A 72,089-nucleotide genomic window follows, 5' to 3' on the forward strand; every position below is an offset into this window, starting at 1 on the left:
TATATTTTGGACAACTTTTACTTCATTACATTCCTAAAGAAAATTATGTACTTTTTACTCCATACAGTTTCCCTGACACCCAAAAGTATTTAACAGGACAGGAAAATTGTCCAATTCAGGCACTTATTAGGAGAACATCCCTGGTCATCCCTAATTTACAAACAAATGCTTTGTTTGTAAATTATGTCTCTGTGTTGGAGTGTGCCCCTGTCCACCCATCAATAAAACAACGAGAATTGTGCTGTCTGGTTTGCTTAATATAAGGATTTTTCAATTATTTATACATTTACTTTTGATACTTAAGTATATTTAAAACCAAATAGTTTTAGACTTTTACTCAGGTAGTGTTTTACTGGTTGACTTTCACTTTTACTCGAGTCATTTTCTATTAAGGAATCTACTTTAACTCAATAATGACAACTGGTCTTACGGTCTCCTGTCAGGAGAAACACTCTTTTTACGACACTTCGATACCGAAATTACTTTTTCGTAGCAGGTTAGGAGAATTTATGAGGAAAGTTATGATAATGAATGTAGAAGTTTAGGAGACTGGCGTTAAATTTAGGAAAAGGTTTAGGGTTAGCGAAAATGCTATCCTTCCAATGCTACAAAAATCACTTCCTATCGAAGTGTCGTGTAAAGAGTGTCCCGAGCACAGTCTCGTGTAGAAAATTGAGTCACGCAAGATCATATGAGAAATGCAATGTAGCAAGCAGCTTCTGACACCTGACACCAATGTAATGAAACAGCAAGGAGCAGGTCTCGAACCCTCAACCTTCTAGTCCGAAATCCAGCGCGCTATCGACTGTGCCCCAAAAAAGCCTGCTCAAGCGGCAGAGTTGATATCCACGTTTATAACCCCAGGGTCGTTACAATACTTTTGAGAAGATGGGCAACTCCATTAGAAATGTATTAGAGGGTTCATTGTGTACGTTTCACATGCGTCGTCAATGGGCCGCGCGGTGCATGCTGGGACAAGAACACCCCTTCAAGGAGTTAATGGAGTCAATTGGCGCAAACTCAAAAACCCAACATTAGCACGCATTTCGTGAACAAGAAATACAACATTACAAATCTTTTCCGAGATGTGAGATAATTAATGTGTTCTATGTAATGCCGCATAGCTTTGGAAACGTGAGGTTATGTACTTTATAGGAAAATAGGAAAGTTTTTCGACTCATAACCTGACTTTGAGAAGGGATTTGCGTGACGATTAGTTTAGCAACTCTGTGACGCAGCATGACAACCTGAACTTGGTTGACAGTCTGCTTGGTGGGGCGTTACACGTATTTTTGTAGCAGGCAGCCTGTATGGTAGTTCACCAGACTTTACTTTTCGTAGCTGTTTAGGAGAATTTACGCAGCAGGTTAGGATAATTAGGTTAAGGCTAGGAAAAATGTTAGGGTTAGCTAAAATGCAAAACAAGTAAACCTTAGACGTCAATTTGAAATAAACTGTAATCCATCTAGCCATGAACCATATATACCCCACAGGCGCGCATACTCGCCATGAATATTAAACACAGACTTCTATCATGACATTACACTGGGCCACACAGTTGAATTAAAAACAACAAACAAAAACGTTTGAATGTTTATTGCAATTGCATGTATCTCTTTAATATTTCTATAACAAATGGGCAGGCGTTGCACACATTTTTTACAATGTTATTTCTGATAGAAGGCTATGAATAAGCCGTTATTGTTTTCATTTAAGCTAACTAATAGATTAATAATGTTTGCATAAAGCTAACAAGCTGTGTGACATTGCCTCTGCTCTGGGGCTATTGGCAGGAATAGCCTAGCCTAGGAATATACACTGTTGACTCCTAACCCATTCTCCCGTTAAAAATAGTGCTGGCTACAGTTCAGGTTTCAGGGGTTGTCTTAAGATTCCGTCTTGGTTCCTTCAGTTGAGCATAGAGCAAAGCAATAATGCATTAAGATAGCCTAACGCTAAAATAAATAACAAATACTAAAATGATTTGAAATTCTTAAAATTGTAGCGTAAAATGCATTCTTGCTTAAATAGAGGCTAGAGTTGAAAGAAGTATGACATTATTTAAATGAAGTAAACTGGACACATTGTGCTCAGGCCAAATTTTGTAAATATTGCAAACTGGAATAAATGTTTAATAACCTATACAGTGAGCAAAGAAGCACCGACACTGCATGATATGTAGCCTAGCCTACTGCAAGTAAGAAATGATGTTGAGGGTTGATGTAAAAGCTATATATAGTCATATGCCTATCCATAAATGGGATGCTGAGAGTTGCTGCACTCTGTGGGTCATTTTTTGTTTTCATCAGCGAGTGACTTCCAAGCCTGTTACGGCTGACCCACCTCTGCTTTCAACTCGTGTAATCTCTTGGGGTAAGTCAGGCCTATTATCGCCTTCCCTTACAGATTCCTTCATTTTTCTGACAGGTGCTGATTTGATAAATGTGCGCTTGGGACTTGGTTATATCAGAATGTGGAGATGTATTAGTCCAATTACCTAATTAGTGCCTACTGCCTAGACCCTGACGTGACATAAAAGGATATTATCTAGCAATATTCATTTTAATATTTTTGGGGACTTATATTATTGATCTCATAATGTTGCTCTGATGGCATGCTAATAAATCAGTTTATATGGACTTTTAAAATTCATTCTATAAAAAAGAGCTGACTATATGTCTGCTATATGCAGAGAAATGTGGCTCAGGAGTTCAAGTGTCAAGGGGTTGATATATCTGGTGCTTGAATGTCTGATGTTAAGCACTTTTGCTTTATACTTGAGAAGTATTCTATAAATTAGCTCAACCTGGCAGATACATGAATATAGGGAATAGGATAGAAAAGTCAAAAAGCTAATTCCTGTTATTTGATTGTAAACCTATTCCAATTGTTGAGATGCATTATGCAACTGTGTAGGACTGTGGGAATTTAAGGCTGCCATAGGCCTATAGAATATTACAACTATGTCCATATTCAAAGAACTTATTCAAAACTAACGTTCAACATTCTGCTTCTGCTACCTGCTACCATTCTGCTTTCTGTCAAGCCATCTACGCATACAGTTTGACGCATACGTTAGATACATCCAATGTATGCACCACACAGAACGCACTGCAACTGCCTCTGCAGCGTAATGCTGCAAGGCAAACGCAGCATCCCATTGGAAATGAATGTACTTCTGGGGTACCAAAATGCAATGACACTGTCGGTGTGATCGAGGCATAAGTTTATGTCCTGCCACTTAAACAACTTGCAAGTGCTCAGATTGTTCTTGTGTCTGTTAATATTCAATCTGCTACAGCAATAGGCTTCATGGGTTTGTATGTTTTTATTTATCACCATATCATTTGTGAAATATACATTGAACCCCTTCATATGTTATAAGTGTCTTAAGGACGTTCAGATTGCGGTATTGTATGAATAACTGGAATAACTGAACATTCATGGAACCTTTATTTGCCGTTAACTAGCTCTAAGCCCCCCCCCCCCCCCACACACCCACCCTCTAATTTTAAACCCCCAATGAATTTACTTTTCAGTTGGCCATCTCTTCTACCCATAACTCAGACTGTTCCATTACATCAGAACAGGGGACATCTCTTCTACCCATAATGCAGACTGTTCCATTACATCACAACAGGGGCCATCTCTTCTATCCATAACTCAGACTGTTCCATTACATCAGAACAGGGGTCATCTCTTCTACCCATAACTCAGACTGTTCCATTACATCAGAACAGGTGTTATCTCTCCTACCCATAACTCAGACTGTTCCATTACATCAGAACAGGCACAATTTTTCCCCTTGCACTGCAGGTTTGATGGAATTTGACCCCCAGTGTCTAACCTCACAGGCACTAATACCAAAGATTTTTACAACTAAACCAAGATAGACCACAGCCTGTTGTTTCCAATGGGAACAAATTAGTGAATATCTGTCTCATTGTGCTAATACCTAAGGACATACTGTACTGCATATTGTACTGCATATTGTGCCTTGAAATGCATCAGTGGATCAAAAAGCCAGAGGAGCTATGGATCCGTTGCATTGCATTGTAAAACTACATTCACATGGTTTGTTTCTGTCATACAACTACTATATGTCTATGGGTAGCCATTATATTACTATTAGCTAATATAATACAGTATGTGTGTTCGTCCTTTCAATCACAGGTCATTAAAAGTGATCAACTATGGCTGCAACAGTTGCCAGACACAAGCACGTGCACATCAGCCACGACTACCACAGTGCACAGTCTAAGGTTGTAGCAAAGCAGTATACAAGGTAAGGAAGATGGGCCCATAGGAATCCTATGCTTCATTTGAAACGTTTACACAGGCAACTCAATTTTGACCAATCAGATCTGCTCTGAAAAAGATCTGATGTGAAAAGATCTGATGTGATTGGTCAAAAGACAATTAGTGAAAAAAAGATCAGAATTAAACTGCCTGTGTAAATGTAGCCCATGTGGTTTGGAAACTGGTGGCCAGATTTACACATTTTTTGCACAGGAGTATAATTTGCACCTGCTATTTACCAGAGTGAATAATGCATTTAAATTGTAGAGCTTATTTAGCATATTTAGATTCAATGTAAATTAAGACAGTTAACTGTTTTTCCTGTACTATTTGTTTCGGTCTTTATTCCCCTCTGAGGATAAAGCACTGGTGTAAATACATAAAGTATATCTGGCCCTGGGTGTACAGTTTCAAATGGCAGTTAGTGTATTCAGCTGGGCTTTTAACAGTGGGTAAGTTTACACCTGGAGAGAGCACTTGTAACTCACTAACAGGTTGGTTCCCTGCTAATTGCCTAATCTCATGTAACTATGCAACCATCCTACTGCTATTACATCACTGGATCACATTCTCTTCTGTAAACTGGAGACACATGCTACACTGTCTTGCAATTTGTATTTGTATTTATTATGGATACCCATTAGCTGCTGCTAATGCAGCTGCCAATGTACAATGAACGGTTTTCTCTGTAATACACCTTTAACTTATTTGCCTTCAACGAGGGGTGTGTTTATTTGTGCATTGTGTATTGATCAACAGTGGCTCAGTTAGTAGACCATGGTCCTTGCAACGCCAGGGTTGTGGGTTTGATTCCCTTCGGGTACCAGTAAGGCTGGTACCCCAAGGCTCACAAAATAATTTTAGACCCAAGCCACCCCCTGTACCCAGACGTTGAACTACTCCCCTCTGGGCGCAGATACAGGGCACCCCTCAGTAGGAAAAACACAACTAGACAATCATTTGTGCCAGGTGTGATATCCCTCCTAAATAGCTCGGGCTAATGTTCCTAACGACTCAGTAAAGCCAGCAGGCTAGTCTTTAAATTTTTTTATGTTTTATTGGTATGTTACTGTTATGAAAGCTGTATTGTCAATTTTGTTTTGTATTTAAACGCCACTTTAAACGTGTACATGACACTGCAACAAAATTTCCCCACGGGGACAATAAAGTCAGTAAGTAAGTAAGAAAATATATGCACTCACTGCTGTAAATTGCTCGCAATAAGAGGGTCTGCTTAATGACAAAATGTAAAAAAATCTATGTCAGTACTAGAGACAGGACACTCACATTAGTTTGTACATATGTAGAGTCTTAATTTGATCACCCTGTTGCAGGAGAACTTTCCTCCAATGCAAAACATTTAAAACTTGCAGTGTAGTTGAGGTTTGAAAAGGCTTCTGAAGTTTGTAATTTCCTCTTTGAAATACAGTATAAATACAAACGTATAGTGGATTTGGCTATTTTGGGTGCACCTGTTGCTGACAGGTGTATATAATCGAGCACACAGCCATGCAATCTCCATAAACAAACATTGGTTGTAGAATGGCCCATACTGAAGAGCTCAGTGACTTTCAACGTGGCACCACAGCTCAGCTGCGAAGTGGTAGGCCACACAAGCTCACAAAACGGGACTGTGCTGACCTAGTGCTGAAGAGCGTAGCGCGTAACAATCATCTGTCCTCGGTTGCAACACTCACTACCGAGTTCCAAACTGCCTCTGGAAGCAACGTCAGCACAAGACCTGTTCATCTGTAGCTTCATGAAATGGGTTTCCATGGCCGAGCAGCTGCACGCAAGCCTAAGATCACCATGAGCAATGCCAAGCGTTGGCTGGAGTGGTGTATAGCTTGCCACCATTGGACTCTGTAGCAGTGGAAACGCGTTCTCTGGAGTGATGAATCACGCATCACCCTCTGGCAATCCAACAGACGAATCTTGGTTTGGCAGAAGCCAGGAGAATGCTACCTGCCCCAATGCATAGTGGCAACATTCTAGACGATTCTGTGCTTCCAACTTTGAGGCAACTGTTTGGGGAAGGCCCATGATTTTGGAATGACATGTTTGACAAGTAGGTGTCCACATACTTTTGGTCATGTAATGTCTCAGACTTGATTTACGAAAAATGTATCAACCTATACAAAAATGTCCATTAATTATAATCCACATAATAATTAAAATGTTCCTGTTGCTGCAGGATTATTTTCCTGCCGAATCAAATTGGCTCAAATTCACATCCTACATCTGTACCATACAGTCTATGGATCGTACCCTGTTTCATCTATTTAATCTCTGATCGTCTATATTACCTGTGGACACTTGTATGATTATTTTGTCAGGTATGCACAGACTGATGATTCATCCCCAAGAAATAGTACACTAGATAATCTGACAGAAATGTAATCAGAATACTGTCAACATGAAGCTATTTTGCAAAACCCGCAATAACATCTGCTAAATATGTGATTAGATTTTATTAGAGTGAGGGCTTTTGATGCAAATGAAGTGCTTTTTAGCTTTACAACAATATTTACTCAGCAATGAGCTGATTATTAAAATGTAGCGAAGATGCTTACTGTATGTATGGCACATCCTTTAGTTGTTATGGTTGTTATGGTTAGACTTAACATAGATGTTTTTGTGGTGCTTAGAGGCTTTTCACTGCGGTGAGCCTTACTTAATGTAGATTTGGTCCTAAATGCTTGTTTGCTTGAACATAATTAGCTGCTTACACTTGTTTATGTTGACTTCGTGAACGCCCAACAAATAGTGAACTTGGAATTGCTTTTACCTTTTGTAAATTATGCTTTGACTATGTCTGTTTTGTTTATATAGCTCTGAGGTTGTGGAGGACGATTATCATCACAAACAAGAAACAAGAATCCAGGGAGTGGTAAGGTCCTTATCTGTCTTGTTGGGAGATGTCACCATAATTATAAATGTATTTTGAAAAAGACGAGCGGAAATATTTAGTATCAGATCTGCAAAAGACTTGTTATTTTTTCACCGTATTGAGCCAAACCGTACTGTACAGGCTCCGATATTTTCTATTCACATAATCCTCTCTAGCACGGTTCGAGCAACTACAGGTGTAGGATCTTAATTTGATCACCCTGTTGCAGCAGAATTTTCAGGAAATGTAAAACTTGTAGTGTATTTTAGGTTTAAAAAGACTTCTGAAGTTTGTAATTTCAATTTGCTGACTTGATTTCCCCTTATGATTTTTTTAATCCATTAATTATAATCCACGTAATAATTAAAATGTCCTTTTGCTGCAGGATTATTTTCCTGTTGTAGCAAACTGGCTCAGATTAAGATCCTACATCTGTATGTTGGATGCATAACCAGGCCAGCGCAGTACAGGTCGCCTCAGCTCGGCTTGGCTCAGTATATTGAAAAGGATATTGACGAAAACTTAATGAGGTTTCATATACTGTAAAAATGTCACATGTCCATATTGTCTTCAGGTGCGGAAGAAGATGGTTGAGAAGTACGTTCGTGAGGAGTCTATGATCAGGGGTCCTCAATTCCTGACCACACTCCGATCCCATACCGTTTGGGAGCACACTCCTGTGAAACTATACTGTACGGTCGAGGGTTACCCTACCCCACTTGTGAAATGGTAAGGATTTAGTCTAAGTGGTTTATCTATGGGTATCAAATGTTATTGTATTGGTCTACACTCTTAGAAAAAAAAAAGGTTCCAAAAGGGTTCTACAGCTGTCCCCATAGGAGAACCTCTTTTGGTTCTAGGTAGAACCCTTTTCGGTTCCAGGTAGATCTATTTTGTGTTCCATGTAAAACCCTCTGTGGAAAGGGTTCTAAATGGAACCAAAAGGATTCTACCTGGAACCAAAAAGGGTTCTTCAAAGGGTTCTCCTTCTGGGAACAGCCAAAGAACCCTTTTAGGTTCTAGACAGCACTTTTTTTTCTAAGAGTGTAGCACAAAGGGAGAACTGTTCCTCTGGTGCTATTCTCTCATTCCCTCTATGGGAGTGAAATAATGGTCAACGTTTTACAGATGATTGATGGTGTTTGATTTCAGTTGAGGCTAAGATGTCAGCATAGTTAAACTTGTCACTGTCTCTGTAGAAATGTTTATTTTTTCTCCATTCCTGAGATTTGACTCATTGATAAACATGGTGAAAATGTAGGTGCCTTTAGGTACCTGCTATAGGTACCTGCTACCACTTTAGGTACCTGCTATAGGTACCTGCTATGACAAAGGTACAGACTGATTACACAGTTTATAGAAATGTTTGTGGTCTTACGAACATCCTTAAAAACGTAGGTGCTGGGCTAAAGAAGTAAACTTGTAAATAACAGAGAGGCCTGCACACTGAATATGCTCCCAATTTACCAGCTTTATTTATTTAACCTTTATTTGATCAGGGAGTCATGATGAGACCAAGGTCTCTTTTACAGATGAGCCATGAATTACACAAATTACAGAAAATACACACATCAAAATATAAATACAAAATGCAAGCAGAAAGTAGAACATGGTCATAAAAAACAAACACATTTATCAGTAATAAGGTCCTGAATCAGCATTCTGAATCACCCTAGAGGCACCAGAACATCACATTCATCAGTAATAAGGTCCTGAATCAACCTTCTGAATCACCCTAGAGGCACCAGAACATCACATTCATCAGCAATAAGGTCCTGAATCAACCTTCTGAATCACCCTAGAGGCACCAGAACATCACATTCATCAGCAATAAGGTCCTGAATCAACCTTCTGAATCACCCTAGAGGCACCAGAACATCACATTCATCAGTAATAAGGTCCTGAATCAACCTTCTGAATCACCCTAGAGGCACCAGAACATCACATTCATCAGTAATAAGGTCCTGAATCAGCATTCTGAATCACCTTAGAGGCACCAGAACATCACATTCATCAGCAATAAGGTCCTGAATCAGCATTCTGAATCACCCTAGAGGCACCAGAACATCACATTCATCAGCAATAAGGTCCTCAGTCAACCTTCTGAATCACCCCAGAGGCACCAGAACATCACATTCATCAGCAATAAGGTCCTGAATCAACCTTCTGAATCACCCTAGAGGCACCAGAACATCACATTCATCAGTAATAAGGTCCTGAATCAACCTTCTGAATCACCCTAGAGGCACCAGAACATCACATTCATCAGTAATAAGGTCCTGAATCAGCATTCTGAATCACCCTAGAGGCACCAGAACATCACATTCATCAGTAATAAGGTCCTCAATCAGCATTCTGAATCACCCTAGAGGCACCAGAACATCACATTCATCAGCAATAAGGTCCTGAATCAGCATTCTGAATCACCCTAGAGGCACCAGAACATCACATTCATCAGCAATAAGGTCCTGAATCAGCATTCTGAATCACCCTAGAGGCACCAGAACATCACATTCATCAGCAATAAGGTCCTGAATCAGCATTCTGAATCACCCTAGAGGCACCAGAACATCACATTCATCAGTAATAAGGTCCTCAATCAGCATTCTGAATCACCCTAGAGGCACCAGAACATCACATTCATCAGCAATAAGGTCCTGAATCAGCATTCTGAATCACCCTAGAGGCACCAGAACATCACATTCATCAGCAATAAGGTCCTGAATCAGCATTCTGAATCACCCTAGAGGCACCAGAACATCACATTCATCAGTAATAAGGTCCTGAATCAGCATTCTGAATCACCCTAGAGGCACCAGAACATCACATTCATCAGTAATAAGGTCCTCAATCAGCATTCTGAATCACCCTAGAGGCACCAGAACATCACATTCATCAGTAATAAGGTCCTCAATCAGCATTCTGAATCACCCTAGAGGCACCAGAGCATCACATTTAAGAAGATTGTTCCACAAATAAGATGCAAGAAAAACTAAAAACTGATGTACCTAACTCAGTAGAAACCAAAGGAATTTCCAGAGTAGCATATTCAGTGAGCTAGCCTCTCTGGTAATACACAGTCTGATCACAATGTTCTGCACACGTGGTCACTTTTGTGTTACCACATCCAACTGAAAGATTCACCATCAACCACTTCTACTTGATTTCTCTCCAGGTATAAAGATGGTGTCAGCATTGACATGTCATCAATTAAATACAATGTGCAGGACAATGTCGGAATTCATAACCTGGAGATTGCCAAGTAAGTTATTCTCATGGTAGGATTTCTTTGGTTTACTAGCTATAGCTAGTCTATGTGTTTCAGACATTAGGAGGCACAATGGATGCACACCGTCAGTGGTAAAACAATGAGGGAAGGAATATGTTCTCATTGATTTGAGTTGTTTATTATTTAGATCCATTTGTCCACAAAACATTATCCCATCACGGTAGCTTATCGCAGCCATTTAAAAAATCTGATACAATATCATGACTTTGCTGCTGGAACATTGGGGATTTTCACTGTGGCCTCCCTGCATTTCACTGACAATCCCAGTGTTTAATGTTAACTTAATTAACACACGAGTGCCCACAAAAGGGACTTTTGTGAATGGTGGAGCTGTAGCGGTGGAGCTTTTCCAATTTAGTCAAAAGCCCTCCTGGGCGCCGCCCTCATCTTGAGGACTCGTCAGCTGTTCATAGCGAAGTGCTGAGCTCTGTGTCATTGGATCTTGGAGCTCCTTAAAGAGCCCTGCATCCCCTCGCTGTCAGAGTGTCAGGGGCACCAAGGCTAGATCCCCTCTCAAGTCTCAAAGCACTTTTTGCCTCTCCAAATCAAAATGAAAGGTCTCAATAAAGAAATGCCACTCTGTATTCTCCCAGTTTTCAAACCCTTTCACACTCAAAGAGAACAACCGTGGTTTGGAGACAGAGAGGGAAAGTGAGTGTGGACAGCTTTAAAATAGTGTGTGCAGGGTCAAGGTCTGATATCTGTCACTATTCTCAGCCTTCTCTCGCCCCTTGAATCTTCAGATGTTTGCCATTCATATTTAAAAGCCTCTCATGTTGAATATCTCCTGAAGAATTCATGGACTTGTTTTTTTCTTCATCCCCTGCATAGAATTATTCTCCTGTCCTGAGTTCAAAACGTTTGATAATGTGTGCCATGATCTTGAGTGTGTGGTTCTCGAGGTCAAGATACGACGCTAGAAAAGTATTTAAATGTTCTGTATTTATTTGCTGTGCAATATTGTGCATTAATAGAGCCATAACAACATTTCAAATGAGGATTGTGTCTTGATATTTCACAGTATTAATTTAGTCAACAGCAATTTGCATAATCTACATCATTTATCATCCTTTGAAAGTTTACCATCCTGTAAATTCAACTCATGAAATTATGTTTGGTGGTTAGTCAATAAATCCACATACAAAAATAAATAGATAAAAGTCTAAGCCTTAAGTATTGCTGAGATGTTTATGTTTGTTCATGTACAGTTTCCAATATGTATTCTTCCGGTATTCACTATAGGTGTGAAACTGATGACACTGCGCAGTACACTGCTGTGGCTGGTAACATTCATGGACAGGTCTCTACTCAAGCCTCTGTCATTGTCAAGAGTAAGTCTGGCAAGGCAAAAACATACATGTTTTGTCAGTGCATTGTTTTTAATATAAGGCTTATTTAAACGGCCAATCAGCAGTGGACACAATAATAAAGCATACTCCCCACTACTGTTGCGTTAAGAAGTTGAGGGATGGGGCTGGAGAAATGTAATATCTCAAATTCATAGACAGAGCTATGGATGCAAGGACTGAACATCCATGATATCACAATTATAGTTTTAACCACGTTTTGAAACATTGGCGTAAAACAAGGTTATATTTTGGGTTCTGATGGGGTACGACAGTTAAACTAAGCTCATGAGGCAGTTAGAAGTCATATAACTTATAAGTCCAAAAATGTTTGTAGCAACTGCTGATTGCCCCTTTAAATGGAAAGAGTATGTGTAATTACTTGATTTATACCATAATCATACAACATGATGGTGTATTGTTGTATAGTGATTGTGTGTATATAATATGTCTGTTCTGCAGGGATCAGAGAAGAAGGCCATTCATCTTCCTATGCATGGCTTCCTTACACAAGTAAGTCCACCCAACACAACTGTCCTGTGTATTCTCTCTGATACTTAATTTATCCTCTGAGTAGATTCTGAGCACCGTTGAGTCAAATCCAATCACTGGGGATTGCTTGAATAGGGCCTCATTCTTCTTGAATTGTAAAGATGTAGCCTACATATGAATCAATGTACTCAACACAACAATGTTTTGTACTATAGTGAGAGACAAACATAAACTACTGTAGGAGGTATATCAATTCAAACATGCTTTGTTAACGCATGAGAAGAATGTTGTTTTTGATTTATTTCCAAATGTTTGATGTGCTTGATACCGTTCCATTAATTCCATTCCAGTCTTTACAATGAGCCCGTCACCCTATAGCCCCTTCCACCAGCCTCCTCTGGTATATATTAATCACAACATCAGTTGCACTTTTGTCTTTTTAAAAAAGAGAATAGGAGACAGAGAGTGCTATTTAAGTGGTATGAATATGCTGAGGTACATAGATCGTTTTTGTCAGACTGTCACAATATCTTCAAAATAATTCAGAGCGCTCTCTCTCTATCAAAGTGTATGTAATTGCATGGCTGCAGAATATAATTGTGATCATGGTGCTCTGTAATGATGTTACTGAAATAGAGTCATAATACTGTAAGTATGTCCTCCTTTACTGTCTTCTGCAGTTCCCATGTTGCCGGAGATCAAATACACCAAGATCAACATCACCTTCCTGGAGACTTTTGGCTCGGTCTTTGGAACAGAGGGAGACACGGTCACCTTGGCCGCCACAATGACCGCTACTCCTAACCTAGCCAATCTGCAGCCTGAAGCTCAATGGTTCAGAGACGGTATCACATTTTCTCTTACGATCATAACGCTCTCAATAACAGACGATTTACTAGGCCAGTTTTGTAACTTCAGCTACGGACAGGTCCTCACTTTTAATGTTGCTGTTTTTTTTGTGTCAGATCATCGGCTGTCAGACTCCAAGTGGGTGAAGATAGAGTCTGCTAGAGGCGAGACCAAGCTGACCCTGCCTCACCTGAACAAGGATGATGAGGGTGTCTACTCACTCCGTATGGTTACAAAGGGGGGAGATGCTGTCCACAGTGCATTTGTTTCCTGTGCAGGTAAAACAACAACTAACTTTGAGAAATGTAGCCAGGGGCGCAACTTTCACTGGGGACGGGGGGACGGGGGGGGGGGACATGTCACTCCCACATTCTGAAATTGCATTTTTGGCCCCCCCAGTTTTATCATTGGAATGTGATACAAAACTAGGCAATGGTTTGCTTTAGGACCATGCGGACGCCTCCAAGCGGTCGGGTAGGCTGTTTGGAGTGTTTAACCAACTGGATAGAAAAAAATATATATCTAAAACCAAAGTTGCGCCCCTGTTTGTAGCTATACCCCCTCTGTGTGTACCAGCAATGCAGCTACTTTAAAAACTGTAGTGTCAGTAATATTCTGATATCTTTCAAAAAAGCTGATTTGGTCCTTTGATGGTTCTGTTCACAGGGAGTTTCAGGTATTGTGTGATTCAAAGCCATATATTTACAGTTAGGCCAACTTTTAGAATAGAGAGTGAAGCCAACTTTTGGAATATAATTTTTGAATTTTGAATTTTTGAACTTTGAATGTTGTTCTAGTTCTAGACATTCAGTTAGTATTGTTTAAATATTCCCCATGTAATGTCAATGGGTAGCTAACATGGCTGCCATATATGTTTTATAGTGTCATGTAAATGCATCACAATTCATAAACCGCATTGGCCCAACTCTCTAAATACAGGGTTGTCAGTAGTTACAACAGCCACAAAGTCAAAATTGGCTATATTGTAAAAATTCATGAATTAAGAAATTTGTTTTTTTGGTCTTAATTGAAGGTTAGGGTTAGGCTTATGGTTAATGTTAGGGTTAGGTCAGATTTAAAGAAAAGAAACTGTAGAAATAAGCAGTGTTTAGCCATTTGTGGATATAGTAACTAGTGACGACCTTAATACTTGGCTATGGCATGATGTACTTTGACAGAGTATGAAGATGTGACTTGCTTTGTGTCCCTGTGCCAGATGGTCCTCTCCCAGTGCCTGGAGCTCCAGGTGCCCCTATGGACATCAAGATCCATGACGCCAACAGAGATTATGTCATCGTTTCCTGGAAGCCTCCCAACACCACCACTGAAGGCCCCATCATCGGATACTTTGTAGATAGGTAACGGAAGGTGTTGAAATGGGAATCAAATGTGAATATTTCCAGCTACTTTTTACAGATGCCATGATCTGATCAGGAAAAACATCAGGAACTCGTTATAAACTTTAATTTTTCTTCTTCTTATAATCACATAAAATCTAGGCTCCAAATTGGAGACAAATCTGAAAATTACAACCTATACTCTTCCACCACTGTTCATAGCTGGTGACAGGATAATGTAGCTATATCAGCCAAAATGTCCTCTTCAGAGATGGATTTGGGGAGATGAACCAATTTTCCTCATTTTGTTTCAGATGTGAAACTGGAACTGAAAATTGGGTGCAGTGCAATGACTCCCCCATTAAGATCTGTAAATACCCTGTGCCTGGCCTGTTCGAGGGCCACTCCTACTATTTCCGTGTGCGGGCAATAAACTCACACGGCATCAGCAAGCCCTCCAGAATGTCTGACCCCATCACCGCCCTGGACCCCACTGAATTTGAAACACTCCATGGTAATGTGGTGATGACATCTTAAACTTTACCTTGTGAGTTCATGTATTCTCTAGAATCAAATTAAATTTATATACTTTTATGTTTTTATCTTTGTTTTGACAGCCATCAAGTTGGGTGGAAAACTTGACGTTGTAATTTACCACGATGACGTTGAAGGTACTAAATGGTTTTCTATGACGTATGGGGATCCTTGAATCTCGATCAACTAGTTTGATGCAAAAATCTTTGATGTTCTTCTAAGAAGTCATGATATTACTTTTCTATGCTTATTTCTGTATACCTCATCAGACACTGAAAGGAGGTCCAACTCCCCCTTTACAATATTGCCATATTATTAGCCCTCACATTGTACCATGCCTAACATCTGTACACCAACTGTCACATTACTCTTTTACATTTTAGTCATTTAGCAGACACTCTTATCCAGAGCGACTTACAGGAGCAATTAGGGTTAAGTGCCTTGCTCAAGGGTACATTGACTGTTTTTTTTTACCCAGTAAGCTCAGGGATTCAAACCAGTAACCTTTTGGTTACTGACCCAGTGCTCTTAACCGCTAGGCTACTCATCAGCTGCTCTCTGTCTCAATATTTAGCAATAATGGAATTATTTAATTACATTTTTCTCGAGGGGGGGGGGGGGTACTGTGGGGGGGATCTTGGGCCGGTGGCTGATAGGTCGCTGGTTCTGGTCCCCATTTTTAACCTTATGGGAGATCTGACGACGTGCCCTTGAGTTGACTCTGGCTGCTTCTGTGGGTCGCTCTGGATGGGAGTCTGTTAGATGACTGAATGGGATGTAGATGTTGAGCGGCTTCACTGCAAGTAGACTGTATGTTTTAATATTTAATTTAATTTAATTTAAAAAAAAAATGTATATACATGAAATAACACATATGGAATCATGTAGTAACCGAAACAATGGTTACTACATGATACCATATGTGTTATTTAATAGTTTTGATGTCTTCACTATTATTCTACAATGTAGAAAATAGTCAAAATAAAGAAAAACCCTTGAATGAGTAGGTGTTTCCAAACTTCTGGCTGGTACTGTATGTGTATAGACAACTCGGGGGAATGCTCCCACTTGGGCAAAAAACTGTTTGTGAATTCTTTGTGATGTCTTGTGTCCGTAGATGGGAAGAAAGTACCAGGAACCCCCTCCAAGTTGCACGCTTCAGAGACCGACCGAACATATGTTGTCCTCAGCTGGAAACCTGCTCCTTATCGGGGCCAGGCCCCAGTGTGGTACTATATTGAGAAGGTTGGTCTCTCTCTGCTCTCTCACCTTTCTTTTTTACCCAGACTTTTCAGCAACAGAATAGAGACACATTTCAACATGGAATCACTAGATTTGTGTCCTCTAAAACACATTAAATCTTTCCGGGATCCCACTTCAATAGAATAATCAAGGGCAATTACAAGTAGGGTCATGATTCAAATCGAATGAATGGTTGAAGTCAACGGAATGAATTGGGGTTACGTCTTCTTCTCCATTGCATTTGACAGTATCTGTGGATGTTGTTACAGAGTGTAAATGTTGTCTTTGGGGCTCTTCCCTCACAGTGTTTGGCCGAGAGCGGTGCGTGGCAGAGGGTGAACACTCAGGTACCCGTGAGATCTCCTCGCTATGCCGTGTTCGATTTGGCTGAAGGAAAACAGTACTTGTTCCGCGTGCTGGCTGCAAACATGTACGGCACCAGTGAAGCATCTGAGCCCACAGAGCCCATTCAGACTCAAGAGCTGCGCGGTAAGAAGGTCCTCTTCAGTGGCTTTATAGCTGTCTCTTAAAGTCCTCTGCAAGGTTGTTCTCAAGTATTTTCTCTAAATATCAAACTCCCTGCAAAGCATAGCAATAGTCAAGGGTAGAATTTGAAAAAAGTTACTCTGGAAAATGTTTCAAAAAGTCATTTGCGCCCATATTACAGGTTTAGCAACAAAAAAAATTGTCCTTCATTTAAAGTAAGTTATAGATAGTTGACCTTTTGCCTTAGACATTAACCATGCCTTATTAATCTACTGTAGGGGTCCCCTCCGCTCCTGGTCAGGTGGTTGCCACAAGGGAGACTGATACATCTCTTCTTATCCAATGGGCTGAACCCAAGGAGCCTAATAATCTTATTGGCTACTACATCGATGTGTGTGTAAAAGGCTCCAAGGACTGGGCTTCAGCTAACCACAAACCTCACAAGAACAACAAGTATGTATTCTGTCATGTACAGTGGCTTGCTAAAGTATTCACCCTGCTTGGCATTTTTCCAATTTTGTTGTATTACAACCTGGAATTAAAATTGACTTTTTGGGGGTTTGTATCATTTGATGCCTACCACTTTGAAGATCCAAATATTTTGAAGATTCAAAATATTTTTTATTGTGAAACAAACAAGAATAAGACAAAAAAACTGAAAACTTGAGCGTGCATAAGTATTTACCCCCCAAAGTCAATACTTTGTAGAGCCACCTTTTGCAGCAATTACAGCTGCAAGTCTCTTGGGATATGTCTCTATAAGCTTGGCACATCTAGCCACTGGGATTTTTGCCCATTCTTCAAGGCAAAACTGCTCCAGCTCTTTCAAGTTGGATGTGTTCCGCTGATGTACAGCAATTTTAAGTCATACCACAGATTCTCAATTTGATTGAGGTATGGGCTTTGACTAGGCCATTCCAAGACATTTAAATGTTTCCCCTTAAACCACTCGAGTGTTGCTTTAGCAGTATGCTTAGGGCCATTGTCATGCTGAAAGGTGAACCTCCGTCCCAGTCTCAAATCTCTGGAAGACAAACAGGTTTCCCTCAAGAATTTCCTTGCATTTAGCGCCATCCATCATTCCTTCAATTCCCAGTCCCTGACGATGAAAAACATCCCCACAGCATGATGCTGCCACCACCATGCTTCACTGTGGGGATGGTGTCTCGGGGTGATGAGAGGTGTTGGGTTTGCGCCAGACATAGCGTTTTCCTTGATGGCCAATAAGCTGAATTTTAGTCTCATCTGACCAGAGTACCTTCTTCCATATGTTTGGGGAGTCTCCCACATGCCTTTTGGCGAACACCAAACACCAAGTGTTTGCTTATTTTTTTCTTAACACAATGGCTCTTTTCTGTCCAGTCTTCCGTAAAGCCCAGTTCTGTGGAGTGTATGGCTTAAAGTGGTCCTATGGACAGATACTCCAATCTCCGCTGTGGAGCTTTGCAGCTCCTTCAGGGTTATCTTTGGTCTCTTTGTTGCCTCTCTGATTAATGCCCTCCTTGCCTGGTCCATGAGTTTTGGTGGGCGACCCTCTCTTGGCAGGTTTGTTGTGGTACCATATTCTTTCCATTTTTTTATAGTGGATTTAATGGTGCTCTGTGGGATGTTCAAAGTTTCGGATATTTTTTAATAACCCAACCCTGAATTGTACTACTCCACAACTTTGTCCCTGACCTGTTTGGAGAGCTCCTCAGTCTTCATAGTGCCGCTTGCTTGGTGGTGTTGCAGACTCTGGGGCCTTTCAGAACAGGTGTATATATACTTAGATCATGTGACACTTAGATTGCACACAGGTGGACTTTATTTAACTAATTATGTGACTTTTGAAGGTAATTGGTTGCACCAGATCTTATTTAGGAGCTTCACAGAAAAGGGGGTGAATACATATGCATGCACCACTTTTCAGTTTTGAATTTTTTTGAATTTTTTGAAACAAGTAATTATTTTCATTTCACTTCACCAATTTGGACTATTTTGTGTATGTCCATTACATGGAATACAAATAAAAATCAATTCAAATTACAGGTTGTAATGCAACAGAATAGGAAAAACGCCAAGGCGGATGAATACTTTTGCAAGGCACTCTACTTATTATTTGAAGTGTGATTTCATTCATCATAATGTGTTGAGATTTTTCTTCATTTGCTATTTTTGATTAGGTTTGTGGTTCAAGGTTTGACCACTGGTGAGACATATGCTTTCCGTGTGCAAGCCATCAATGAGCTGGGTCTTAGTGATGAATCACAGGAGTCCTCCCCCCTCTCTGTCAAAGCTGCACTCAGTGAGTATGGACACACACGTGCACACACACACACACACACACACACACACACACACACACACACACACACACACACACACACACACACACACACACACACACACACACACACACACACACACACACACACACACACACACACACACACACACACACACACACAGCAGACAGAATATACTTGTCATTTGTCGAGATTCCAACCAGGTGGAAAAAGTGCTGCATTCAATATGGCAGTAGCAACAGTAACAAAGAAGAAAATTGCAAATACTAAATTTTAGCGACCCACTGTGCTTAGCTGGAGGCTCTTTTCTCTGTGAATGATCACAGTGAATAAATTGTAGCAATGTTGTCAAGACTTTCTTCAAGGCCGTTGGTAGCTGTCCAGAAGTAAGACACACAAAGGCATCTAACTTTGATGCCTTAAGTCGGCTGAATATCTAATGATTATATCATCACAAGCATCGTATCATTAAATAAATGTCTCCAATAAATGAAGAGGACCGTCATTCTTCCTATTCACACGTTTCAGCAGGACAGCCTGGGAGCCTATTGGATTTGAGCCTGTCATCGTGTACTTTTCTCCTTGTCCAAATGATGTGAATAATTTAGGCAATCTGAGTCAAAAACAAACCATTGGTTCGTAGAGTTCCTTTGGGACATTCAACCAACAACTGCAGATTGTTTCATCAAATCATACATTTTTAAACTCATTGACGATACTCCAAGCTATGTGGATTGCAGTGTTTCTTAACAACAATGATCATATTTACATTTAGCAGATGCTCTTATCCAGAGTGACTTATAGGAGCAATTAAGGTTAAGTGCCTTGCTTAAGAGCACACCGACAGATTTTTCACCTAGTTGGCTCGGGGATTCGAACCAGCGACCTTTCGGTTACTGGCCCAACGTGCTGAAACGCTAGGCTACATGCTAGTTGGCGCCATTATGCACTAAAATGTATTTATTATTCATGCTACCGAAAGCCTTAACAACCATAACCCTAAACTCGTAGAAAAGGGTTCTGAAAGGGTTCTGCAGCTTTCCCCAAAGGATAACCCTTTTTGGTTCCAGGTAGAACTCTTTTGGGTTCCAGGTAGAACCCTCTGTGGAAAGGGTTCCACATGGAACCCACAAGGGTTCCACGTGGAACCAAAAAGGTTCTACCTGGAACCAAAAGGGGTTCTTGAAAGAGTTTTTCTATGGGGAGAGCCGAAGAACCCTTTTTGGTTCCAGATAGCACCTTTTTTTCTAAGAGTGTAGAGAACCCTGCTATACAGTGGGGAGAACAAGTATTTGATACACTGCCGATTTTGCAGGTTTTCCTACTTACAAAGCATGTAGAGGTCTGTAATTTCTATCATAGTTACACTTCAACTGTTACACTTCAACTGAATCTAAAACAACCTCTCCACAATGGCCAAGACCTCTACATGCTTTGTAAGTAGGAAAACCTGCAAAATCGGCAGTGTATTGGCAGTGTATCAAATACTTGTTCTCCCCACTGTATATCCAATCCAGGTCATGTGACATGATTAACCAAAAAACAGGGCCCTAATCATGATACATGTTTAAGACACTTGTAAACTCTGTTTGCAGCGACTCCCTCTGCTCCATATGACATCGCTCTGCTGGCCTGTGACGGAGAGTCTATGGTTCTGAACTGGAAGCACCCAGTCCACTCCGGTGGCTCTCCGGTGGTTGAATACTACATTGACAAACACAGGCACGGAGAACACACATGGAGAGAGATCAACATCCCACCAATCAAAGAGCGGCTGTTCAAGGTACAAATCTGACCGACCTTTGTCAGCTAAACACATCTGTAATGGTTAGGATTATACACTCTTAGAACAAAAGGTGCTTTCTAGAACCTAAAAGGGTTCTTCGGCTGTCCCCATAGGATAACTCTTTGCAGAACCCTTTTTGGTTCCATGCCCTTTTCAGTTCAATGTAGAACCCTTTCCATAGAGGGAAACAAAAAAAGGTTTTACCTGGAACCAAAAAGGGTTTTCCTAATGGGGACGGCCGAAGAACCCTTTAAGGTCCTAGATAGCACCTTTAGTGTAGATAGTGTCGGATCATATGGAATCTATTATGCAGTTCAATTAGTTGTAACCGTTTTAGTACTTTCCTTCACAACCACAGGTTGAACATCTGAGTGCAGGTGCAGTCTATGAGTTCATGGTGTATGGTGGAAGTCTTGCTGGTCTTGGTGCCCCCTCTGCCCCCAGCAAGGCCTTCCATTGTGATGCCTGGACCATACCCGAGCCAGGTACAGTACCGAAAACCTCTCTAAAACAAGTTTCTATTTTAAAGATGAAGTGTGCACAGTTCAAAGAAGTGAAGATCATTTTACATGCAAATACCGTTGCATAATTAAACCATTAATGCATATCTCATAATTATGGAATAGGTGTATTCAAGCAGAAGCTTATCGCCGGTACCACTTCCAACATCAATCGTTAAAACAGCAGCACATAGACATTACACAGTCTGACGTCTGTGCTCTGACTTACGTCTGACATAAAGAACTGCTTGTCTGTCATTTTTGTACATTTACTGCACTCTGAATTTCAGGTCCAGCCTATGACATGACTTTATGCGAGATCCGTGATGACTCTGTGGTGGTGGAGTGGAAGGCTCCCGTCTACACAGGCACCAGCCCGATCACAGGCTACTTTGTTGACTTTGCAAAAAAAGGCTCAGATGAATGGCACTGTTCCAACGAGAGCCACGCTGTCAGTCACCGCTACCACAAGGTACAGAGAGTATTCATAGAATACCTGCGTTATGACAATGTGTCAGCCCATTTGGCACGTTTGACAGTCCTCCTCGTTTTCAGGTGACTGGGCTGGAGGTTGGAGTGTCCTATGTGTTCAGAGTGCGCGCGGCAAACGCTGAAGGTGCCGGCAAGCCTTCCTTGGCTTCTAACCCTGTGGTTGCCAAAGCAGTGGAAGGTACTGTTGGACAGACACAATTCCCTACGCTGCGCTTCAATGTGGCTTAGAGCAGAGCAGCATTCGTTCAGTGTGTTCCACAGAGAATGTTTATTTGGGTCAGGATTCCCATTAAAATGGGACTTAGATTAGGAGAGTAATACCACAGGGTGTGTAGTACACTAGACAGGGTTATGAGGAGGGGTAGTCTGTGCTTCTTGTCGATAAGGAACATTGGGACGACGTGGGAGTAGAGAAAAATAGATGACTCATATGGAGCTCGGTAGAGTTGTTGAAGTGAGAAGGTGCAGACCATCAGGCGACCTGCAGAGGGCAGTGTTGTATTCTACAGGGACATCAGCGACTCAAGCACAAGGCTGGTTGAGATCAGAGAAAAGTCATTTTCACAACTCTCTAGGTATTCATTCAACAGAGGATGCAGAACATAAATGCAGAAATAGTCTCTGAACATATAATGAACATACTACCCTACTATGACTGTACCAAAACACACATCTCTAGGATGCTGTACTACCCTACTATGACTGTACCAAAACACACATCTCTAGGATGCTGTACTACCCTACTATGACTGTACCAAAACACACATCTCTAGGATGCTGCACTCCCAGATGTTTATTGCTGTTGCCTGTCAACTTCACTCTTTGCTTTGTCACTCCAAAAGGTGCCCAGGAGATGACCTGCACAGTGGACGAGGAGTCAGGTGACTTCATCCTGTCATTTGAAAGTTGTCAAATTACAGAGAGCTCCCACTTTGTGTGGAAGAAATTCTACAAGGAAATCACTGACTTCTCCAAAGGCATTGTCATCAAAACAGAGGGCAATATGTAAGCTATGCACAAAACTTGTCAACAGATCAAATATATTTCAACAAAACAAAACGTTCAAGAGTTCTCAGTAGTGATTCAGAAGTGTGTAATATACTCACATTGATGTGCTCAGTATCTCCTGGACTCTATATTATCCAATGGTGTGCCTTTATTAATTTATTTCTATATTATCCAATGGTGTGCCTTTATTCATTTATTTCTATAATATCCAATGGTGTGCCTTTATTTATTTATTTCTATATTATCCAATGGTGTGCCTTTATTCATTTATTTCTATATTATCCAATGGTGTGCCTTTATTCATTTATTTCTATATTACCCAATGGTGTGCCTTTATTCATTTATTTCTATATTATCCAATGGTGTGCCTTTATTCATTTATTTCTATATTATCCAATGGTGTGCCTTTATTGATTTACTTCTATATTATCCAATGGTGTGCCTTTATTGATTTATTTCTATATTATCCAATGGTGTGCCTTTATTGATTTACTTCTATATTATCCAATGGTGTGCCTTTATTGATTTATTTCTATATTATCCAATGGTGTGCCTTTATTGATTTATTTCTATATTATCCAATGGTGTGCCTTTATTGATTTACTTCTATATTATCCAATGGTGTGCCTTTATTGATTTATTTCTATATTATCCAATGGTGTGCCTTTATTGATTTATTTCTATATTATCCAATGGTGTGCCTTTATTGATTTATTTCTATATTATCCAATGGTGTGCCTTTATTCCTTTCTTTCTAGCTCTAAGCTTATTTTCAAGCACCCAGACCAGGGGGATGTGGGCTGCTTCTCCGTTTCTGTAACTAACACTGGTGGTGTTTCTGCCAGCCATGAAATCCATGCCGACGGTAGGCCCTGGCTGGGGGTAGATCATAAACAGGAGGTTACTTATTTATAACCCTCATTCAGGATCACGGTATGAAATAGATTTAGTCCATACATACATGCATACTGTACTAGTACATCTAAATCAACATAACAGCATGTCGTTTTACGGCAGATGTTGGGAGTCAGAAACAATAGTGGTGCCTTTCACTGTTATTCATAAATATGATATGATGACGTGATACAGGACATGCATGTCTGGTCTTGTGCAGTGCAGACAACTGTTACTGTTGAAGTGTATGATGAAGTTCCATGTAAAAAGGAATCGCTGTGGATGATATTGGATCATTACAATACTGAAATACACTCTCCCTTGTTTACCTCTATTACAGAGCTGGAGAAAATGCTGGCAAAGAGCTATGGTATTCGACACCCAGGTAGGTTTTGTTCTGAATGATTTAATATGGCTTTTCTATTTTCAAAGAGAAAAGGAATGTCCGCGACTCTGGTATGTTCCCATTGTGATTTAATCAGACACACAAAAAAGATCAGAGTTGGATCTTTGTCAGGTCATTTTCTATTTTCACTCTCATGAATTTTTGGTTCCCATCAAATAACCATTTGGGGGCCTCCCGGGTGGCGCAGCATAGCACTGCGATGCAGTGCTCTAGACCACCAGAGTCTGGGTTCGCGCCCAGGCTCTGTCGCAGCCGGCCGCGACCGGGAGGTCCGTGGGGCGACGCACAATTGGCTTAGCGTCGTCCGGGTTAGGGAGGGTTTTGCCGGTAGGGATATCCTTGTCTCATCGCGCTCCAGCGACTCCTGTGGCAGGCCGGGCGCAGTGCGCGCTAACCGAGGGGGGCGGGTGCACGGTGTTTCCTCCGACACATTGGTGCGGCTGGCTTCTGGGTTGGAGGCGCGCTGTGTTAAGAAGCAGTGCGGCTTGGTTGGGTTGTGCTTCGGAGGACGCATGACTTTCGACCTTCGTCTCTCCCGAGCCCGTACGGGAGTTGTAGCGATGAGACAAGATAGTAATTACTAGCGATTGGATACCACGAAAATTGGGGAGAAAAGGGGATAAAATTTATTTAAAAATAAATAAAAATAAAAATAACCATTTGGAATACACAGCTCAGGGTAAAAGGTCAATTTTCTTAGTTTTGTTTTGCTTGAATAATGGGTATATACTATAGGGGCGTGTGTGCTGTTGTAGACTGGTGATGCGGGTTCATGTAAACCATATAGTTCCATGTAAACCACATAGAGGAGACAACTGTTAATCCCAGAAAATAGTTTTTGTCAGCCTTTGCTCCATCAACGTTTTTAGCATGTGGTTCATCACAGCTTATTCTTATGTTTTGAGAAGGGCAATGTCTTCCTTTGAACAAATCCCATTTCTATCACAAAACCTACCTCTATTTGCATCACCTTCTTCCATTATTGTTTCTGCTTCCACAGTGATCCCTCTAAAGACTCAGCTGGCCTACAAGATTCTGGAGCGCGGCCGCATGCTCTTCTGGCTGCAGGCTGAGCACATCTCCTCTGCTGTCACCTATAAGTTCTTAGCTAACAACAATGAACTCTCACCGACTAATGTAAGACTCTCCTCCTTATTCCTGTCAACTCTAAACCGACACACTGTCTTTGTCTGAAATGGTGCCCTATTCCCTACATAGTACACTTTTGACCCCCATTCCTTATTTAGTGCACATCTTTAGACACCTTTTTGGCATACAGTGCACAACTCCTGACTAGAGGCCTAGGAGGCTGACCCTATGGGCCTCTGGTCAAAAGTAGTGCACTATACAGGAAATAGGGTGTAGTTTCGGACACAACACTGTAATTGAACTCACAATGGACTTGCACAGACAACTTTTCTCTTTGTACTAGACATTCTACTCTATCATCACTATGTCATGGCATGAATAGACTTTTAAGCCAAGACTAGAGTGGATTACACAACATAACCACATTATTGGATTCGCCCATTACGATTCCTCAACATTCACTTAATAGAGTCCTCTCATGTAAACTTTCTTGGTGTCTTCTTCTGTGTTCTCAGCCAAATCATGCGAGTCATGACGTGGAGGCTGGCATCATTGAGTTTGTGCTGGATCATTTCACAGAGGATAGCGAGGGTACCTTTACTGTTCAGATCGAGGATGGCAAAGCCAGAGGACAGTCCTCTCTGGTGCTTATCGGAGCTGGTGAGAGCCTGTCTGCTGTGGGGGTTGTGCTCTAATCCAGGGTAGGGCTCCATGAGGGATCCAGGACTTATCCCCTGTATCACTTTGTTTGGGTTGTAGATTTCAAGGCAGCTCTCGCTGACGCAGAACACCAAAGGAGCGAGTACGTCAGAGTGAAAGACGGTAACAGTGTTTCAAAATATGCAGTCCTCTAGTCTTTGGGAAATTCATTATGCAGTCCTCTAGTCTTTGGGAAATTCATTATGCAGTCCTCTAGTCTTTGGGAAATTCAATATGCAGTCCTCTAGTGTTTGGGAAATTCAATATGCAGTCCTCTAGTGTTTGGGAAATTCAATATGCAGTCCTCTAGTGTTTGGGAAATTCAATATGCAGTCCTCTAGTGTTTGGGAAATTCCATATGCAGTCCTCTAGTGTTTGGGAAATTCAATATGCAGTCCTCTAGTGTTTGGGAAATTCAATATGCAGTCCTCTAGTGTTTGGGAAATTCCATATGCAGTCCTCTAGTGTTTGGGAAATTCAATATGCAGTCCTCTAGTGTTTGGGAAATTCAATATGCAGTCCTCTAGTGTTTGGGAAATTATTTAGAGTAATATTTAAATTAGGTATGAATTTCAAATACTAAGATGATGAATTGATATTAAAATGATTTATTCCTTCAAAATGGTTGACATTATTTATGGCAGCCACACACTGTTATCAGACCTGCAAATCCATAAGCCACCCATTGTTACAAGGATATTACAAGGACACGAGGGTGTTATTAGCAAAACAATTGATGAAATCTGGCCTTCATATGCCCGCTCTTCCCCCTCCCTCCCTCTATCCCCCCCTCTCTCCCTCCCACCCTTTCTGTCTCTCTTGCCCTCTTTCCAGGCCCCCACTTCAGTGAGTTTTTGTCAGTCCATGTCGGGGATGACTGCTCTGTGGCACTCATCTGCAAGGTAATTAAACATTCACTGAAAGTACAATTAGATTAAGCCAAGAGATTAAATGGAAATGATGGCATGAGTTATCGCTACTGCCAATCTAAACGACAAACACAGTCAGCATGATTCACCTCAGTCGTTGTTCTCCTGCGTTGACAGATGGTGTTGTTGTAATGCAGGCATGCATCTTTGTTTGGGCTGGTTCACCTACCTGTGGGCTATGGGTTCTGTTGTTTCATAATGCAGGTGGATAATCTGAAGAAGGAAACTGCGCTGCACTGGTTTAAGGATGCCGTTGAGATTACCCCTGAAGGGCCAGTCAATCTGGCATCTGGATCCTGCAAGCTTCCTATTTCCCTGGTAATTGTATCACACAGACACACACCTTCTAATTAAGTGATAATGCCCGATAAGCCGGTGTTTGCAGGATATATTGGCACGGGTGTTGTCAGGCCCGAGACGAAGTCGAACCGTGCCAATATATCCTCCAAACACCGGCTTCAAGGACATGATCACTTTTATACAAGAGGTTACCAACATATTCAAATAATGATTGACATATTTTCATTAAAAAACGTTATTTAGATTAATTTATGAATACTATTTCATCCTTCCACAAGATATAGTCCCAACACAAATCTAGGGTTGCTACCCAAGCCGGCTGGTTGTTCATTCTATTGGTTCGGTTGCCAGAGACGCGACCCAGTCGTTCAGTCTTTTTGTTCTGTATTTATGGACACGACCCAGACATTCGTTCTAAATTTTCCATTGCCATACTGCTTGCTAGCTAGCCAACTACAACTAACTTAGAGTCACGTCAAACGTTAAAAAAAGAATAACAAAAGTAGCTGCATTTGTTTAAGCAGTTTTCTAGTGACATTTATTTGGATACACCCATAACAATGAGCTATTGAGGTGCTGTTTCGCCTGGCATAGAAAATATAATATCACTTCAGGACACTGTTATTCAGAGGAGCTAGCCAACAACACAGCTAACACAATCACTTCAAATCAAATTTATTTATATAGCCCTTCTTACATCAGCTGATATCTCAAAGTGCTGTACAGAAACCCAGCCTAAAACCCCAAACAGCAAGCAATGCAGGTGTAGAATCACGGTGGCTAGGAAAAACTCAGGGGTCAGGAGACACTGTGGCCCCATCCGATGATACCCCCGGACAGGGCCAAACAGGAAGGATATAACCCCACCCACTTTGCCAAAGCACAGCCCCCACACCACTAGAGGGATATCTTCAACCACCAACTTACCATCCTGAGACAAGGCCGAGTATAGCCCACAAAGATCTCCGCCACGGCACAACCCAAGGGGGGGCGCCAACCCAGACAGGAAGATCGCGTCAGTGACTCAACCCACTCAAGTGATGCACCCCTCCTAGGGACGGCATGAAAGAGCACCAGTAAGCCAGTGACTCAGCCCCTGTAATAGGGTTGGAGGCAGAGAATCCCAGTGGAGAGAGGGGAACCGGCCAGGCAGAGACAGCAAGGGCGGTTCGTTGCTCCAGAGCCTTTCCGTTCACCTTCACACTCCTGGGCCAGACTACACTCAATCATATGATCCACTGAAGAGTCTTCAGTAAAGACTTAAAGGTTGAGACCGAGTCTGCGTCTCTCACATGGGTAGGCAGACCATTCCATAAAAATGGAGCTCTATAGGAGAAAGCCCTGCCTCCAGCTGTTTGCTTAGAAATTCTAGGGACAATGAGGAGGCCTGCGTCTTGTGACCGTGGCGTACGTGTAGGTATGTACGGCAGGACCAAATCGGAAAGATAGGTAGGAGCAAGCCCATGTAATGCTTTGTAGGTTAGCAGTAAAACCTTGAAATCAGCCCTTGCCTTAACAGGAAGCCAGTGTAGGGAGGCTAGCACTGGAGTAATATGAGCAAATGTTTTGGTTCTAGTCAGGATTCTAGCAGCCGTATTTAGCACTAACTGAAGTTTATTTTGTGCTTTATCCGGGTAGCCGGAAAGTAGAGCATTGCAGTAGTCTAACCTAGAAGTAACAAAAGCATGGATACATTTTTCTGCATAATTTTTGGACAGAAAGTTTCTGATTTTTGCAATGTTACGTAGATGGAAAAAATCTGTCCTTGAAACAGTCTTGATATGTTGGTCAAAAGAGAGATCAGGGTCCAGAGTAACGCCGAGCTTCAAACACTGAAGCTGTAAAGACTGCAAACTAGCTGCACTTCGTTTTGTTTGACCTTTTTTCAATTGACATTTCTTTGTACAGTGTCTTTGGAAAGAACTCAAACCCCTTGACTTTTTCCACATTTTGTTACGTTACAGCTTTACCCCATAATGACAAAGCAAATACAGGTTTTTAGATATTTTTGCAAATTTATAAAAAATGAAAAACAGAAATACCTTATTTACATTAAGTATTCAGACCCTTTGCTATGAGACTCGAAATTGAGCTCAGGTGCATCCTGTTTCAGTTGGTCATCCTTGAGATGTTTCTACACCTGTGGTAAATTCAATTGATTGGACATGATTTGGAAAGGCAGACACCTGTCTTTATAAGGTCTCACAGTTGACAGTGCATGTCAGAGCAAAAACCAAGCCATGAGATCGAAGGAATTGTCTGTAGAGCTCTGAGAGCTTCTGCAGCATTGAAGGTCCCAAAGAACACAGTGGCCTCCATCATTCTTAAATAGAAGAAGTTTGGAACCACCAAGACTCTCCCTAGAGCTGGCCACCCGGCCAAACTGAGCAATCGGGGGAGAAGGGCCTTGGTCAGGGAGGTGACCAAGAACCAGATGGTCACTCTGACAGAGCTGTAGAGTTCCTCCGTGGAGATAGGAGAACCTTCCAGAAGGACAACCATCTCTGCAGCACTCCAAAAATTAGGCCTTTATGGTAGAGTGGCCAGACGGAAGCCACTCCTCAGTAAAAGGCACATGACAGCCCGCTTGGAGTTTGCCAAAAGGCACCTAAAGACTCTCAGACCATTAGAAACAAGATTCTCTGGTCTGATGAAACCAAGAGAGATCCTAGATGAAAACCTGTACCAGAGCGCTCAGGACATCAGACCAACAGGACCACCTTCCAACAGGACAACGACCCTAAGCACAGCCAAGACAACGCAGGAACGGTTTTGGTACAAGTCTCTGAATGTCCTTGAGTGGCCCAGCCAGTGCCCGGACTTGAACCCGATCTAACATCTCTGGAAAGACCTGAAAATAGCTGGTCAGTGACGCTCCCCATCCAACCTGACAGAGCTTGAGAGGATCTGCAGAGAAGAATGAGAGAAACTCTCCAAATACAGGTATGCGAAGTTTGTAGCATCATACCCAAGAAGACTCGATGCTGTAATCGCTGCCAAAGGTGCTTTAACAAAGTACTGAGTTTTCCATCGATCCATGTTTAAAACACACAATATACTTGCACTGAAGCTGCTCAACAACTACATCACATTAGTCATCTAACAGACTCACATCCAGAGCGACACACAAAAGCAACCAGGGCCATCCTCCCCTCAGCAGCCACCCTGGTTGCTTCTGTGTGTCGCTCTGGGTGGGAGTCGGTTAGATGATTAATGTGATGTAGCTGTTGAGCAGCTTCACTGCAAGTATACTGTATGTTTTAAACATAAAAAAAAAAAATATATATATATATTGCCATTTTAACGTCATAGATTTAGCCGGTGGTAAATTATTGAAATAACACCTGCTGGAATGCGCTTTTATCCAATCAGCATTCAGGATTAGACTCACCTGTTGTATAAAGATTGAACAAACGACAGGTAACTGCTAAAATAAAGGAAACATCAACATAAAGTGTATTAATAGGGTGTTGGGCTCTCACGAGCCACCAGAGCCGCCAGAACAGCTTCAATGCGCCTTGGCATATATTCTACAAGTGTCTGGAACTCTATTGGAGGGATGTGACACCATTCTGTACAGCCACTGCAGACATCAGATTGACCATGCAGAGCTTTTAAGCAGGATGGGATGTTTTAATTGCTTAACTACCTCAGGAACCACACCTGTGTGGAAGCACCTGCTTTCAACATACTTTGCATTACTCATTTACTCAAGTGCTTCCATTATTTTGGCAGTTACCTGTACATATAATAGCAGGTGTTACTGTATGTGGACAAAAGGCAGAAGCACAATTACATTTCTTGGAAACCCAGTAGTTTTGATAATAGTCTACAGTAAAAGGACCTTGCAGTCTGGTAAACCCGGGTTAGGCACATTCATCCTATGACTTCATTGCTGGAAATCTGAAGGCAGTCATTGAGAACAGAATTGTTGTTGAGTACAATTCTGAGCAGTCCTGTGGCTTTCCATATCATCTAGACACAATCAGGCCAAGCCAAAGTTAGTCATACTAATACTCTGTATTACCCTTGTCTGTGTTGAAGGAGGGTATTATCCGCCTACACAGTCATGCTGTCAGTTCCTACGCTTTATACCACAGGATGTTGGTGGCACCTTAGTTGGGGAGGACATGCTCATGGTAATGGCTGGGGCAGAATGAGTCGAATGGTATCAAATAAATCAAACGCATGGTTTGATGCCATTCCATTCGCTCCGTTCAAGCCATTATTATGAGCCATTTTCCCCTCAGCAGCCTCCACTGTTTCACACAATAAGACAAGAGACAAACAGCCACCAAAACATTTGTGATGTAATGTACTGTGATGTAATATACTGTGATGTAATGTACTGTGATGTAATGTAATGTAAGGGAAGTAAGAGGTGCAGTCAAGGTGAATTTTGACTTGAGGTCCTAGGGGCACCAGTCATTTATAGGAAACAAGAGGAATAACCTTGAGGGGAAGAAGATAAGCAGCTCGATCCTCAGTAAAGCGCCACTGTCATAGAAAGCAGTCACTTCCAATTATGTCATTATAAATATTCACACCCTGCAATCGTACTCTGTCCTCACAAAGCTATGAGATGGAAGAGGTTACTCTGATCCTGTGCTTGATATACAGCCTTTGACATTGGCCACATGTAAATGCCAGAAGTGGTGAGAAAAATGAAATGAAATTGAGACAATAGCTAGGTTTGCATCCAATTGGCAATAGATTTTCATGCGAATATTCAAAAATCTGCATAAAGATTTTTTTTTTTTTCACCTGTGGTGTGTTTCCACCAAACTGACTCGTTGCAGATAAAAGTCAGCTTCAATTGTCATGTACCAAATAAAAATGTAAAGTTCAATGTGTTTCCATTGTATTTACAACTCTAGCGATAGTTTTGTCACAAAAAACTGTTGCATTAAATAGCAAATGTGTCTACTCTGGTCTTGGCATGTGCACACTAGCCAACAGCTTGTAGATACAGTGCGGGTAGGCTGTGCGGGTAGGCTAGTCAACATGTTAAGATTATTATGGATAAGAACGAGAATATTTGTGTTTATCAAATGGCAGTCAAGCATCAATACCATCTCATCAGAATAAGACCCTTGGTATTCATTGAAAGCAGCATCAAACTCATCACCGTGCACTTTCACCACCCTGTGAAGTTCATCATAACTTATTTCATCTGTAGCCTAATAAACTGCATGGTTTCCCCAGTTGTAGTGGGAGAAGTGGTGACTATATACCATATCATCACGTGATGATACTTCGATATGATGGTTATTATATCAATATTTGCGCATAAAGGCCTTCCACTGCCATTTTGTGCGTGGTACATTTTACCAGCAGAAAAAGAAAGCCCCAATGTTGAACTAACAAATGATCTGTTAGCATTTATAAAATTGTACTGGAACTTCCTGTTTCCATCACAGCTGGTTTTTTTTTAAATACGGTCTGACTTTACTCATGTAAACATTGTGGATGGAAATGTGGTTAGAGACACTGTATGAACCGAAATTGACTAAAGCAAAAGAATTCCAATCTCAATGTAAGGAAGTTAATGAAGCTTACGTGGTCAGTGCTACTGTTACAGAGGGTAGGCCTATCTACTGCATTCGAATTTGAGGCCTATCTACTGCATTCTAATTTGAGGCCTATCTACTGCATTCTAATTTGAGGCGTATCTACTGCATTCGAATTTGAGGCCTATCTACTGCATTCGAATTTGAGGCCTATCTACTGCATTTGAATTTGAGGCCTATCTACTGCATTCGAATTTGAGGCCTATCTACTGCATTCGAATTTGAGGCCTATCTACTGCATTCTAATTTGAGGCCTATCTATTGCATTCTAATTTGAGGCCTATCTACGGCATTCTAATTTGAGGCCTATCTACTGCATTTGAATTTGAGGCCAGCTACTGCATTTGAATTTGAGGCCTATCTACTGCATTCGAATTTGAGGCCTATCTACTGCATTCTAATTTGAGGCCTATCTACTGCATTCGAATTTGAGGCCTATCTATTGCATTCGAATTTGAGGCCTATCTACTGAGACATATCTACTAATTTGAGACATAGCTATTCTAATTTGATTCCTGAAATTGTGTTTTTTTATCCGACCTAGTTCTCCAAGGCTTCCACTGGCATTTATAAAGCTACCATCAGTGACGACAGAGGAAAGGATCAGTCCCAAATTGAAATATCTGGCCATGGTAAATATTATTATCAAAATTATACCATGTTGTATGTGAAATATATTGTCTTACTGTGAACATACTTTGAATGTAATTTTGTTCTATCAACATCTCTCTTACAGCTTTTGATGAAATTATCAACAAGCTTTCTAAACTTGCTGGTAGGTACTAATATCTTCAAGTTTAGCTTGCTTGATTGCCACTTCCCTTCTTTAGTATACTTAGCATATCTTAGCATGCTTTAACATACTTTAGCATACTTTTAAAAACTCATTTCAGTTTATTCTACTCATTATTCAACCAGGGCAATAAATCAGTTGGACTTGATTGTTAGATTACAGATAATGTGTTCCTCACACAGTTCTGTGGTTTTTCTCAGTGCAGCTAAATCAGTGCAGCAAAACTAATGAGGCGGATTACACAGCCAGTGGGCATATCAAGGGTCTTGTTACTCTACCCTCATGAACTGGGCTGAAGTAACACATCTGTACCTGTCGTCCTAGCCTGAAATCATATCCCCATTACAGCATTTGTTGTGCTGATTTCCAATTCCCTGCACTGGCCAACCAATTAGTAAACCACAGCAAGTCACCAAGTTGTGTCTATCTAAGAAGATATATTATTAATTTAAGAGACGTATAGAACATATATGTCAGCATATGTACACTAAAGGACGCTTGGGTTTTCCTTTTCGCTCACCAGGATCCTCTGCAGCTGAGTTGGCAATTCACTGCACAGCAACAGGCATTCAGCTCCAATGCCACATGAAATACTACATAGAGGAGATGAAAATTCACTGGCTGCACGTGTAAGCATATGCTATGTATTTATTTATTTATTTTATTAAATTATGCAGAGAATTTGAAATTATGGAAATGTTCATGTAAATATAATCCACACAAGGTTTTATCCCAAGGCGTAACATGAGCTAGGCATGTAAACATGATTTTAGATTTTGTCTAAAATTGTGACTCTTTAGTAAAAATGTAAAACAACAGTGAGAGCAGAGCCTTTATTCACACACAAACAATACAAAACAAATATCAACTGTCACTAATGCTTTGTCCTAAGGAAATATTTAGTAGGCCTACCTAACAGAATAGCTACAGGATAATAATAAAAAACACTTGTGGGAAGTCATCGGTTACAGCAGCTTGTGTAAGGCAAACCAGTTTCAGCTAACCATGCGTGGGTCTTCTAATCCCTGTATGAACATTTTGAAGTAGCTGCTTCGGGTTTTTCTTTCTTCTGGCGTGCATGGTATAGACAAGGGGAGCATGTTTCACAGCACGGCAACAATTTCACACGCAATGACTGAACAAAGCTCACCATTTCCCATGATTCCTCACAAATTTGAGCTTGGCAAATTCCAGGTCCTCCCTGCCTGCCAAGAGGGCCATGGCACATAAATAACATAATGATGATGCTCAAATGGTCCAGAAAGGCAACTGCAGCTGGTCATTATTTGATAAACTACTAGAAAATGACACTTATTATGAGAGAAATTAGGAAATTCTACCATTTTCATTAGAATCAATCACAATTTCATGTTATGTTTGTATGATCCTAATTAGGTCCTCATTGAGCTACCTGTGAATTAGAGTTTATACAATTTTTCATTGACTCCTCTTTAGGGGCCTACTCAATCCAACACAATGGATACCTTCAATAGCAGTGTTTTTTCAATCCCAAAACAATAATTATTATGCTCCATCTGTTCCTCCCCTTTACCATTCCAGGGAAAGGAAACTCTCTCACTCTGAGAAGGTGCGTATTGGAGGTACCCCAGCAATGGCCACTATGGAGATCATTGAACCCACAGACAGGGATAAGGGTCTTTACCACATCCAGATAATAGATACGGATAAGACCTATACTCGCACCATCGACCTCTCTGGACACGGTAAGCCAGATGATATAGACAGTATATATGCCGTCGTACTTCTACTTTAACAACCTACTTCTCCTTCGGTCTTGCAAATAGCATAACACACGAACGTAGTGATATTAGCACATTCAGCATGTATGAACCTCAAGAACAATACCAGGATAATGGTAACCTGTAAATTATACACCTGATCAATTGAGTTCATCATTTTAGATATTCACATTCATTCGTATGCATTGGATTCCCAGACCAGTCTTCATTAGTGTGTGTACCTAACATCTAAATGTTGAAAAAAACGGAGGTTGTATATCATTACCATTTTTTCTGGCAGTATATGAATGAGGTGGAGTCTTCAGCTGGACCACAGTAATGAGAACACTGCGCATCTTTATCAAAATGACCAACTACTAATAACTGTTGTAGTTTTTATCATACCACCTTCAACTATTGGCCACTCTACTGTTGTCCTGCCACAGTCTTAGAATAACCCACGCAGTGTCCAGTTTCACACTGACTTCTACATTTATAATACAAAGAAAAGGGCATCTCTGCAGCTGGGTACACAGAAGCAAGCAGCATATTTAGGCTAATCCGGTGGATGAAATAACAGGAACAACAATATCAAAGGTGCAATCCTGGCTCAGACTTCAGTTAGTCAACAGACTGTTTGATGACAAACATAATCAAGGGCTGGTCCCTGACAGGTCATGCGATGTGTGGGCTGGAAACAGTAATGAGTGAGCGAGGATGAGCTATTTCAGGCAAAACAGAACAACATTACAATAATGAGGTACGATATGTTTCTGCTGTTATGTCTCCAAGACAAGTACCAGTAAGAACGGCAATAGAAAGAAAGTAGGTTACTCCATCTACACTTCAACATTGGTTTTGTATGGTGTAACATTAATTATAAACCAGGTGGTTTGAGCCCTGAATGCTGATTGGCTGACAGCCGTGGTATATCAGACCGTATACCACGGGTATGACAAAAAGTGTATTTTAACTGCTCTAATTACATTGGTAACCAGTTTACAATAACAATAAGGCACCTCAGGGGTTTGTGATATATTGCCAATATATATATATTTATTTATTTATTTATTTAACATTTATTTAACCAGGTAGGCCAGTTGAGAACAAGTTCTCATTTACAACTGCGACCTGGCCAAGATAAAGCAAAGCAGTGCGACACAAACAACAAAACAGAGTTACACATGGAATAAACAAACGTACAGTCAATAACACAATAGAAAAGTCTACATACAGTGTGTGCAAATGAGGTAAGAGTAGGGAGGTAAGGCAATAAATAGGCCATAGTGGCGAAATAATTACAATTTAGCATTAACACTGGAGTGACAGATGTGCAGAAGATGAATGTGCAAGTAGAGATACTGGGGTGCAAAGGAGCAAAAAATAAATAACAATATGAGGATGAGGTAGTTTGGTGGGCTATTTACAGATGGGCTATGTACAGGTGCAATGATCTGTAAGCTGCTCTGACAGCTGATGCTTAAAGTTAGAGAGGGAGATATGAGTCTCCAGCTTCAGTGATTTTTGCAATTCGTTCCAGTCATTGGCAGCAGGGAACTGGAAGGAAAGGCGGCCAAAGGAGGAATTGACTTTGGGGGTGACCAATGAAATATACCTGCTGGAGCGCGTGCTACGGGTGGGTGCTGCTATGGTGACCAGTGAGCTGAGATAAGGAGCGGGTTTTACCTAGCAAAGACTTAGAAATGACCTGGAGCCAGTGGGTTTGGCAAGGAATATGAAGCGAGGACCAGCCAATGAGAGCATACAGGTCGGGTGGGTCTTTGGTGACAAAACGGATGGCACTGTGATAGACTGCATCCAATTTGCTGAGTAGTGTTGGAGGCTATTTTGTAAATGACATCGCCGAAGTCATGGATCGGTAGGATAATCAGTTTTACGAGGGGATGTTTGGCAGCATGAGTGAAGGATCCTTTGTTGCGAAATAGGAAGCCAATTCTAATGTGAGTCTGGAAGGAGAGTTTACAGTCTAACCAGACACCTAGGTATTTGTAGTTGCCCACTTATTCTAAGTCAGAACCGTCCAGAGTAGTGATGCTGGACGGGCGGGCAGGTGCGGGCAGCGATCGGTTGAAGAGCATGCACTTAGTTTTACTCGCATTTAATAGCAGTTGTAGGCGACGGAAGGAGAGTTGTATGGCATTGAACCTCATCTGGAGGTTAGTTAACACACACATAGTTAGCCAGAAGTATACAGAATAGTGTCGTCTGCGTAGAGGTGGATCAGAGAGTCACCAGCAGCAAGAGCGACATCATTGATGTATACAGAGAAAAGAGTCGGCCCGAGAATTGAACCCTGTGGCACCCCCATAGAGACTGCCAGAGGTCCGCACAACAGGCCCTCCGATTTGACACACTGAACTCTGTCTGAGAAGTAGTTGGTGAACCAGACGAGGCAGTCATTTGAGAAACCAAGGCTGTTGAGTCTGCCGATAAGAATGCGATGATTGACCGAGTCGAAAGCCTTGGCCAGGTCAATGAATATGGCTGCACGGTATTGCACAGCTAAAGGCTGTGTCCAGGCACTCCGCATTGCATCGTGCATAATTAACTATAATAAATAATAAATAATGTAATTAGAGCGGTTTAATTATTACATGCATGAAAAGCCAATATTTTCTTTCTTTTTCACAGCCTACGATAAAGCCTTTGCGGAATTCACAACTCTCAAGTAAGATTATCACGTCATAATTCTGTTCAGTGTATTCATTTCTGTGTTATTTCATGCACATGTATGCAGGTCAATAATACTATATACATTTAATGTTCTATACAGCTAAAACACAGCTTGAATTCCTACATAGTGTTAATGTATTGTGGTAATGCAGAGCATGTGTATGGAGTCACAGTCTTGGGGTGAAATATATCAAGCCTCACTGTGCTAATGAACTCACTGCCATTTTTCTCTTGTTTTCCAGGGTGGAAGCATATGCTGAAGCCAGTGAGTACATTCTCTTGTCATAATGCTAGATTGTGGCTCTGTGGGAATTTTCTGATTCGGACAATATTGTGATTATATAATATCTTCATTTTTAGACCGTGGCAAAGTGCTGGGCGGTCTCCCTGATGTTGTTACCATCATGGAGAAGAAGGTAATTTACCTTTTATTTTGCAATTTAATACAATGATGGGAATATATTTAACATTAGAACAGGTAACCAGACATGGTTTAACACATTGCGAAGGTCAGTGTCAACTATCATAACCAGATGAACGCAGCTGATGTCCACTGTAACCTACTGTTGCATTATACACAGCACCAGTGGTGGGAAAAGTACCCAATTGTCATACTTGAGTCAAAGTAATTGAAAACTACTCAAGCAAAATACTACTTGAGAAAAAGTAAAAAGTTTTGATTTTAAATGTAATTACTAAAATATACTTAAGTATCAAAAGTATAAGTTTAACTAATTTCAAATTCTTTATATTAAGCAAACCAGATGGCACCATTTTCTTGTTTATTTATTATTTATGGATAGCCAGGGGCATGTGTTTAGTGAGTCCTCCAGATCAGAGGCAGTAGAGATGACCAGGGAAGTTCTCTTGATAAGTGCGTGAATTGGACCATTTTCCTGTTCTGCTAAGCATTCAAAATGTAGAGTACTTTTGGGTGTCAGGGAAAATGTATGGAGTAAAAAGTATATCATTTTCCTTAAGAATGTAGTAAAAGTTGTCAAATTGAAATAGTAAAGTACAGATACCCAATACAACTACTTAAGAGGTACTCTAAAGTATTTTTACATAAGTACTTTACAGCACTGCACAGCAATGGAAAATCACCCTTAGGTGGAAGATTGTTATATTGCATTTCACAGCACCTCATGTCAGATTTCATACAGCATATGATATATTGCGGGAAAAACATAAACTGGGGTCCTTATGAAACACATGCAGCGTGATGTATATGATAGGAATATTGTGTAGACATGTCATAGAGGTATATGGTTTGCATAATGGCAGAATAGAGCTACTTGTAAAGGTCACTGTAACTGCACCTCTCTCCAAAGTGACTACACACGCTTGTTTGTAGTGTGATTGGTTATTTTACCTTGGGGCTGCAAGAGGGGAGAGACTAGGGATTTAACAAGACACGATAAGCATAGTAAACTCTGATTAAATCAAACAACAGCACTCCAACATTCCATCTTCTTCTGTTATATCTGTGTTGGTAACCAACGGTGTTTCAATTCCTTTGCCCTGCTTGGTAGACACTGAGTTTGACCTGCACAGTGTGCGGTGACCCCAAACCTCAAGTCACCTGGTTAAAAAATGGTGCAGAGGTGTATACCGATGACCAGTACTTGGTGTCCCTCGAGTCCGGGAAGTTCGCCAGTCTCACCATCAAGCGTGTGTCCCTGGAAGACTGTGGCAGGTATACTATGACGGTGCAGAACAAATATGGAGGAGAGTCCGTGGATATCATTGTGAGCGCCTACAAGCATGGAGACACGATTCCACAGGCCAAACCAACGCTAACGCCCAAGTCCATCATCCCACCTAAACGTCCTATTGATATCCCAGGTCCCAAGGTTGTCACCCCTGCCCCTTCCCCAGCTCCTTCCCATGTCTCTTCTCCAGCCGGTGCCAAGTCCCCCACCTCTCCTAAGGGACTGAAGTCTCCCACCCCAGCTCGTAGCATGAAGTCCCCTACCCCAACAAAGAGAAAGTAAACAACCGAAGCACTTCAATTCCAAAGAGAGACAAGACAATGAAAAGTGATTGATCTTTTTGCATGAGTCATGAAATATAACTTTATTTAAAGCTAGAATCCTTTATTGAAACAATAACATAGCAACACCCCGCCTCTGTTTTGGTAAAAAGCTATGGGATGGGCCTGGTTATACAGTGTTAAAACAAGCTTTTGGGTTTTGATAGGTTATGACAGTTAAACTAATATCATGAGGCATTTATAATTTATTTTCATCGAGAATCAGGTATATATCATTAATTTACAAGTCCAAAAATGTATGTTGCATTAGAAGGCACATTCAGCTTAGTAAACCTTGATGACAACCCCCCCAGTGAAAAATGAGAGATATCTAGTCTTAATGTTGGAATCCTTAGAATGAACTTGTCTCTGTCTCACTTTGGGCGCTTTGGTAAAAATTGACCAGCTTTGATGTTTAGTTTATTACATCTCTGTTTTAAAAGCTGCACTTTCAATTAGCTGGTGCAATGTTGAGGTATTGGCTGTCCCTACGGATGGATAACCCCAAAGTGCTGGACCTCCACTTAGCCCACAGCGGCAGGCGCGGCGATTCTAGTCACTGTCCCCAATAAATCACGTTACCCTTCTCGCCGCCGCATGTCTCCGCCTGCTTTTGTGCTAATAAAAAGGAGCAAAAATCACTTCTCACTGTGTGGTCCCTGAGCTGTTTACTGTTGGGTTCCAGCATACACTCACCCAAGGTGTCTGAATGCAGTCGCAATGTAAAATATGTAAGCGATTAGAGTGGCTATAGGCCGATCTGAATCACATCAGCACTTTTCACTACCTCTTTGCCCACTTTCATTTTCAACTCCACAAATCAATTCATGTATATGGAGCACCTATGGCTGTTTGCCCACTGACAACTTGCCATCAGATTCCCCACTATTCAATAGGAGTTGTTAATCAAGTATCTCCACAAGGATATTGTTAATAAATCACAATCACATGTCCAGTTTTGGCAGGAATGGAATTCACTTTATTCATGTTGTGTACTCCTAACCTAATTGAGTATGTTCAATTCAAAAAGCCAAATATGAGTGCAAGCCAATTAATTATTTGCATCATACACTTTCTGGGTTGTGTGCTTTTTCCGAGTTCATAGTTGATAAACTGTTTCAGCTTGACATACTTCAAAGCCCTATTCTGTCAAAAAGTTCATTTTCAACGGCACAGTTTTTTCTCATTTCAGTGATAAACTGGCTCCAGTAATGATTACACTGGAGTTGGGATTTGATTGGAATAATTAAAATGGAGGAAATTGGTCTTATTTAGCTTTTGAAATCATTCTACATGTGACTTGAATTAAATCACACATATTTAATCACTGAACATTATTTCCTATATAAATCATAGTTTTCCATAGCAACTTATATCAATCAACTCAGTACGTATTGTAGTTCCCCTCTTATCACTCAAAAGTTGTCCCCTGAGAAATGCTCATAATATTGATTATTGCTACTCGCAAACGGGCTAAATGGACAAGCTGAAGAACTGTATTTTCTAAATCCCATCAATAACCTAAATGTGCATTTCAAGTCAAATACAGTATAATATTGTAGCCATTCCTTGAAATAAAGTTTTGAATAGCTATTTCATTACACATGACCACATGGTGACACTGGTGCTTCATACAGTCACAGCCCATGTACAACCACTAAACCCGATAGGAGCCACCAGTCAAGACACTGAATCATGTGGCTTACTTTTATACATCGATTTGCTGTGGGTGGATGAATTACAAAACGACATTGTGGACAAATTACCACCCCAAATACACACAAAAGCAAGGGATTTATGTAATTGCTGCTCCCAAAGGGGCTATTCAACAAACGTGAAGATAAGCACATTAAATCATAAATGTTTAAATCATACATTTTTACATTTGGAATGGTTATTTTTTTCAACAGACACAATCATCAAACACAAGTGATTGCTGACCAAAAATATGGGAATATGGGAATTATCTATAAGAATTGTGGGTAGCACTTTATTCTTAATGGTTCCGCTTAAATTGGTATTTACCAAGTGTTTACTAGGAAAGTATGTGTTAACACTGGGTTGTTTCTGGGTCATTTTACAACACAATTGGTAACTACCTGTAACGAAACAGTGCTGGGTCAAAAACAAATATATAATCCATGTTATTCATGTATAATTACAATTTTATTATGTATTTTCTTAATTTTATTTAAATCAAGTAAATACCTGGTCCTTCCTGTACCATACAATTTGGTGCTACTAAATTGTTTTGATGACTGGTCATTATCAATGATTTCAAAATGGCCATATGTGTTCTTTGACTTAATATCCCAAAACAAAGAGAGCATATCTACTGTAGTAACTTATATTGAGTCTGTGATACAGTTCGGTTTAGAACAGAAGTATCTCTTGGTTCTCGGCACATGAGAGTAAAGAAAATAGGATTTGAGATTACTTTGAAGTAGAAACTGCCATTGTTATCATTGGAGGCATTTTTCACTTTCAGATAAAGTGAGTGTGGGTGATATCCCTTTGATGATATGCTAACTTTCTCTATACAGAACAAAGGAATGCTGCCAACAGTCTTTCATAAATACAACAGCAAAACGACAAACTATTTTGAAATGATAAGTCTTAATATTGTGAACTTGACCAGATTTTTTTTGATCTGACATGTAAAGTCATAGCTAATTCTATGCCTTGCTTTGCTTTGCTGCATACGTCAATGTATTGTATTTAAACGTGAAATTGATTTATTGTATTGTATTGTTCACCTGCCCACGGGGGAGTTGGCTGTACTGTGTGTAGTCATCACAGGGAATGACTATGTGGTCAGTAAATCTGGTTTGGAATATGGCCAGGACACCAGGGTTAATACCTTTTTCCTTCTACGATAAGTGTCCCAGAACCTTTTTTAATATCCATAGTGATGGATAGATACAGACAATGGAGGATTTAGGCCCTCGTCTTGGCACATGCCAGGAAAGACATCAGTGTTATTTGATAGAAGTAACTGGCTTACAGAACTGATACTCTATAAAGAAGATAAATCATATCAGTGTTAATTTTGTAATGCTGCACACGTCTGGAACATAGCCCCCTGGGCACAGACGTCAGTTCATAGTCTAATCCACGTTAGATATCATTGAAATTATGTGGAAACAACGTTGATTCAACCAATGGAAGGTTACTTTCTCACACCGTGCAATTTTACTTAAACATATTTTGTGTTATAGGACAAGTACATAATTTCACAGATATTTTATAAAATAGACAGAAATTGTCAACTTCTGGTCAACGCCCATGAAGGCCTGAATCACACAGTCTCCTCTGAACAGTTGATATTGAGATGTGTCTGTTATTTGAATTCTGTGAACCATTTATTTGGCTGCAATTTCTGAGGATGGTAACTTTAATGAACGTATCCTCTGCAGCAGAAGTAACTCTGGGTCTTCCATTCCTATGGCGGTCCTCATGAGAGCCAGTTTCATCATAGCAGTTGATGGTTTTTGCGACTGGGCTTGAAGAAACTTTCAAAGTCCTTGAAATTTTCCACATTGACTGACCTTCGTGTCTTAAAGTAATGATGGACTGTCATTTCTCTTTGCTTATTTGAGCTGTTCTTCCCATAATATGGACTTGGTCTTTTACCAAATAGGGATATATTCTGTATAACCCCCGTACCTTGTCACAACAGAACTGATTGGCTCAAACGCATTAAGAAGGAAAGAAATTCCACAAATTAACTTTTAAAAAGGCACACCTGTTAATTGAAATGCATTCCAGGTGACTACCTCATGAAGCTGGTTGAGAGAATGTCAAGAGTGTGCAAAGCTGTTATCAAGGCAAAGGGTGGCTATTTGAAGAATCTCAAATGTAAACTATATTTTGATTTGTTTAACACTTTTTTGGTTACTACATGATTCCATATGTGTTTTTATTTCATAGTTTTGATGTCTTCACTATTATTCTACAATGTAGAAAATAGCAAAAATTAAGAAAAACCCTTGAATGAGTGGGTGTTCAAAACTTTTGACCAGTAGTGTACTTCCAAGGTGATTTAATGACAGTCCAGGGAGGATGGCAATCACATTATACTTTTTGAAGCTGGTCCACTCTGCACCGTGAAATGACATGGCAGGGCCTCTGCATACTAAAGTCTCACAGTCCATTAGAGGCATATAAACTCAGCAAAAAAAGAAATGTCCTCTCACTGTCAACTGCGTTTATTTTCAGCAAACTTAACATGTGTAATATTTGTATGAACATAACAAGTTTCAACAACTGAGACATAAACTGAACAAGTTCCACAGACATGTGAGTAACAGAAATGGAATAATGTGTCGCTGAACAAAGGGGGGGTCAAAATCAAAAGTAACAGTCAGTATCTGGTGTGACCACCAGCTGCATTAAGTACTGCAGTGCATTTCCTCCTCATGGACTGCACCAGATTTGCCAGTTCTTGCTGTGAGATGTTACCCCACTCTTCCACCAAGGCACCTGCAAGTTCCTGCGACATTTCTGGGGCGAATGACCCTAGCCCTCACCCTCCGATCCAACAGGTCACAGACGTGCTCAATGGGATTGAGATCAGGGCTCTTCGCTGGCCATGGCAGAACACTGACATTCCTGTCTTGGAGGAAATCACGCACAGAACGAGCAGTATGGCTGGTGGCATTGTCATGCTGGAGGGTCATGTCAGGATGAGCCTGCAGGAAGGGTACCACATGAGGGAGGAGGATGTCTTCCCTGTAACGCACAGCATTGAGATTGCCTGCAATGACAACAAGCTCAGTCCGTTGATGCTGTGACACACCGACCCAGACCATGACGGACCTCCAAATCGATCCCGCTCCAGAGTACAGGCCTCGGTGTAACACTCATTCCTTCGACGATAAACGCAAATCCAACCATCACCCCTGATGAGACAAAACTGCGACTCGTCAGTGAAGAGCACTTTTTGCCAGTCCTGTCTGGTCCAGAGACGGTGGGTTTGTGCCCATAGGCGACATTGTTGCCGGTGATGTCTGGTGAGGACCTGCCTTACAGCAGGCCTACAAACCCTCAGTCCAGCCTCTCTCAGCTTATTGCGGACAGTTTGAGGACTGATGGAGGGATTGTGCGTTCCTGGTGTAACTCGAGCAGTTGTTGTTGCCATTCTGTACCTGTCCCGCAGGTGTGATGTTCGGATGTACCGATCCTGTGCAGGTGTTGTTACATGTGGTCTGCCGCTGCGAGGACGATCAGCTGTCCGTCCTGTCTCCCTGTAGCGCTGTCTTACAGTACGAACATTGCAGCATGCCTAAGGCACGTTCACACAGATGAGCAGGGACCCTGGGCATCTTTCTTTTGGTGTTTTTCAGAGTCAGTAGAAAGGCCTCATTAGTGTACTACGTTTTCATAACTGTGACCTTAATTACCTACCGTCTGTAAGCTGTTAGTGTCTTAACGACCGTTCCACAGGTGCATGTTCATTAATTGTTTATCGTTCATTGAACAAGCATGGAAACAGTGTTTAAACCATTTACAATGAAGATCTGTGAAGTATTTTGGATTTTTACGTATTATCTTTGAAAGACAGGGTCCTGAAAAAGGGACATTTCTTTTTTTACTGAGTTTAGTTCATACACTACCCCCCCAGCGGTGTCATGCACCAACATGTTGATGGCCAAAGTCAGTATCTTTGCATTTATTCTTTGTAAATCTTGTATATATTTATTTTTAAATGTATCAAGTTGAGGGACTTTTGACCAGTTTCAATGAGTGCTCAGAGTGACACATCTGCACTCTCCTTAATACCAATAGACACTGGCACACTACCTAACAATGGGATGTTTTCGCATCAGTTTGTTGTCTTTGCTGAACGTTACTGTTCAAGACAATATATTGACCGAAGCAGAGTTGACTGATGCAGGGATGCAGACGAAGGTACTTGGATTCTGTTCAGTCTTGAGGTGGCGCATCGCCTCACTGTTTTGACAGAGGTAATGTACTGTTAACATGCCAGAACATCACATCAACCGTTGTGAAAGCTCATCGGAAACCAGAAACGTTGATGCTTTGTATTAACATAAGAGGATCATGTCAGGTTGCTATAAATGCCCTCTTTCAGACCACTTCAAGTGAGTTATTACCAAAATTATTTTATAATTAGATTTTTGTCAACAACATGTCAGGAATTTCAAGGGGTGCAGGGACACTTGGTGCTTGGGGTGGCTTTGTGGTCATACCCACAAATTACATGTTTGATGTTGTTAATAGAGACCTACTTCATTGGAATATTTTTGGCGGGGTTTCTTATTTCCAAAGCTGAAATTGAGCTGTGCTTTGCATACCTGGACATGCTGTTACCTCTCTATGAGTCAAGGTCATCGTAGTTCAACTCACCAAAGTTTTCTTTGAGGTGAATCACTGGCGAGTTCCCTGTTGCATTTCAAACCAATTTAAATGATTCAACAGCGCTTCAATGGTGCACACCCCTCACCCATTCAAGTGGATTTGATCCCTGCATGCTAATGGAAATATGCCAGCAAGCAGTGACATGGCTCTAGTTCTTTGAGCTATGGCAAAATAGATTGAAGCTTCTTCCTCTGTATCAATGCATGGTTTCAAAAGTGATAAAATGGAAAGAATAAAAGGCCAAAATACAAAAATTCCCAATAGTTCAGTACACATGAATAATGGGTTGAATTTTGGGGATTCCTATTTAGTGTCTGGGATTGTTGAGAATAGACTGGGACCCTAATACACCCATACAGGTCCAGTCTACAGGATCAGACCTGGAACAATACTGACCTGGAACCATACTGACCTGGAACCATACTGACAAGTTGAGTAGCAAATCTTGATGAGTAATATTTTCGAAACGATTTCAGGTTAGGGATAGTCACAGAACACAAACAACACACACACACGCAATAACAGGAGAAGAGTTGAGACAATTATTAGATATCCTCTAGGGAAACTAGAATCAACATGTTCAAGTGAAGGTGACATAGTAAAACGAACACTATTGAGATGTTGCATCTGAAGTATTAGAGCTTTTGAATATCCCAAGGAAAAGCCAAGGTTTTATCTCATTAAGACATGCTCTGCATCTCATAATTAATTGGCCATATGGTCACCATGACAAGAACGATTCCTCTCTGCGAGATTATTTATAGGATTTACTTGTGCTCAGATTCTCAGTTGACCAATGATATTATATGGGAATGCTTTATACTGTTCCTGTGTGGTGTTGTAACTCTAGGGCACTCCTGTTTATAATGATGTGGTGTTGTGGTGACTGTTTCAGGAGGACATCAGATGAGTTCACTGTTCCTCAAACCTATAGTAGCCGATGTTACTGCATTTAACCAGTCTGAGGCATTTAACCACCATGAGTACAATACCTTTATGGCTAGCAGCTATTGATCCTGTTGTGTTTTTACCTTTATGGCTAGCAGCTATTGATCCTGTTGTGTGTTTACCTTTATGGCTAGCAGCTATTGATCCTGTTGTGTGTTTACCTTTATGGCTAGCAGCTATTGATCCTGTTGTGTGTTTACCTTTATGGCTAGCAGCTATTGATCCTGTTGTGTTTTTACCTTTATGGCTAGCAGCTATTGATCCTGTTGTGTCTTTACCTTTATGGCTAGCAGCTATTGATCCTGTTGTGTGTTTACCTTTATGGCTAGCAGCTATTGATCCTGTTGTGTGTTTACCTTTATGGCTAGCAGCTATTGATCCTGTTGTGTGTTTACCTTTATGGCTAGCAGCTATTGATCCTGTTGTGTGTTTACCTTTATGGCTAGCAGCTATTGATCCTGTTGTGTCTTTACCTTTATGGCTAGCAGCTATTGATCCTGTTGTGTTTTTACCTTTATGGCTAGCAGCTATTGATCCTGTTGTGTGTTTACCTTTATGGCTAGCAGCTATTGATCCTGTTGTGTGTTTACCTTTATGGCTAGCAGCTATTGATCCTATTCTGTTTTTACCTTTATGGCTAGCAGCTATTGATCCTATTCTGTTTTTACCTTTATGGCTAGCAGCTATTGATCCTATTCTGTTTTTACCTTTATGGCTAGCAGCTATTGATCCTATTCTGTTTTTACCTTGAGAGAAATACTGATTCTAATGGTCCGCAGTAAATCATTATAGCTGTTTTTTTCTACACTTTAAATGTTACTCAAAAGTTAAACAACAAAGATAAACTTCTACCCAGCCATATAGGAGTGAAAAGGTAAAGATTCCTGAACAGATAAACACGAAATAATGTGTTGGTGGGTGGTGCTGTTTTGTGGATCCCCGATGCTGTGGCAAACAGAACACTCCCCTTCAATGTGCAAACGGCAACTGCTGAAGTAACATGCAACCATCGCCTTCAGGGGAGAGCCAATCAAACCTGACACAGCCTCCAGTCCTGTGCTCCAAGCGGCCACCTCTAGGGATTTTTAACAGTGTTCTCAGCCAGCGACGTGCTGACATCATGTCTGGCTTGGCAAAGAGCGGTCTCCCACGGTTACTGCACTTCTAATCTCGCTGTGCCTCCTCTCCAGGAACAAAGGCCTACACATCAGGTGACCGGGATTTACCATCTGCAAACACACGCCTAATGGCCAGGTTTTTTGTTCTGTTGATCATTTAATTTGCAGGGCTATCTGCAGTGTATCGATAACAGTAACCCCAGCATCCATTTGAGTTCACCTCCAAGTAAAGGACAGTTTGAGGGTGTTTATAAGAGGGAAAATCACTATTTATGGTGTGCCCAGCCATTGCTCAATACCATTGTTGAATACTGCAGCTTTACCACTAGTTTAATGAGGTAACAAGGACTTGAGCAGTCAGGGATACCAATATCAGCACCAGCTGAAACGTACAGAGACAGTTCCAGAGGCTTTGAGAAAAAATGAGATGATCCACAGTGGGGCAGGGGCAAAAGAGGCTCCTTACAGGAAGATGAGGTCCAAACACACCATCAAACTCGGTTCACTTACTGTAGAGAGTTTGTCCAGAAAGTTGAACTTCCCGTAGTTGGGGTGTGTGATGAACAACCGATGCAAGTTAATCCACATTCCGGAGATCTAATCTTCGCCCCCAGGTGGGAACAATTGGCAGACAAGAGAAAATGATACTGAAACTGAAACTACAGTAAGTGGTCAAAGAAGTGCACCTCCTTACTGGTGACATAGAAGTTCAGTATCCTTAAAGGTAGGAGTGAGAGCAGTTATCTCAGCTGTTATTTTGTTGCTCAGAGATGTTCAGTCGCCCCATCCTCCCCGTTAACCTCTCTTTTCTGCCACCGAACAGAAGGGGCGCCACAGTAAGCCTATTTATTCTTTTAACAGTCATCTGCCAGTCCCTGCTGTGAGCTTCATTGGGTTGTTATCTTGGCTGGTGAGGGAAAAAAAGTGCCAGATTAAAAAGTATTTTCTTGGCTTGAACCTTTACATCTAGTAAAAAACAGGGATAAACTAGGCTACAGTCAAAGGGAATGCACACAGACTTTTTTTATAGAGACTTATGAGGTCTGCTCAAAACATTGTTCAAATATGGTTTGAACATCATACTGCAAACAAGCTTTGGCAGCACCATAGCGCCTACAGGGATGGGGCCAGTGCACTTTGCTGACATGTTCCATCAGTGTCAAGGGGTAGGTAACACTCACCCTCTCTAGCTAAGTCACTACAACTACTTCTCTGATCCAAAGATGAGAAGAACAAATGTCCTCAAAAACATTGAAATTCTTTGACTTTACAAATTGCTAAATGCTTTTCTTGTAATTATTTAAAGTCTTATTGTAATAGACCTACCCAAGGTCTCCAAAGGCGAGACTTGAGAAGTGAAAGCAACAGATTAAAGTGTTCAACACAGCAGGGTGGAGAAAAATCGAATCAACAATTCACGAGTCATTGACACATTTATTCTCCAAATTCAGACAGGCGGACCTCCGCCAAAATAACATTTTAAGACACGAACAAAAGGAATCCTTTGTGAGACAATAATATGCCTGGATGATCAATAGCTACACCTGAAGACGTTAATATCCCTGTAGTTATTTAAATGTGATATCTAATTAATCCCCTGCGGAATATAAACGAGTCATCATCATACTGTAATTGATATTAAATAATTGTATTTTCATGTTTTCTTCTACTCTTTGTTAACATCAGCTCATTCACTCTGCCCATCATATTGACCCTGTATTATAAAGAACCTTACAGGATTTGATGAAGCCAATATTCAGACAGTGTTTTAGGCTTTTGGGAGTGTGCATATTTCAGATGGGTAATTCAAGAATCAGCAACTACAGCACTTTTAAAGCCCAACTGATTAAACTGTTGCAGTTCAATAGATTGATGAAAGAAACCAATTATGCTTTGTTTTCAAGTATGATGGTAATTGCATTAAACAATATCATACCACCAAAGTGGATTTCCTCTATTAGATTTAGGCCTATTTCCCCTGTGGTGGTAATATATAGGCTTTGGATAGGAGGATTATTTGCTATTAATCTGGAAATTCTCCTTCAGTTGAGGGGTCATAAAGAAAAATAACTTTCTAGCACCAATGCAATAGATTAATGTGTACTTATGTTTCACTAAAATGTAAGTTGAAAATCATAAAGTCCTTCAGTCTCAACCTTTGCATTTGTTTATGATCCTTTATACAGTATGAAAAAAAAGCTGACTTTGCTCTCCAGCAAATAACATAACATCATGTGGAACAGACATTGCAGCAGTGCGAGAGGAGACAATCTACAGCAGGAAAGAAGACAAGTCTACACTCTTAGAAAAAAGGGTTCCAAAAGGGTTCTTCGGCTGTCCCATAGGATAACCTTTTTTGGTTCCAGGTAGAACCATTTATGGGTCAACGAACTACACTGGACTACAGTATGTGCAAACTGAAAACCGCATATCCGGAGCCCACATTTATTATAGCTCGGGACTTTAGTAAAGGGAATCTGAGGAGAACGCTACCAGAATTCTATCAACACATCTCCTGTGCTATACCCGCATAACAAACTCTGGATCATTGCTACTCTCCCTTCAGGGATGGCAAATAAGATCATGCCTCCATTCTGCTCCTCCCCACCTATAGGCAGAAACTTAAACAAAAAGCACGTGTGGTAAGGACTGATCAACATTGGTCTGACCAATTGGAATGTACGCTTCAAGACTGTTTTGATCACGCAAACTGGGAAAGGTTCTGGGTCGCCTCTTAGGATAGTATCAACGTATACACTGACCCGGAGACTGGGTTCATCAGGAAGTACATAGAGGATGTTGTTCCCACTGTGAGGATTAGAACTTATCCAAACCAAAAAACGTGGATAGATGGCAACATTTGCGCAAAACTGAAAGTGCGAACCACCGCATTTAACCACGGCAAGGTGACTGGGAACATGGACGGTTACAAACAGATCAGCTATGACCTCCGTAAGGCAATCAAAGAGGCAAAACGACAGTACAGGGACAAAGTGAAGTCGCAATTCAACGGTTCAGACACGAGACATATGTGGCAGGGAGTCCAGATAGTCACGGATTATAAAAGGAAAGCCAGCCACGTCGCGGACACTGACGCCTCGCTCCCGGACAAGGAAAACAATATTCAACTGCCAACACAGGTCTACGTCGCTCACGAGGACTGTGTGCTCTCATTCTCCATGGCCGATGTGAGTAAGTCACTTAAGCGTGTTAAGCCTCGCAAGGCTGCCGGCAGAACTGGGTCCTGGACTTCCTGACGGGCCAACCCCAAGTGGTGAAAGTGGGTAATAACACCTTCGCCACTCTGATTCTCAACATGGGGGACCCACAGGGGAGCGTGCTTAGCCCCCTCCTGTACTCCCTGTTCACCCATGACTGCGTGGCCAACTCAATCATCAAGTTTGCTGACAACACAACAGTGGTAGGCCTGATTAACGACCAGACAGCCTACAGGGAGGAAGTGAGAGCCCAGGAAAATATCCTCTCCCTCAACAAAACTAAGGAGCTAATCATGGACTATAGGAGACAGCAGAGCAAGCACTCACCCATGCACATTGAAGAGGCCGCAGCTGAGAGGGTCAAAAGCTTAAAGTTCCTCGGCGTGCACATCACTGACGACCTGAAATGGTCCCTTCACACAGACAGTGTGGTGAAGAAGATGCAACAGCGCCTCTTCAACCTCAGGAGGCTGAAGAAATTTGCCTTGGCCTTTTACAGATGCAACATTGAGAGTATCCTGTTGGGCTGTATCACCGCCTGGTATGGCAATTGCACCATCTGCAACCACAGGGCTCTCCAGTGACCCAATGCATCACTGGTGGCACACTGCCTGCCGTCCAGGACATCCACAGCACCTGGTGTCAAAGGAAGGCCAAGAATATCATCAAGGACCTCAGCCTCCTGAGCCACGGCCTGTTCACCCGTACGGCTGTGGCAGTCATGAAATTTGGTCAGCCAGTTATTGCTTTGCAAAAGCCTGCCGGTCTTACGGTAATTGGTCCCGTGTGGCTCAGTTGGTAGAGCATGGCACTTGCAACGCCAGGGTTGTGGGTTTGATACCTATGGGGGACCAGTATGAATTCAAATGTATGCACTCACTACTTTAAGTTGCTCTGGATAAGAGTCCGTTATATGACTGTTAATTAACATAAACACATTAAGCATCTCCAGGCCTCCATGCATACAAGGCACTGATGCGAACCTTTGGAACATCTATATTAAAAAAAGTTGAATAAATCAATTTAATATACACCATCACAATACAACCATTATTGAATTCATGCAGGTCTAAAGAAATTATGATATGAAGAAAATATACTTCAGAAGAACAGAATGAGTTGGCCTACTGTATGTTAGACTATCTGGCTATGCGCCATGCCATAGGTTGTAGGCTTGTTCATTTAGCAGACAAGATATACTTATAAGTCCTGTGCCATTATTTTATATTATGTGATTTTATAGTAAGAATAATATAATTGAACTTAGCTGAATAAAATAATAAGGATATTTTTCCCATTCTGGAGCGAGTGCGCATTTGAAGCGGCTATGTTGAACATAAAAGTTAGCATTTGAAACAGGTCCTATACCCTAGATTTAGAGTTATTTCTCAACTTTAGTTGTGAATGACATGAACATTAGAATGTCTTAGAAACATATATGGGCTGCATGGTGCGACTGAAGGCTACTGATGATTTGAGAAAGTCACAAAAAAAGCTTGCTCTCTGTTCCTTGCCTCAGGCTGCACATTCTGTTCTCTCATCAGGTGATCATATTTTTACCCATCAGACTATTCTCAATTGAATCTTGTCTTTACTAATATGTAAAATTTGTTTTGTTTTAGAATGGTCCATTATCAAATGGACAGGAGCAGGGGAAAAAAGACGTCAGCCATATTCACTCAAATAGCGAATGAAGGCCGCTTTCCCGCTTGTTCGTTTTTCAATCATGCTGGGTAGGCTACTCTGGTTATTTTACTCCATGCATCAACCACTGTTTGAGGAGAATGCAGCCTCTCACTGCGCGATAGCTGATATTCTGCCCAAACTCTGTATGCCATGGGCTCTCCAACCTTGTTCCTGCAGCTACCCAGTGCTTCATTTGGGAAACCAAGTGAGATCTGTTAGGGACATCGATAGTAATATATTTTCACAACTAAACATATTTAATTAAAATGTTGAAAGCCCCTCTCTCTGCATGCTTGAGAAAGGAATGAAGGAGAGAGAGAAGGAGATGGAAATTCATGAGGGTGAGATTCTGTTGCTAAAGGTAATGTGTCAGCCTATTAGTTATGAAAATATAACAAATTCCCTATTTCTGGGCTATTCAAAATCAAATACAAATTCGCTATAATTGTAGACTTGTAAGCCACCTTGCACAACCAAGGAACCAACAGTATCACCTACAGTAGACCTATACATTCTCTCCCAGACTCATGGATATAAAGATTGGAGCATAAGGTAACCAGTCCATCCAGTATGCATAATAATACAGTACACACTGAAAGGCGAATACTAAAATGTGTTTAATTTTGGAGTAGGCCAGGCCAATTATGCCTTCATAAAGTATTCATACCCCTTGACTTATTCCACATTTTGCTGTGTTACAGCCTGAATTCAAAATGTATTAAATATGTTTTTTCTCACACATCTACACCCTTGAGTCAATACATGTTAGAATCATATTTGGCAGCGATTACGGCTGTAAATATGTCTAAGTCTCTAAGAGCTTTGGACACCTGAATTGTACAATATTTTCTTGCACATTATTCTTACAAAAATTCTTCAAGCTCTGTCAAGTTGGTTGTTGATCATTGCTAGACAGCCATTTTAAAGTAATGTTGCCTCTAGGACTTAGTCTGTGCTTAGCTTCATTCTGTTTCTTTTTATTCCTGAAAAACTCTCCAGTCCTTAACGATTACAAACATACCCATAACATGAGGCAGCCAACACTATTCTTGAAAATATGGAGTGTGGTACTCAGTAATGTGTTGTATTGGATTTTCCCCAAACATAACACCTTGAATTCAGTACAAAAAGGTAGTACTGTATATGCACACCATTATATATACACTGAGTGTACAAAACATTAGGAACACCTTCCTAATATTGAGTTGCACCCCCTTTTGCTCTCAGAACAGCCTCATTTCGTCAGGGCATGGACTCTACAAGGTGTCGAAAGCATTCCACAGGGATGCTGGCCCATGATGACTCCAATGCTTTCCACAGTTGTGTCAAGTTGGCTGGATGTTCTTTGGGTGGGGGACTTTTCTTGACACACTCAAACAACCCAGTAGTGTTGCAATTCTTGACACACTCAAACAAGCGATACCTGGCACCTACTACCATAGCCCGTTCAAAGGCACTTAACATCTTTTGTCTTGCCCATTCACCCTCTGAATGGTAAACATACATAATCTATGTCTTAATTGTCTCAAGAAATAAAAATCCTTCTTTAACCTGTCTCCTCCCCTTCATCTACACTGATTGAAGAGGATTTAACAAGTGACATCAGTAAGGGAACATAGCTTTTTTGGATTAATAGCGTATTATTTAAGTATTGCTAGGTATTATTACTGCACTGTTGGAGCTAGAAACACAAGCATTTCGCTGCACTTGCAATAACATCTGCAAATCTGTGTACGTGACCAATTCATTTTGATTTGAAAATTATTCTACCTGGACCCAAAAGGGTTCTACCTGGAACCAAAAAGGGTTCTTCAAAGGGCTCTCCTATGGAAATAGCCAAAGAACCCTTTTAGGTTCTAGATAGAACCTTTTTTTCTAAGAGTGTAGCAATGGAGAATGTCCTGCACCATTGTTTCCCCTGCTTTGCCGCTTTCCGAATCCTCCCAGCACTGCTACACAATACAGGGGATTAAACAATGTGGGTCGTCGTCTCTATCAGCTAGGCAGCCTTTCATATGCCAGGAGCACAGAGGGGGGAAAAGGCAGTCAAACCTGTGTTGAAATGAGCCGTTCACAGTTGTCCTACTTACACATCCAAAACAAAAGCCTCCCTCCACCATGGCAGGATGCTGAGCAGAACAGCTGTGGATATACCTTGAGACACTAAGCAGATGCGTTTATTAGCAGGCTTTTCACGTAAAATAATGGTTGGAGACAGTAGTCTCTATAGGATTCAAGTAAAACGGCATTACAGAGATCAAAGAGGAATGGGCCAATGTGATATGATGAATAGGTGTTAGGTTTGTGAGTGGCTACGCTTAGCCGCAATGTGTGAGATGGCTTTTCCATGCTAATGCTTTTTCATTTGCTCAGAGGGCTAACAGAGGGATAAGAGTTTGTGTGAGGTTTGTGAGTGACTACACTTATGATTTTTATTAGGATCACCATTAGCCGACGCCAATGGTGACAGCTAGTCTTCCTGGGGTCCAACACATAACAAAAAACACATTACAGACAAAAATACTTTTTACAATTTACATACATTTAAAACATTAACATTACAGAATATATATATACTGTATATAACTTTCCGAATGCACTGTGTATATATGTATATACATATATACATATATATACAGTATATATATATATATATATATATATATATATATATATATATATATATATATATATATATATATATATATATATATATACACAGTGCATTCGGGAAATTATTCAGACCCCTTAATTTTTCCATATTTTGTTACACTACAGCCTTATTCTAAAATTGATTAAATCATTTGTTTTCCCGCGTCAATCTACACACAATACCCCATAATGACAAAGCAAAAACAGGTTTTTAGATTTAAAAAAACATTTATTGAAAATAAAAAAACAGAAATTTCACATTGTTATAAGCATTCAGACCCTTTACTCAGTACTTTATTGAAGCACTGTTGGCAGCGATTACAGCCTCATGTCTTCTTGGGTTGGTGGAGTGCTGCAGAGATGGTTGTCCTTCTGGAAGGTTCTCCCATCCCCACAGAGGAACTCTGGAACTCTGTCAGAGTGACCATCGGGTTCTTGGTCACCTCCCTGACCAAGGCCCTTCTCCCCCGATTGCTCAGTTTGGCCGGGCGGCGAGCTCCTGCAATCTCCCAAAACAAATGCTAATTCTTTGAGGAGACATTCATTCAGTGAATAAAATCATCTTTATGGTAACCAGAGACTCTTTCTTTGCCGTAAATGCCTTCAAACTAACGTAAAACCCTTAAATGATACCCGTAGCTAAATAAATGTTTGTGGGGCTCTATGCAACAGTCATTACTTAAGGTAAACCCTTAAGGGATTCACTTAAGATGTTTTACAGTATGCCACCAGGCCCTGGTCTTTGTAGTTGAATCTGTGTTTGACTGGATGTATTGATACACCAAGTGAAATTAATCACTTCACCGTGCTCAAAGGGATATTCATTGTCTGCTTTTCTTATTTTTACCCATTTTTACTATTAATAGTTGCCCTTCTTTGAGAGGCATTGGAAAACCTCCCTGCTCTTTGTGTTTGAGTTTGAAATTCCCTGCTCGACTGAGGGACCATACAGATAATTGTATGTTTGGGGTACAGAAATTATGTAGTCATTCAAAAATCATGCTAAACACTATTATATCACAAAGAGTGAGTCCATGCAACTTATTATCTGACTCGTTAAGAAAATGTTTACTCCCGTGCTAAACCGTTTTTATAGTATGGCTTATAACGTGTCTCAACCAATCACAATGCTTGTTTTGACCAACCCGTTGTAGAGGATGTAAAACCATAACATACATTTTTACGATAACAGATTATGATCAATAATATCAACGGCTTCACTCAAGTCTAACAATACAGCTTCCACAATCTTTTTCTGATAAATTTATTTCAGCCAATCAGTCATTTGTGTCAGTGTAGTACATGTTGAGTGCCCTTCTCTACAAGCACGCTGAAAGTCTTGTTAAATTGTTCACAGAGAAATAGCATTGTATCTGGTCAAACAACTTTTCCCCAAAGTTTGCTAAGAGCATGTATCTGGTCAAACACAAGCTGATTGGTAGGCTGTTAGAACCAGCCAAGGGCGCTTTACCATTCTTGGGTAGCGGAATTACTTTAGCTTCTCTTCAGGTCTGAGGAAAAACACTTTTCTCCAGGCTCAGATTAACGATATGACAAACAGGAGTGGCAATATAGTTTGCTACCATCCTCAGTTGCTTTCCAAGTTGTCAATACCAGGTGTTTTTTCATTATTGGTGGACAACAATCATTTTTCCACCTCTCCCATAATAACTTTACAGAATTCAAAATGTATGTTTTCTTTAACTATTCTGTCTTTTATGCATGAATATGATAGCTCACAATGTTGTTGGCATTTCATGTCTGAGTTTGCCCACTTTACCTACCAAATAGTCATTCAAATTGGCAATATCAAAGGTTTTGTGATGAATGAGCCTTCTGATTCAATGAAATACGATTTGAATGTCTTTCTGCCCATAATTTCATTTAATGTACTCCAAATCTTTTTTCCATCATAATTTACATAATTTCTTAGTTTCATACAGTTTCTTATTTTTGTTCAGGTTAGTCACATCATTTCTCAATTTACTTAGCCACTCCTTTTGCTTGATCTCTCTCAACTATAACATGGTTAAATTCCTCATCAATCCTTAACAGTTCTAACAGTCAGTTTGTTAATAAATCCTTAAGTCATAATAAAAAAAATCCCAATCAAAATCCGTCCGTTGAAGCTAGAGTTATGTTTTCTGCATGGGCTGCGTCTCAAAGTTGGCTGAGCTACAACGGTGTTTGTCAGACCATGACATCCCGAAAATTGTTCTTCTCACATAAACATCTGTAGCGTCCGAACAGTTTGGCCTACAAACTGATATGACTATTATGGAAAGATGAAACTCATGAACATGGTGCCCACAATTGTCATGGACTTGTCTGAAGGTAACCCATACAAATGAATGGAAGTGTCTAAGTAGTTTTGTGCCCCAAAAAATAAGGGGTTAAATATGTGTCCAAAAAACCACAAATGTTTCCTGAGCTTTCTTATATCTCCTAGATATAGGACAGACATGGCAAAAAATAATCATACGTTTTTGCCATTTATGAATGTGTTACGCATTGTGTTTCTATGGGCTATAGTAATAAAGGCCAAATTCAATAGATATTTGTTTTATACCTACAGGGGTGCAAAAATTCAAAATCAAGTAGCTAAAAGATCCATGGTATATCCATCTTAAAACAATTCCATATGTTAGCTTAGTAGTTCTGAAGCATTTGTAAAAATGTGACCAATACACATGGATGATGTAGTTCTTGTAAACACTCATTCATACATAACATTCATACATAACCTGAGACAAATTACAGGAACCCGTTACAGTAAGAAGCCACCTCTTGAGCGGACAGCCCGATGAAAACCAGTCTATATTCAGGTCACCCAGAAAATAGACCTCTGTTAGCATCACACACATTATCAAGCATTGCACACATATTATCCAGATACTGACTGTTAGCACTTGAACCTGCAACCACAACACTTCAACTGTCAAGACTCAGGAGAAGACCCAGATGCAGACAGTTTCGAAGTAACAAAAACGTTTATTACAAAAACAGGGGGCAGGCAAATGACAGGTCAAGGCCAGGCAGAGGTCAGTAATCCAGAGCAGAGTCCGAAAGGTACACAACGACAGGCAGACTCAGGGTCAGGGCAGGCAGAGGTCAGTAATCCAGGGTGGTGTGACAAGGTACAGAACGACAGGCAGACTCAGGGTCAGGGCAGGCAGAATGGTCAAAACTAGAAACTAGAGAAAGACAGGAGCATGGGAATAACGCTGGTAGGCTTGACGAAACAAAACGAACTGGCAACAGACAAACAGAAAACACAGGTATAAATACACTGGGGATAATGGGAAAGATGGGCAACACCTGGAAGTGGTGGAGACAAACACAAAGACAGGTGAAACAGATCAGGGTGTGACAGTACCCCCCCTCTAAGGGCGCAACCTGGGGTCCTACCTGGGCGCATACCTGGTTGACCTGGGGGGCCGGCGTTGGAACTCAGCAATAAGGCATGGGTCCAGGATGTCCCTAGCAGGGACCCAGCACCTCTCCTCCGGGCCATAACCCTCCCAGTCAACCAGGTACTGGAATCCCCTGCCCTGCGGTCAAACCTTCAGGAGGCACCTCACCGTGTATGCCAGTTGGCCGTCTGAGACGGGGGAGAGGGGTGGGCCTTGAAACAGGAGACAAAGGGCTGTGAGACATAGGTTTAATCCTAGACACATGAAAAGGAACGGACAGCAGAAGGGCTAATAATCTTGGAGATGGGGAAAGGGCCGATAAAACGGGGGGGAGGTAAGTGGGGTTTTCAGGAAACCAGGGTGGCGGCGCTGCTAACAGCCGGGTTACTGAGGGGCTGGGAGGTTACCGTCGTGGTAGGCTGCCTGACAGACAACCCGCGGAATTGCTCCAGCAATGTGTTCAATGCACGGTGTGGAACCCTTCCATAAGACCACGGAGCAACACCTCGTGCCTTCCAATGGTGGAGACGGCGTTGCGGAGCTGGTTCGAGTCTGCTGGGTCCGTCATGGCCAGTTCGTACTGTCAAGGCTCAGGAGAAGACCCAGATGCAGACAGTTTTGAAGAAACAAAGGTTTATTACAAAAACATGGGGGCAGGCAAACAGGTCAAGGCCAGGCAGAGGTCAGTAATCCAGAGCAGAGTCTGAAAGGTACAGAATGGCAGGCTCAGGGTCAGGGCAGGCAGAATGGTCAAAACCCGGGAAAACTAGAGCAAGACAGGTGCACAGGAAAACCACTGGTAGGCTTGATGAAACAAAACAAACTGGCAACAGACCGACAGAGAACACAGGTATAAATACACTGGGGATAATGGGAAAGATGGGCGACACTTGGAGGGGGGTGGAGATAAGCACAAAGACAGGTGAAACAGATCAGGGTGTGATATCAACAGCATTAGACATGAGGTCCTCTCTAAGCTTTACAGGAATATGTCTCTGAACATAAAGCATATATAAAGCAACACCTGCCCATAGGCATTCCTGTCTGTTATTTAGATGTTATATCCTTGTATTGCTACTGATGTATCATTAAAGGAATTATCTAAGTGAATTTCAGAGATTCCCAATATAGAGTATGAATGTTATCCGATGTTAGCAAGTTATTTACCATGTGTGAGGTGGTTTCCCATTATCCACTGGAATTCGATAGGAGGCCTGTCGTGGTGATGAAGACCTCTGACATGGGATTACTGACAGATGAATGATAATGATCACTCACAGGTTGGACAGAAAGATTTGCCACTAGGTATATTCACACTTAGTAGTAGAGCGCCCCAGAAAATTATAATGATTTGGCATGGACAGAAATGAAAAAAGGACAGAAAAATGTTCACCGTATTTGATTATATACAACATGGTTAAATGCATTGTTTTCATGTTGCATTAAAATGATTTGATTTACTAAAACCTTTTCCTCATTCAGCTGTAATATTTATCCACAAACACACCATCGGTTTAAATGTGCTGCTGCCTATTTCAGATGTGCACCAGAAATTATTGACATAAAAAAATGGAGGGAGAAAATGTGTGAAAATTTGCACAATAATGAGGGGAAATATCCACACACACAGTTTAGCTCTCACAAAGCCATTGCCTATGTTGTTGTTGTTTTTAGCATGCTACTGTTATCTTCATCCCCCTGAGCACGCCCAGCATTAGGATCCATTTAATGGCTGGCACACACTCAGCGTCAACTCTTGTGTGGTGGCAGCTGGAGGAATTCCTGTCCCAGCAGCCCTCGGGGCATGGAGTTAAGTTTTGTATTGTGACTGCGTATTGGTCACCTCAGCCAGGCCCATTTTGGAACTAATTCCAAAAGATAAACAGACAATGGCTTTATCAGGAGACAGGCAGGCAGGCACAATGTGGCACGCAGTTCCCCTGTGCTCCCCCTGCTTTCCAGTCATTTTGGAACAGTTTGAACACATTCCTGTTTTGCTGTTTGTTAATGTATTTATTCCCTCTTTCCCTCCTCTATACAAACATGCTGCAGCAATTCTATTCTACATTCAAATACTGTTGCCTTAAAAGCAATGATTCGTTTGAGTTTAGTTCAAGTTTGTTACATGCCTTAAAGGAAAAATTTACCCAAAACCACCAATTCCTATAATTTACAGTGTTAAATAACACTAACATGTGAGAGCAATATTTTGTGTGAACAAATGTTTCATTTTGTCCCGAGTGGCGCAGCGGTCTTAGGCACTGCATCTCAGTGCTTGAGGAGTCACTACAGACCCTGGTTCGATCCCGAGCTGTATCACAACTGGCCGTGATCGGGAGTCCCATAGGGGCGGTGCACAATTGGCCCAGCATTGTCCGGGTTAGGGGAGGGTTAGGCCAGGGTAGGCCATCATTGTAAATAAGAATTTGTTCTTAACTGACTTGCCCAGTTAAATACAAATATTAGCTGACTTGCTTAGTTAAATAAACGTTCAATAAAAAAATAAATAATAAGGTTGGTAGCAAAATGTGAAAATTGTTGTGGAAATCTGTTGCAGCTCAAGTTGACTACAAAACCTACAATGCAAAGTTCTCTCTAAGGGCTGGCTGGCTAGCTAGCTAGATAGCTAGGTAGTTAGGTATCAAACATAGCTACACACAATAATACCAAACTCATATCAGCATGTGAAGTAGCTAGTTAGCTGTAAAATCGTCCAAATAAACTGCACTATCAATTTAGGAGTCTACAATTTCACCATGTTCAATTTGCAGATTGACAATCTGACAATCCCAACATCCATCCATTGGCACCATACAATGCACTCTGGACTGAAGAGGCAGACAAAGAGGACAAATACTTGAGGAAAAGTAAAGATACCTTAATAAAAATGACTCAAGGAAAAGTGAAAGTTACCCAGTAAAAGTCTAAAAGTATTTGGTTTTAAATATACTTAAGTATCAAAAGTAAATGTAATTGCTAAAATACACTTAAGTATCAAAAGTAAAAGTAAAAGTATAAATCATTTTAAATTCCTTGTATTAAGCAACCCAGACGGCAACATTTTAATTTTAATTTTATTTTTTACAGATAGCCAGGGGCACGCTCCAACACTCAGACTTCATTTACAAATTAAGCATGTGTTTAGTGAGTCCACCATACCAGAGGCATTAGGGATGACCAGGGATGTTCTCTTAATAAGTATGTGAATTAGACTATTTTCCCATCTTGCTAAGCATTCCATTTTTCCCCCCATGTTTTGTTTAAGTGTGTGTGCTTGCGTGGATGTGAGTGTGTGACAGTTGGGCTATATGGAGGAGATTACTGACTAGTTTGGTTCATCAGGTTGACCCCCAGTCTTCACTTGAAGTTATTGAGGGATGATGAGGTTTTGGCAATGTGAAGATAAGAATTCCAGAGCATGGTACCTTTGTATATGTTAAAGAATTGTGTGAGGTGCGGCAGTGGGGAGGGTGAAGGTTATCACAGTGTCTTGTGTTGTATAGAATCCATTGAAGGGTTAGCACATGTATTTTGTATGATAAGTCATTTGTGTAGATAGGAGGCACATGTACTGGCCCAGACAATATTACAGTAAATGAGATATGGGTAAACTAAGCTATAGTAAAGAGTTAGGAAGAAAGCCTGATGAACCAAACCACTAATCTTTCTGATGACACCAGCCGATTTCATCACTTTGCTGCAGACAAAATGAATAGGATCTTTCCAGGATAACCTTTCATAAATTAGAACTCAGAGGAATCTAGTGGATGTGACTTGTTCCATTTCATTCCCACCAATTGAGATTCTGGCTTTTTACAATATTTCTTATTTTGACTATTGAATACAATAAAGTTCGATTTTTTAACATTTAAAGATGATTTGTTTATCTGGAACCATTCAGAAAATGTGTCCATGCCTGAGTTGGCTTCATTAATTAGTGAATCAATATTCTTGTGTGATAAAATCTAATTGGTATCATCAGAAAAGAGAGTGGGAAGTACAGTAGAAGACACAGCAGCAAGGTCATTTATATAGATTAGGAATAACAAAGGTCCACTTATCAAACCCTGTGGGACACCACAGGATATCTTGGCCCTGGTAGATGCACAGTCGTTTGCATAAACAAATTGTTCTCTATCTGTTCTCATAAACCTAATTATATAACCAATTATATGTATAATCATGAAAACTGTAAAAATGCAATTTAGAAAGTAATATTACATGATCAACTGTGTCAAACACTTTGGATAAATGTAAAAAGATGCCAAGAGCGTATTCATTTTTGTTAAGGGCTGAAAATATTTTATCCACAAGTTACAAAAGAGTCCTATCTGTGGAGTATTTTTTACGAAAACCATATTGGTGATCATATAGAATACAGTGTTGATTTAAATATTTCAACATTCTCTTATACACCAATTTTTTGACGATTTTAGAAAAACATGGTACTACAGATATTGTCCGATAATTTGTAAAATATCTTGGATCCCCAGATTTATAGAGGGGGATAACTTTTCTAATCTTTAGGAACAATACCAGTTTACATAGATTTGGTGAAGATATACGTTAGAGGCTTAGTGATCGAGGAAGACACTGATTTCACCAAAGAGGCACAAATGTCATCATGACCTGCTGCTGATATCTTGAAGTTACCAATTACCTCCATCACCTCCATTATATCAGAAGGATCACACTGAAGCAGAGAAGGGAAATGTCCCTTCATGTAATCCAAGGGATTTCAATCCGTTTTCTAAATTGTCTTTGACAGAGAGGAACCCACATTTCACAAAAAGTTATTAAATTCACATGAACTAATATCAGCATCCCTATAGGTCTTATTTCCAACAATACATTTAAATGGAATAGTTGTAGATGCTGTTTTCTTACTCAACAGTTGCTTGATGACTTTCCAAGTTTACTTTATATTATTTAAGGATTTTATACAACCAAGGTTTCCAGAACCTTTCTGCTGGTCTCTTACATGGTTTAACTAAGGGAAAGCAGTGGTGAAATACAGAGTTGAAAGCGAAAAGTCTGGTAAGCAGACTCCACATCAGCCTGATTATGAACATTTTCCCATGAAATATCATCAATCAACATCTTTAAGCGCTCACAATTACTTTTGTTAAATATTCTACATTTAATGCTACTAATCATTCCCATCGGTTCATTTTCAGTTGCCAAAGAAAAGTGGAAAATTGGAATGTGGTCAGAAATGTCAGTATAAAGTATACCTGTATTAGCCACATTATTCAAAGAATTTGTAAAAATATTATCAATAAGGGTGTCATTCAGAGTAGGGTCTCATGTTGTTTGTACACATCATCATTCTTGCTTTCATTGGCCGTGTCCCTGTTGTGTCTCAACAAGGAGGTGAAAACAAACACAGTGCTGGCTTAGAAAATGCATTAACCTCCAGATCACCAAGGTTTTTTGAGCCAGCATGCTGGAGATGAATGTGACAGAGAATCACTGCGAGGTCTCGTTGAAATTCCTGGGAGAGTATATTCTGTAGTGTACCGTGTCCTTTATCATCAACACAGGAAGGTACTAACATTGGGTGTAATTTTCTTCAGTATTCACTGCAGGGTAGGTACAATTGGGCATTTCTAAATTCCATCGTTAAGTGTTGTTAATATTGCCTCATTTCGACAGGTTAAAAGCGGCATCATCAACTTTCACAGGTGCTTTCTAATGTACAGGCTTCCTCACCAACATACTCATTAACCTCCATCTTACGGTTTAGTGCTTTATCTCTATATTCCAAAAAAGCGTTCAGGGCCTTGGTCTAAACAGTGATATGTCCAGGAATATTCTCCACTGGGCACTTTGCTTTTTCAGGGCAATACATGTACATGCCACCACCATCACCTCCACATAAACATCACTACAAACTTTTTACACAGGAAGCCCATTTCTGATCTTTTTTCCACTAATGGTTCTTTTGACCAATCACATAAGATATTTCAACATCAGATCATTTTCAGAGCTGATTTGATTGGTCAATTAGTGAAAAAAAGATCAGAACTGGGCTGCCTGTGTAAACACCTTAGAGTCCCATTCACAATCCCTCAAGATTCTCATCTTCTGGAGGTAAGTTTATGCACATCTTGGTGGCTTGAAAGGCATAACAATACAACTATTGGTCTTGCTCTTGGCTCATTTTCAAAGCTGCAGACAGTTAAGCAGTTGTTAAGACACATTTATCATCACGTCAAGTTGACCCACTGGTAGGTCAACTTGGCTTTGAAAGGTAGGACATGCAGTGTAGGTTTGTTTTTCCTACAGCCTCTTCTTTCCGAGCATGCAAACATCTCTGGGCTACTGTATGCCGATGTTTATGCATGATCGCTAGCTGGAGCAGCAGCGTGGCCCTGTTGGGGACAAGGGGGGCCAAGAAGACTACTAGAGACACTCATGCCCAAGAGCCTGTTTCCTCTCCAAAACACAAGCAACCGCCCTCAAAAACTGAAGCCTGGAGCACTTGGCAGAAAAAACATCAACAAAGGTCAATACCTTAAAATAGCTGTCGATGTGATGTGGAAATACAAGGTGTGTCGTACCGAAGTACGGAAGAGTTCTCTCTCTCTCTCTCTCTCTCTCTCTCTCTCTCTCTCTCTCTCTCTCTATCTCTCTCAAGATGACTCTTACAAGTGCTGCATTCTACTGTAGTTAAGAAAGAAGTTGAAACATTGCGTTTTGATGACATAATTTAACATACATACATATTTGTATTTATATAATATGATATTTGCTGTTAATAGTGTTATTTGTTAAGTCCTGTCATTAAATAAATTACCTTTAGCAAAATCTAAGACTCACGTGTTAATTGGTTGCATTAGGCTTTTATCACATCCATTAAACAATAGCATACAGACTACAGATGCAAAACACTGATATTTTGGCCTGTCTTTAAGGTAGACCTAAAAGGCTGTGGAAAAGAGGTGGGAAAATCAAGTTACATTCAGCTTCGATTGTGCTATTCTAATGACAGGTCTTTCATGAATTCAATTAAGGTAATTAGGTGGTCTTAACCCTCTAAGGTCTAATTATGCCAAGCTGGGTTTCTACTAAGCTAACATATGGACTTATTTTAAGATGGCCATACCAAGGATAATTTAGCAATTTGACTTTGAATTGTAGGACCCCTGTAAGTATAAACATTGAATGTGGCCTTACTGATATTAGCCCATAGAAATCCATTGAATAACACTTAGTCACTCTAAATGCAATCATGGCTGGTTTTGGATGAAAGGTCAGAGAAAGTCTGAGCCATGAACCTAACAGTATATACTTCACTGTATAATTATCTCCTTACAGAAAAACCACATGATTTCACATGTGGAACATCACATGATTTCTAGTGGTTAGAGCGTTGGATCCCTGAGCTGACAAGGTAAAAATCTATCGTTCTGCCCCTGAAAACAAGGCAGTTGACCCACTGTTCCCCGGGCGCCGAAGACGTGGATGTCGATTAAGGCAGCACCCCGCACCTCTCTGATTCAGAGGGGTTAAATGTGGAAGACACATTTCAGTTGAAGGCATTCAGTTGTACAACTGACTAGGTATCCCCCTTTCCCTTTTATGTGAAATTTCACATGTGAAATAATGTGAAAACGTGTTTTTGGAACACTCCACGTGATATTTTCATGTTATCACATGTTGCTTTACATGATGTCACTTGTTATCACATTAACTTCACATAATATTACGTGATCACATAAAAACATGTTTTATAACACGTGAAATTCATGTGGTTTTTCTGTAAGGGGAGAGTTGATGCATCACAAAGTTGTTCATTGCAGAGTTGAAGCACATTGGCCTCCCTCTCTCACTTCTTCCCTGGTGCTCAAAAGGATATTTTGAGACAAAATCATTAGAATGTCTGTGTCGTCATTGGTTTTCATGCGGTAGTGAATCTCTAACATCCTGTTTTTAAATCCTATTCTAATGTATTGGGAAGGACACAGATTATGTATTAGCATTTGTATTATATCCACATGACTGATGTCAACATTGTGTGGTCTCCCATTGTGTGGTCTCCCATTGTGTGGTCTCCAATATGTTTCCCTAGATTTTTTTCCACTATCTGATTTGGACTGAACTAACAGCGCAACATAATACATTCATGGGGGCAGAGGGGGGGGGGGCTGCATTTTGGCTTACGTTCAGGCATTGGTGTATAGATTATGGATATGATTTCACACCTTGAATGTATAGGACAGTATTAGAACCACAATGCCATGGTCCCCAGAAAATCTAATGCAGGTTCAGAGACTGACAGACAATTTGCTGCTGAATCAAAGGATTTACCACAGGAGCGTTGTGCTCACAAATTGCACCTGTTTGGTAGGTGGTATTTGCTGATCTTACCCCTCCCCCTCATTTCTTTCTGGGGCGTGTTAAAGCAATGTTATATATATATATATATATATATATTTTACCCCCTTTTTCTCCACAATTTCGATCTTGTCTCATTGCAACTCCCCAATGGGCTCGGGAGGCGAAGTTCAAGTCATACCTCCGAAACATGACCAGTCAAACCACGCTTCTTAACACCCACCCGCTTAACCCGGAAATCAGCCGCACCAATGTGTCAGAGGAAACATTGTTCAACTGACGACCGAGGTCAGTCTACAGTCGCCCGGCCCACCACAAGGAGTTGCCAGAGTGAGATGCGCCAAGTAAAGCCCCCCCGGCCAAACCCTCCACTAACCCGGACGATGCTGGGCCAATTGTGTGCCGCCCTATGGGACTCCTGATCACGGCCAGTTGTGATACAGACCAGGATCGAACCCAAGTCTGTAGTTAATCCTCTAGCACTGGGATGCATTGCCTTAAGATGGCGCTGGAGCAGAAGGCAGACGTTTTACGTGCCCCCAACCGATTGTGTTTTTGTTCGTTTATCTGCATTGTTTGTAACTTATTCTTTTACTCTTTTTGTACATAATGTTGCCGCTACCGTCTCTTATGACCGAAAATAACTTTTAGACATCAGGACTGAGATTACTCACCATGGACTAGCAGAATCCTTTTTCTTCTTTCACGACTCTGACGAGCCCGAGGCGGAGGATATACGGCTCCCTCGGGAACAGGCCCCGACCCCAGTGATCTGCCTTCTGAGAAGTCTGAGGCGATCGAATAAACCCCCACTTCACTCAATTCTGCTAGCAAACATGCAATCTTTGGACAATAAAATGGACGAGTTACTGGAAAGAATAAACTACCAACGGGATATTAAAAACTGTAACATCTTATGCTTCACGGAGTCATGGCTGAACGACGACAATATCAACATACAGCTGGCTGGTTATACGATGTACCGGCAGGATAGAACAGCGGCGTCTGGTAAGACAAGGGGCGGCGGTCTATGTATTTTTGTAAATGACAGCTGGTGCACGATATCTAAGGAAGTCTCGAGCTATTGCTCGCCTGAGGTAGAGTTTCTCATGATAGCTGCAGACCACACTACCTACCGAGAGAGTTTTCATCTATATTCTTTGTAGCTGTTTACATACCACCACAGTCAGAGGCTGGCACCAATATAGCATTGAATGAGCTGTATTCTGCGATAATCAAACAAGAAAACGCTCACCCAGAGGCGGCGCTCCTAGTAGCCGGGAACTGTAATGCAGGGAAACTTAAATCAGTTTTACCAAATTTATATCAGCATGTTAAATGTGCAACCAGAGGGAAAAGAACTCTGGTCCACCTATACTCCACACACAGAGATGCATACAAAGCTCTCCCTCACCCTCTATTTGGCAAATCTGACCATAATTCCATCCTCCTGATTCCTGCATACAAGCAAAAATTAAAGCAGGAAGCACCAGTGACTAGATCAATAAAAAATTGGTCGGATGAAGCAGATGCTAAGCTCCAGGACTGTTTTGCTAGCACAGACTAGAATATGTTCCGGGAATCCTCCAATGGCATTGAGGAGTACACCACATCTGTCAATGGCTTCATCAATAAGTGCATCGACAATGTCGTCCCCACAGTAACCATAAGCACATACCCCAACCAGAAGCCATGGATTACAGGCAACATCCGCATTGAGCTAAAGGCTAGAGCTGCTGCTTTCAAGGAGCGGGACTCTAATCCGGACGCTTATAAGAAATCCCGCTATGCCCTCTGATGAACCATCAAACAGGCAAAGCATCAATACGGGACTAAGATCGAGTCATACTACACCGGCTCTAACGCTCGTCGGATGTGGCAGGGACTGCAAACCATTACAGACTACAAAGGGAAGCACAGCCGAGAGCTGCCCAGTGACACGAGCATACCGGACGAGCTAAACTACTTCTATGCTCGCTTCGAGGCAAATAACACTAAAACATGCATGAGAGCACCAGCTGTTCCGGAAGACTGTGTGATCACGCTCTCCGCAGCCGATGTGAGTAAGACCTTTAGATAGGTCAACATTCACAAGGCCGCAGGGCCAGACGGATTACCAGGACGTGTACTGCGAACATGCGCTGACCAACTACCAAGTGTCTTCACTGACATTTTCAACCTCTCCCTGTTCGAGTCTGTAATACCAAAATGTTTTAAGCAGACCACCATAGTGCCTTTGCCCAAGAACACTAAGGTAAACGGCCTAAACGACTATCGACCTGTAGCACTCACGTCTGTAGCCATGAAGTGCTTTGAAAGGCTGGTCATGGCTCACATCAACACCATCATCCCAGAAACCCTAGACCCACTCCAGTTTGCATACCGCCCCAACTGATCCATAGATGATGCAGTCTCTATTGCACTCCACACTGCACTTTCCAACCTGGAAAAAGGAACACCTATGTGAGAATGCTATTCATTGACTACAGCTCAGCGTTCAACACCATAGTGCCCTCAAAGCTTATCAAGAAGCTAAGGACACTGGGACTAAACACCTCCCTCTGCAACTGGATCCTGGACTTCCTGACGGGCTGCACCAGGTGGTAAGTGTAGGTAACAACACACCCGCCACACTGATCCCCAACACAGGGGCCCCTCAAGGGTGTGTGCTCAGCCCCCTCCTGTACTCCCTGTTCACTCATGACTGCACGGCCAGGCACGACTCCAATACCATCATTAAATTTGCCAATGACACAATAGTGGTCGGCCTGATCACCGACAACAACAAGACAGCCTATAGGGAGGAGGTCAGAGACCTGGCCGGGTGGTGCCAGGACAACAACCTCTCCCTCAACGTGATCAAGACAAAGGAGATGATTGTGGTCTACAGGAAAAAGAGGACCGAGCACGCCCCCATTCTCATCGACGGGGCTACAGTGGAGTAGGTTGAGAGCTTCAAGTTCCTTGGAGTCCACATCACCAACAAACTAACATGGTCCAAGCACACCATGACAGTCGTGAAGCGGGCACGACAAAAACTATTCTCCCTCAGGAGACTGAAAAGCTTTGGCATGGGTCCTCAGATCCTCAGAACGTTCTACAGCTGCACCATCGAGAGCATCTTGACTGGTTCCATCACTGCCTGGTAATGCATCTGCTTGGGCTCCGAACGCAAGGCACTTCAGAGGGTAGTGCGAACGGCCCAGTACATCACTGGGGCCAAGCTTCCTGCCATCAAGGACCTCTATACCAGGCGGTGTCAGAGGAAGGCCCTAAAAATTGTAAAAAACTCCAGCCACCCTAGTCATAGACTGTTCTCTCTGCTACCACTTTGCAAGCGGTACCGGAGCAACCAAGTCTAGGTCCAAGAGGCTTCTAAACAGCTTCTACCCCCAAGTCATAAGACTCATGAACATCTAGTCAAATGGCTACCCAGACTATTTGCATTGCCCCGCCTCCCCTCTCCACACCACTGCTACTCTTTGCTGTCATCTATGCATAGTCACTTTAATTAACTCTACCTACATGTACATACTACCTCAACTAACCGGTGCCCCCGCACAATGACTCTGTACTAGCACCCCCCTGTATATATTGTTATTTTTTACTACTGCTCTTTAATTACTTGTTACTTTTATCTCTTATTCTTATCCATTTTTTAAAGAACTGTTGGTTAGGGGCTCGTAAATAAGCATTTCACTGTAAGGTCTACCTGTTGTATTCGGCCTATGTGACTAATAACATTTGATTTGACTTGATTTAGACCGCTGCGCCACTCGGGAGACCAGATAGTTTATTATTGATAGATCGAATTTTAAGATGCAAGTTTGCCACCGATTAGTGAATGTATTCTTTGACACTTTATTAGAAATACAGCAAAAAGGTTTGTGTGCTAACAACGTGGTTAGTCACTGGTTGGTTGATAGCTAGTAAAGCTTGAGGAACACTGTACAGTAGGCTACAAGCCCATTGCAACACTACCTTTATCTTGTACAATGCAGGTGTCACAAGTGACACTGATTCTAGCGAGACTACACTGCCATTCTGCCTTCTGCTTATTTTAGCAGCATGTCTTGCTATTTACGAGGACATTTCACACAAGTGTGCTTTGTGTTATTGACAATGATTGCATTCATCTAACTTCTGACATTATCACAGTGTGAAATTTAATTTCACAAACTATTTGTTCACGTGCATGGTGTGCTATGATCCCAAATATTGCCATGGACTACATTGACTGAGACAGCTGTTGACAACTCCCTATCACCCCCCCCCCCCCCTCCCCAAACGAATAGCTAAACACACCCCAGAAATAGAGGAAGTTATTAAACATTCAGCGAGTGTGATTCGGAC

General features: G+C 41.2%; 1 protein-coding gene across 1 annotated transcript; it reads left to right on the plus strand.

The window, feature by feature from the left end:
* The first annotated feature begins 2,266 nt into the window (after positions 1-2,266).
* Positions 2,267-40,621, plus strand: LOC139580439 (myomesin-2-like). The gene is made up of 36 exons (XM_071409110.1): positions 2,267-2,373; positions 4,174-4,285; positions 7,132-7,189; positions 7,764-7,918; positions 10,365-10,451; positions 11,721-11,809; positions 12,287-12,337; positions 12,997-13,161; positions 13,282-13,443; positions 14,382-14,523; positions 14,817-15,016; positions 15,120-15,173; positions 16,154-16,281; positions 16,584-16,767; positions 17,043-17,217; positions 18,927-19,048; positions 20,645-20,832; positions 21,194-21,320; positions 21,626-21,807; positions 21,891-22,005; positions 22,670-22,832; positions 23,594-23,700; positions 24,070-24,114; positions 25,136-25,272; positions 25,740-25,884; positions 25,984-26,046; positions 26,758-26,825; positions 27,057-27,170; positions 33,267-33,354; positions 33,459-33,497; positions 34,039-34,144; positions 35,076-35,239; positions 37,907-37,943; positions 38,191-38,213; positions 38,309-38,364; positions 39,481-40,621. Exons 2-36 carry the CDS (start codon positions 4,194-4,196, stop codon positions 39,940-39,942), a joined length of 4,293 nt encoding a protein of 1,430 aa, XP_071265211.1. The 5' UTR covers positions 2,267-2,373; positions 4,174-4,193; the 3' UTR covers positions 39,943-40,621.
* Positions 40,622-72,089: the final 31,468 nt, after the last annotated feature.

Source organism: Salvelinus alpinus, chromosome 7 (assembly GCF_045679555.1).
Source record: "Salvelinus alpinus chromosome 7, SLU_Salpinus.1, whole genome shotgun sequence".
Lineage (NCBI taxonomy): Eukaryota > Metazoa > Chordata > Actinopteri > Salmoniformes > Salmonidae > Salvelinus > Salvelinus alpinus.

Bases quoted from the DNA above. Each gene is read 5' to 3' on its own strand.
- LOC139580439 (XM_071409110.1), top strand. From the start codon at position 4,194: ATGGCTGCAACAGTTGCCAGACACAAGCACGTGCACATCAGCCACGAC. The intron at 22,006-22,669 runs GTACTGTTGGAC...TCACTCCAAAAG, and splicing joins GGTTGCCAAAGCAGTGGAAG to GTGCCCAGGAGATGACCTGC. The intron at 27,171-33,266 runs GTAATTGTATCA...TATCCGACCTAG, and splicing joins GCAAGCTTCCTATTTCCCTG to TTCTCCAAGGCTTCCACTGG.